Source organism: Schistocerca piceifrons, chromosome 6, assembly GCF_021461385.2.
Source record: "Schistocerca piceifrons isolate TAMUIC-IGC-003096 chromosome 6, iqSchPice1.1, whole genome shotgun sequence".
Taxonomy (NCBI): Eukaryota; Metazoa; Arthropoda; class Insecta; order Orthoptera; family Acrididae; genus Schistocerca; species Schistocerca piceifrons.
In genome coordinates, this window is record NC_060143.1 from 137,200,652 (window position 1) to 137,272,740 (window position 72,089).

The window sequence follows — 72,089 nt, forward strand, 5'->3', positions numbered from 1 at the left end:
AAGTTGGAACATGTAGTTGATGGGTGGTGTAATAGTTGCACCTTCACACAAACAGTTCTGCACGGACTGAGCGATTTTCCCACCAATTTTTTTCTGGGATGGGGAGCGGGGAAATAGGGAAGGGGAAGGGAGGGCTGAGGGATTATTCAGGAATGGAAGCGGTTAATTGATTTATCAGTTTCGTTAATTACTCATTTAATTTGATATCAAGAGTGTGCTTGTATTAGCAGTGGGAGGGGGAAAGAATTGCGGATTTCCAAGAGCAAGGGAGAAGGAGGAGGAGGGGGTTGAGCGTTTCTCGGGAGGACTGATTATCCCCAGGGGGTCATAGATAAACATTCAAATGGTCATGAATCAATCAGTTTTTTCGTGAATGTATTCAACCCACACGAATAAAGTGGCATAGAACTGGCTGTGCCCTACTACTGACTTTACTGTCGTGGTTCCTATTGTTGAGTAGCATAGCGGACTAATTTCTAGTATGATTGTCTGCAACGTGAGATCTCGACTTATATACACTCCTGGAAATGGAAAAAAGAACACATTGACACAGGTGTGTCAGACCCACCATACTTGCTCCGGACACTGAGAGAGGGCTGTACAAGCAATGATCACACGCACGGCACAGCGGACACACCAGGAACCGCGGTGTTGGCCGTCGAATGGCGCTAGCTGCGCAGCATTTGTGCACCGCCGCCGTCAGTGTCAGCCAGTTTGCCGTGGCATACGGAGTTCCATCGCAGTCTTTAACACTGGTAGCATGCCGCGACAGCGTGGACGTGAACCGTATGTGCAGTTGACGGACTTTGAGCGAGGGCGTATAGTGGGCATGCGGGAGGCCGGGTGGACGTACCGCCGAATTGCTCAACACGTGGGGCGTGAGGTCTCCACAGTACATCGATGTTGTCGTCAGTGGTCGGCGGAAGGTGCACGTGCCCGTCGACCTGGGACCGGACCGCAGCGACGCACGGATGCACGCCAAGACCGTAGGATCCTACGCAGTGCCGTAGGGGACCGCACCGCCACTTCCCAGCAAATTAGGGACACTGTTGCTCCTGGGGTATCGGCGAGGACCATTCGCAACAGTCTCCATGAAGCTGGGCTACGGTCCCGCACACCGTTAGGCCGTCTTCCGCTCACGCCCCAACACCGTGCAGCCCGCCTCCAGTGGTGTCGCGACAGGCGTGAATGGAGGGACGAATGGAGACGTGTCGTCTTCAGCGATGAGAGTCGCTTCTCCTTGGTGCCAATGATGGTCGTATGCGTGTTTGGCGCCGTGCAGGTGAGCGCCACAATCAGGACTGCATACGACCGAGGCACACAGGGCCAACACCCGGCATCATGGTGTGGGGAGCGATCTCCTACACTGGCCGTACACCACTGGTGATCGTCGAGGGGACACTGAATAGTGCACGGTACATCCAAACCGTCATCGAACCCATTGTTCTACCATTCCTAGACCGGCAAGGGAACTTGCTGTTCCAACAGGACAATGCACGTCCGCATGTATCCCGTGCTACCCAACGTGCTCTAGAAGGTGTAAGTCAACTTCCCTGGCCAGCAAGATCTCCGGATCTGTCCCCCATTGAGCATGTTTGGGACTGGATGAAGCGTCGTCTCACGCGGTCTGCACGTCCAGCACGAACGCTGGTCCAACTGAGGCGCCAGGTGGAAATGCCATGGCAAGCCGTTCCACAGGACTACATCCAGCATCTCTACGATCGTCTCCATGGGAGAATAGCAGCCTGCATTGCTGCGAAAGGTGGATATACACTGTACTAGTGCCGACATTGTGCATGCTCTGTTGCCTGTGTCTATGTGCCTGTGGTTCTGTCAGTGTGATCATGTGATGTATCTGACCCCAGGAATGTGTCAATAAAGTTTCCCCTTCCTGGGACAATGAATTCACGGTGTTCTTATTTCAATTTCCAGGAGTGTATATTAAGTGAGATCTGACACACAACCTCTACATCAAGAGAGTTTGTAGGGTGTAAGTCTCCTACTTCGGGCGCTTCAGCATGCAGTATTTCAGCAATTCACTGCCGACATGTTTGGGTTCTCAAAAGAACGTGTTACCTGTCATGCATATTCGCCTGACAGTCACCCACTGAAAGAGCGTAGGACGCTTTTGGCCGCAAACCTGTTTGTCATGGTACTACAGCAACCAATGTTAATTTTTTGTGCACTTCCATAATACCACGTGTGGGAAGATTTCCTGGCGATATATCCAGAACGTCTTTGATTCCATGCTACGATATTGGTTCTGATTGCAGCACGTAGGAACTTCATAGACACTGAATTTACAAAATAAGTGTGTCTGCGGCTCTGTAGGCCTACTTGTTTGTGTTTTGTGGTGTATGTAATCTGTGGCATGAAGTACATGTCAGAACATGAATACTTCTTGGTGCTGTGATTTTCACAAGCATTAGTATATGATCAGCAAACTAGTATGATGTACGACTGCTTTTGTCTCTAGGACCAGCCTGAATCATTTTTGTGAATGGATGAATGTAAGTGTTAAATGTTCAGTGAGATGTAGGGGCATTCCTCGAGAAGGAACTGTCAAATGGTTCAAATGGCTCTGAGCACTATGGGACTTAACATCTGTGGTCAACTGTCCCCTAGAACTTAGAACTACTTAAACCTAACTAACCTAAGGACATCACACATAGCGGTCACGCGGTTCCAGACTGAAAAGGAACTGTCCGTCATTGTTTTTCCAACGTAATCTAATAAGGCGGATAATATTCAAATTCAGCGATTGTGGATGATGGAGTACACGTTTTGCACATTAGAAATGAATCCTTTCATGTAGCTTCCTGACAGACTGAAACTGTGCTGGGACTCGAACTGCGACGCTTACTTTTTACGGAAATCTTCGTGCCGACTGAGTCATCTAAGATAGGGATATACGGTAGTCATTGATAACGAAAAATTTTTAATGCTGAGAGTTTTAACCTCATTGATGCAATAAAGGTAGTGAATTATGACGTCTTTAAAATACCTCAATGTCCATATTAAAAGCAAAAGATCCACCTTATATGTCAGGATTTTTTTTTTTTTTTACTTAAACGATCCTCTTTCTCGATATGTGTCATACACGTAATACACGTAATCTCACTAACTCAAAAGTTCAGTACAGAAATGTCTTTTAACAAATCCATAATGGTGTCAGGTGGCACGTGGAGGTAGTTCGCTGGAGGTCCATGCTGAAGTTCCTCTTAAGAATTTTGGTTTTCATTCTACAAATATATCAGTAACAAACAGATGTGTGAAAACACTGGTAATAAACATGCTTCCTGACCAAAATGTTATGACCGTCTCCGTAACAGCCGTTTGGACCATCTTTGGAATGCAAAACTACGGTTATTCTGCATGGTACAGAACGACGAAGTTTCCGCAATTCCCGTATATTACGTGCCGGTAGTTTGTGGGCGCAGAGTGGCGCCTGACAGCGTCCTGGATGTTTTCCATCGGGTTCAGATCAGGCAAATCTGGAGGCCAAGACATCGACGTGAGTTCACTATCATGCTCGTCAAACTAGTGTAATACGATTCTGACCTTGGGACACGACCGGTTTCCTGTTGGAAGATGCCAGGAGGGGAAGACACCAAGCATGAAGAGATGCAGGTGGGCCGCAATGGTGATCACGTAGTCTACAACTGCCATGGTGCCTCCGAGCACTACCACAGGGTCCGTGGAAGTCCACATGAATTTCACTCATAGAATTCATCCGTCCGGGCGACACGTTTCCATTAATGCATAGTCCAATCTTGATGATCCCATGTGCACTGCAGTCGTAATTGACGATGTGTTAGATGTTCAGGGGACCCGAACAGCGTCGCGGCTTTCAAGATGTTGGTTCCCAGCCGCCGTGTCATAAGAATCTGATTTTGCCAAAGTCGCTTATGTCAATTGATTTCCCGATTTACAGACCTTATCGTCTCTGAAATGATTCCCCGCTTGTATGCGGCGTGGTTATAATTAAACTTTCGTTACGCGAGAGAGCATAGATGATAGTGATCGAAGGACAATGAAACTTCATGGAAGTATTTGTAGGCACATCCGGAAGAGAAATAATGAATAAACCATTGAACAAAACACGTTTCAATCGCCACATGAGAGAGTTACATTTGTTAATTGCGTACCGTGTTTAAGTTCCAGGCTACAAACGTTGCTGAGTGTGACTGTCATCTGGATCCACGACAGCCTGAAACTGTATTAGAGATTGCTCTGATGCTGCCCGAAATATCTCAGTTGGGATGTTGGACAGTGAAATGTTCGGCTATCGTGACACAGGTCATGCACTACTTGAATATCGCACACTGCGTCCATCGTTCTCACCCATGGCAAGAGCAACTTCTTCAACAATTTGTGACACAATTGGCTGTCGGCCTCTCCCAGGAGCAATTCCCAAAACGCCAGTTAATTCGAACTTCTGAACCACGTTCTTCTACCTATTCCTGTAATGCATCGATACTCATGAAGAGCAGCAGAACCTACTGCTGTTAGTTTGATAGAACAGCTTTACGAGTAAAGCTCTGCTCATCTACCCATACTGACTGTCTATAACTGTAGTGTACACTTACGTGTGTTTCAACCCATAACGCCATACCAGTACTGGCGCCTAACGGTAAGTCTTGACACTAACACTACTAACAACGCAGATTCTGCAGCGCACTGTCTGCACATCAGTCCTGCAAAGTTGTGTACCCGTATTGTAAATGGTTTACCGTCTGCAGTGGCTCAAGTAACTATAGTTCAATTATAAAGACACTGTATTTTCTTTACTGCGTCAAGTTTCCACTCCGCCATGAACCAGAATTTAATCTCTCGCTGGACAGTGGTCATAAGCTTTTGGGGCGTCAGCGTATAATACACTCCTGGAAATGGAAAAAAGAACACATTGACACCGGTGTGTCAGACCCACCATACTTGCTCCGGACACTGCGAGAGGGCTGTACAAGCAATGATCACACGCACGGCACAGCGGACACACCAGGAACCGAGGTGTTGGCCGTCGAATGGCGCTAGCTGCGCAGCATTTGTGCACCGCCGCCGTCAGTGTCAGCCAGTTTGCCGTGGCATACGGAGCTCCATCGCAGTCTTTAACACTGGTAGCATGCCGCGACAGCGTGGACGTGAACCGTATGTGCAGTTGACGGACTTTGAGCGAGGGCGTATAGTGGGCATGCGGGAGGCCGGGTGGACGTACCGCCGAATTGCTCAACACGTGGGGCGTGAGGTCTCCACAGTACATCGATGTTGTCGTCAGTGGTCGGCGGAAGGTGCACGTGCCCGTCGACCTGGGACCGGACCGCAGCGACGCACGGATGCACGCCAAGACCGTAGGATCCTACGCAGTGCCGTAGGGGACCGCACCGCCACTTCCCAGCAAATTAGGGACACTGTTGCTCCTGGGGTATCGGCGAGGACCATTCGCAACCGTCTGCATGAAGCTGGGCTACGGTCCCGCACACCGTTAGGCCGTCTTCCGCTCACGCCCCAACATCGTGCAGCCCGCCTCCAGTGGTGTCGCGACAGGCGTGAATGGAGGGACGAATGGAGACGTGTCATCTTCAGCGATGAGAGTCGCTTCTGCCTTGGTGCCAATGATGGTCGTATGCGTGTTTGGCGCCGTGCAGGTGAGCGCCACAATCAGGACTGCATACGACCGAGGCACACAGGGCCAACACCCGGCATCATGGTGTGGGGAGCGATCTCCTACACTGGCCGTACACCACTGGTGATCGTCGAGGGGACACTGAATAGTGCACGGTACATCCAAACCGTCATCGAACCCATCGTTCTACCATTCCTAGACCGGCAAGGGAACTTGCTGTTCCAACAGGACAATGCACGTCCGCATGTATCCCGTGCCACCCAACGTGCTCTAGAAGGTGTAAGTCAACTACCCTGGCCAGCAAGATCTCCGGATCTGTCCCCCATTGAGCATGTTTGGGACTGGATGAAGCGTCGTCTCACGCGGTCTGCACGTCCAGCACGAACGCTGGTCCAACTGAGGCGCCAGGTGGAAATGGCATGGCAAGCCGTTCCACAGGACTACATCCAGCATCTCTACGATCGTCTCCATGGGAGAACAGCAGCCTGCATTGCTGCGAAAGGTGGATATACACTGTACTAGTGCCGACATTGTGCATGCTCTGTTGCCTGCGTCTATGTGCCTGTGGTTCTGTCAGTGTGATCATGTGATGTATCTGACCCCAGGAACGTGTCAATAAAGTTTCCCCTTCCTGGGACAATGAATTCACGGTGTTCTTATTTCAATTTCCAGGAGTGTATTTGAATACGCGTGGCTATACCAGTTTCTTTGGTGCTTCAGTATATAAAGGACCACGTACTGTACATAGCGCATGCGTTTAGCACTTAGGAAGCCTGGTATGTATTAAATTCCTTGTCATTGTGGGAAAGCTTATATCGGCCGTTCGAGTCACACAATCCAGAACGAGTGTGTGGAACATCGCCGTCACACGAAACTCCAACAGCCTGCAAAATCGGCAGTAGGAGAGCATGGTTTAAACGGGGAACACGGAATGAAATCTGACAATACCCTGACAGTTGTTGGTATGTCCGATTTTTGGAACAGTGTTCATAAGATGTCACATCGCGCGGCTCGCGAACAATTCAACCAAACATCATCGATATGGGCTTTCGGAGCCGAAGGCCCACTCGTGTACACTTGATGACTGCGCGACACAAAGCTTTACGCCTGGGATGGGCCCGTCAGCATCGACATTGGACTGTTGATGACTGGAAACCTGTTGCCTATTCGGACGAATCTCGTTTCAAATTGTATCGAGCGGATGGACGTGTACCGGTATGGAGACAACCTCATGAATCCATTGACCCTGCATGTCAGCAGGGGACTGTTCAAGATGGTGGACGTTCTGTAATGGTGTGGGGCGTGTGCAGTTGGAGTGATGTGGGACCCCTAACACGTCTAGATACGACTCTGACAGATGACACGTACGTAACCATCCTGTCTGATCACCTACATCCATTCATGTCCATTGTGAATTCCGACGGACTTGGGAAATTCCAGCAGGACAATACGACACACGTACAGAATTGCTACAGAGTGGATCCAGGAATATTCCTCTGAGTTTAAACACTTCCGGTAGCCACCAAACTCCCCAGACATGAACGTTATTGAGCATATCTGGAATGCCTTGCAACGTGCTGTTCAGAAGCGATCTCCACACACCCCCTCCCCCTCGTACTTTAAGGGGTTTATGGACAGTCCTGCAGTATTCATGGTGTCAATTCCTTCCAGCACTACTTGTCTCTTCAGTGTAAAACGACGGTTTCCACTCTTGGTATCAGTTTTCAATGGAACTCAGAAGAAGCATCGTCTATCCTGAAGATGGCGGATAGATAGATCGCCGAAATAACGATTGATATAGAATTTATGACCCTGCAGGAGACTTCCGATAATTATTATATCCGGAAAGTGTGCGCAATCACAACGAAAGTCGTTCGTTCGGAAAGCGCTTCCAAGTCAATGTTCCCTTGTTTCTTTCCTTACACTGTAAGTATCACAACCATTCTTTAGAGCAGTGATTCCCAAAGTGGCCTGTATTGACCACCAGGGGTCGACTCCAAGCTGCAAGGAGTCCCTGTCAGCGAAAAACAAATCGGAGTTGCATTAGATATAAATTGTGGTCCTTGAGAATGGGTCCAATTTAGGCAGGTCGAAACAAAGTGTTAAGCAATGACACTATGAAACCATTCAACCTTCAGGATCATCTGAGAAGGTGCCACCCTGAAAACAGCTAAAGAACTGAAATACTAAAGGCAAGTTTCAAAAGAGACACACGGTAAACAGTATGTTTGCTTCGATGTCACAAAGAGATGATGATGATTTGTAGGTGTCTTACAGTATCTCTCTACTTATGGCAAAAACTGGAAAACCGCATGCTATCAGCAAACAGTTAACGCAGCGGTTGAATAGGGTTTAACAACTGATCTACACAAATTTGCTTGTGATATACTCAAAGGAATTCCTTTGAATAACAACTCTGTTCAAAGACGTATTGATGAAATCATGTGTAATTATCTGCAGACGACCCATTTCTCCATACGCCTCGACGAGTCAACATTACCTGGTAATGACGTATTATAATTGACAAATTTTTGTTTTGCTGCGGACCGAGAAATCCATGACGAATTGCTCTTTGCGAGAACTATGACAACAGACACTGAAAGTGGATCAATGCTGCATATGTGGAAAGATTATTTTACTTAAAAAGCGATCCTTGTATCAAAGATATTGTCAGCGGCAGCAGATGAGCACCTGCCATGTCTGGGTGCTATTGTAGAGTTAATGTCATTTAAAACGAAATATACCTCGGGTACTTGCAATACGCTGAGTCATCCACCGACAACATAAGGTGCTGAAAATCTGAATGATAGATTGCATAAATATCTTCAATCTGCCATTAACACAATAAACAAAATTCGAAACAATGCCTTATTTGGGCAGTTATGTGAAGAAAATGACGAAATATTTAATCGGTTACTTCTTCAAAATGAAGTACGATGTCTGTCGAAAAGTTATTGTTTGGCAAGGTGTTTCTCACTTTTTGAAATTGTTTTAGAGTTTGTAAATGCTAAAGATCCAGTTTTAAAAGAATATTTAATCAAGTGGAAATTGACATCGCTTAATTAACAGATTCTTTTACTAGATATGATTAGGTTAACGTGCAGTGACAGTCTAAATTTGAAAAAAAAAACAAAGTCTATCACTTGAGCTTTCCTGGCCAAAATTGGACTAATGAAGTAAAACTTCGGACGGCGTGAATATTACCAGGTTTCCTATTTGTCACAGACAAATTGCCAGGATGATAACGTTTCAGCCTAATTTTAAAATTTAGATGTTCTTCACAAAGACTTTGAAGCTAGGTTTGAGAATGTTTTAACTATGGAAGTACTTAGTGTATTATCAATCCATACTACAATATTGAAGAAACGAATGTCATATTACAAGAAGACTGATCGGAATGAGCCCAAACGAAGAAGTGAAAGTAAAATTTAGAAACGGGTAGAAGCAACTCTGGCTTCATAGAGACATACCTGTTACTTATCCTGTGTTATGGACTATCGCGAGAAACATTTTAATAGTTTTTCCATCTTCGTACTTCGTGGAAAGCGTTTCAGCGCGGTTGTCAATCTGATTACAAAAAAAAGAAGCAACCAATATCATTGTCCAAGTAGATTTATAACATTCATTAAGGTATGTACTCTTGTACGAGAACTGTCGCCATTATTTAAAAAATGTTTTTACCTCCCTCCTCTCCTACCTCCCTCCATGGCCGAAATACCTATTGACTGATACCTCAGAACGTATCCTGTCAATCCATTCCCTTTTTTAGAAAATTAGTGACATATAGCTCTCTTCTCCCCAATTCGATTCAGTATCTCTTCATTAATTACTCGATATACAACCTAATTCTAAGCACCACATTTAAAAAGCATCTGTTCTCTTCTTGTCCATACTGTTTCACTTCATTTTAAGACAACACTCCAAACAGATAGGTTCAGAAAGTACTTCCTCAACATTTAAATTTATGTTCGATGTCAACTTCTTTCTTTTTTTCAGGAAAGCTTTTGTCGCTATTGTCAGCCTAAATTTTATGCCGTCATTGACGAATAAATTTGTTCCCCAGAAGGGAAAACTCATTTACCACATCTAGTGTCTCACTTCAGATTCTACTTTCCTCAACGTTACCTGAAGTGTTTCAATTAACAGATTTACCATTGTTTTACTCTTACTGATTTTCATTTTTTAACCTCTTTTCAACTTACTGTCCATTCCAGTCAATTGATTTCCTATAGCTATTGGCGTATCTCACAGAGTTTTAATGTCATCGGGAAACTTAAAAGTTTTTATTTATTCTTCATGAACTGTAATTCCGTCATCAAGTTTCTTCTCGGATTCATTTACCGGTTAATCTAGGTTAAAATTGGATAATACCGGGGATAGGCTACAACCCTGTTCTGCCCCCTTCTACTACTTCCTTCTCATTTTCATCGACTCTTATAACTACGGCCTGGATCCTGTTTCAATTGTAGATAACCTTCCGCACCCTATATTTTATCCATGAAACCTTCAGAAGTACAGAGAGAATTGTGTTTGCTCAGCCTGTCTTACAAGATAAGTCGTAAGGTCAGTATTGTTTTACGTGTTCTTGCACTTCTTCGAAACACAAACTCATTGTTCAGGTCAGCTTCTGCCGGTCATTCCACTCTTTTACAGTTAACTTTCTGAGTACCTGACAATGGCCGGATATGTATTTCAGTTCTATTAGCCCACTTCCTCCTTCCCGCTGTCTCTGTCTGTCTCCTCCCTTCCCTATCTGTTCTTCTCCCCACGATTCCGTCCACTTTCTCCACCCACCAATCTCTGTCCATCTCTTCCTGCCCCTCTGTCCGTCTGCTACCCTCCCCCCTTTTCTCTGTGGATCTTCTCCTCCCACTCTCTCTGGCCATCTGCTCCCCCCCTCCCTCTGCCCATTTCCTTGTCCCACCTCAAAGTCCATCTCCTCCTGCCCCCTCCATCTCCTCCATATTACGCCGTTAGGTATAGTCAAAAATATATAAGCAGCAAAGATTCATTGTGAAACATACAAGCGATCGTTATTACTGGTGGCACGTCAGACAGAATTCCGTTTACTGTCTAACGAAAGTCAGGTAATAATCGCCTACGGAAGACTGTAATAGCCTGAAATACGCACCACATTTTAGGGACTATAATACGCGCTTTGTTCTTCGAAAAATTACCTCTAAAATTCAGATGCGTCTTGTACACGAATTTAATATAAAAGTGCCCAGTGTTTAATTTAAAATTCCCGCCAGTCTTAAAAATGACCATATATTGGATGCCAGGAGAAAAGTATACCTATCTAGTAACTGGATAAACTGGCGTAGCAGTGCACCGATGCAACGAACATGAGTTGCGGGGATTCACAAGCTTGCTAACACTGTCTTCCTCCCGCCACACCATCGAAAGCCCAGAACACTGTCTAGCCAATGATGCGTCATTGCAGTGTACGGTGCCAATGAAGTTGAACTGAAAGTGATTTGTCTGATCGGTAACAGTACAATATTTTTGTTAGTAGTTAATTTCGTAATGAAAAACAATAAAAGGTATTCATATTGAAAGTAATAGCGTAGGCAAAAGAACATGGAAACAGAGTAACCGAACGGCATTTCGGCCCTCCACCGACAGAAAACCATTCGCGATTGGCGGGCTAGTAAAGAAAAACTGAAAGGAGGACACCGTCAAAACGGCATTGGAGTTAATACAAAAATGATTCAAATAAACGCTCGTAAGCTAGCGCTATAATGGAACTTTAAAGGTGGAGTTTGTTGGTGCTACAGGTTTATGAAGCGCCATGGACTTAGCGTGCGAATCCAAAACAAAATATCTCAGAAAATGCCACAAGAGTATGAAGAGAGAGTATTGTCTTTCCATCGCTTTATTATTCAACATCGAAAGAAAACCAGTGTGGAACAAAGTCAAATAGCGAGTATGGATGAAACTCCTCTGATATTTGATGTGCCGAGTAACAGAACTGTTGCCATTAAAGGTGCTAGAACTGTAACTATAAAAGCAAATCGACATGAAAAAACTCACTACACTGTTGTCCTTTTATGTTTTGCTGACGGTACTAAACTTAATCCAATGATCATTTTCGAGCGCAAAACAATGCCAAAAACATTTGAAATACCGCCAGATGTTGTTCACATACGTGACAAGGATTGGATGGTCGAGGCTGATATGACATGATGGATTAACAGATTGTGGGAGAGAAGGAAAAGTGCTTTATTGCTGAAGAGTGCTCTTCTTCTCCTAGACCAGTTTAGTTGTCATTTGAAAAATTCTGTGAAAGAGAAATGGAGACAGGGTAATACAGAGCTTGCTGTTATTTCGGGAGGACTTAGTTCAAAATTGTGACCTCTTGATGTCTCGATAAATAGACCATTTAAAGTGTATATGAGAGAGGAATGGATTAAATGGATGATGGATGAAATCTAACACGAATTCACGCCGAAGGGGGCTGTAAAACTACCTACAATCAAATAAGTGTGTCAGTGGTAAAAACAGTCATGGTCTAGAGTGAGAGAAGACATATTGTTAAATCTTTCAAGAAGTGCGGCATACGTAACGCTCTCGATGGCCGTGAAGACCGTCTAATATATGAAGAGGGCAACGATGACGGCGAAGAGGAAAAGGAGAAGAAAAAAATGAAGTTAAGACGAATTTCAAGAATTTTAAAGGTCAGATTTGTTTTATAAACTAATAATTATTTTTAGTTTAGCTTTTTAATGTAATTATAAAAACGGTAAAAATGTTATTTTGAAAAATGCTTAAAATTAAGGTGCGTCTTATAGTCCATAGCGTCTTATTGTGCGTAAAATTCGATGTCGATCAGTACCAACCAACGATACAGATGTCGACCCAAAGATCTTTGAAATTTATGAGTCTTACACCTATGTCACATTGCTTGCCTCTTTTGGAATGTCATAGTAAAACCTAAAAACCTTCTCACACCTGTGTTACACTGTTTGTGTCTTTTGGGGTTGACACAATATTGTAACATTCATTGGTAAATCATACCACCTGCGTAACTGTTGGCAATAATTCGAATTCACATGTTGTTGTTGTTGTTGTGGTCTTCAGTCCTGAGACTGGTTTGATGCAGCTTTCCATGCTAATCTATCCTGTGCAAGCTCCTTCATCTCCCAGTACCTACTGCAACCTACATCCTTCTGAATCTGCTTAGTGTATTCATCTCTTGGTCTCCCTCTACGATTTTTACCCTCCACGCTGCCCTCCAATGCTAAATTTGTGATCACTTCATGCCTCAGGACATGTCCTACCAACCGATCCCTTCTTCTAGTCAAGTTGTGCCACAAACTTCTCTTCCCCCCAATCCTATTCAATACCTCTTCATTAGTTACGTGATCTACCCACCTAATCTTCAACATTCTTCTGTAGCACCACATTTCGAAAGCTTCTATTCACTTCTTGTCCAAACTATTTATTGTTCATGTTTCACCTCCATACATGGCCACACTCCATGCAAATACTTTCAGAAACGACTTCCTGACACTTAAATCTATACTCGATGTTAACAAATTTCTCTTATTCAGAAACGCTTTCCTTGCCATTGCCAGTCTACATTTTATATCCTCTCTACTTCGACCATCATCAGTTATTTTGCTCCCCAAATAGCAAAACTCCTTTACTACTTTAAGTGTCTCATTTCCTAATCTAATTCCCTCAGCATCACCCGACTTAATTCGACTACATTCCATTATCCTTGTTTTGCTTTTGTTGATGTTCATCTTATATCCTCCTTTCAAGACACTGTCCATTCCATTCATCTGCTCTTCCAAGTCCTTTGCTGTCTCTGACAGAATTACAATGTCATCGGCGAACCTCAAAGTTTTTATTTCTACTCCCTGGATTTTAATACCTACTCCAATTTTTTTTGTTTCCTTTACTGCTTGCTCAATATACAGATTGAATAACATCGGGGAGAGGCTACAACCCTGTCTCACTCCCTTCCCAACCACTGCTTCCCTTTCATGCCCCTCGACTCTTATAACTGCCATCTGGTTTCTGTACAAATTGTAAATAGCCTTTCGCTCCCTGTATTTTACCCCTGCCACCTTTAGAATTTGAAAGAGAGTATTCCAGTCAACATTGTCAAAAGCTTTCTCTTAAGTCTACAAATGCTAGAAACGTAGGTTTGCCTTTCTTTAATCTTTCTTCTAAGATAAGTCGTAAGGTCAGTATTGCCTCACGTGTTCCAACATTTCTACGGAATCCAAACTGATCTTCCCCGAGGTCAGCTTCTACCAGTTTTACCATTCGTCTGTAATAATTCGTGTTAGTATTTTGCAGCTGTGACTTATTAAACTGATAGTTCTGTAATTTTCACATCTGTCAACACCTGCTTTCTTTGGGATTGGAATTACTATATTCTTCTTGAAGTCTGAGGGTATTTCGCCTGTCTCATACATCTTGCTCACCAGATGGTAGAGTTTTGTCAGGACTGGCTCTCCCAAGGCTGTCAGTAGTTCTAATGGAATGTTGTCTACTCCCGGGGCCTTGTTTCGACTCAGGTCTTTCAGTGCTCTGTCGAACTCTTCACGCAGTATCGTATCTCCCATTTCATCTTCATCTACATCCTCTTCCATTTCCATAATGTTGTCCTCAGGTACATCGCCCTTGTATAGACCCTCTATATACGCCTCCCACCTTTCTGCTTTCCCCTCTTTGCTTAGAACTGGGTTTCCATCTGAGCTCTTGATATTCATACAAGTGGCTCTCTTTTCTCCAAAGGTGTCTTTAATTTTCCTGTAGGCTGTATCTATCTTACCCCTAGTGAGATAAACCTCCACATCCTTACATTTGTCCTCTAGCCATGCCTGTTTAGCCATTTTGCACTTCGTGTCGATCTCATTTTTGAGACGTTTGTATTCCTTTTTGCCTGCTTCATTTACTGCATTTTTATATTTTCTCCTTTCATCAATTAAATTCAATATTTCTTCTGTTACCCAAGGATTTCTACTAGCCCTCGTCTTTTTACCTACTTGATCTTCTGCTGCCTTCACTACTTCATCCCTCAGAGCTACTCATTCATCTTCTACTGTATTTCTTTCCCCCATTTCTGTCAATTGTTCCCTTATGCTGTCCCTGAAACTCTGTACAACCTTTGGTTTAGTCAGTTTATCCAGGTCCCATCTCCTCAAATTCCCACCTTTTTGCAATTTCTTCAGTTTTAATCTACAGTTCATAACCAATAGATTGTGGTCAGAGTCCACATCTGCCCCTGGAAATGACCTACAATTTAAAACCTGGTTCCTAAATCTCTGTCTTACCATTATATAATCTATCTGATACCTTTTAGTATCTCCAGGATTCTTCCATGTATACAACCTTCTTTCACATGACTAACGCTTAATCCACGTTCCAAATTGTACTCGCTATATGGATTAGTGTTTGTAATTTATAATATATGTAGTGCGCACCATGTGGAAGGTGTATTACGGTTTGTAACGTACAATGATTTCAAAAGTCTTCTCATCCACAAGTGTATCGCTGGTTGGTAGTGCTGGATACGTAACAAGATACTACAGTCTTTGGTAGGTTATTGGCGCCTGACTTCCATTATTCAGTGAACAGAGCTCTGTGAACCTGTTAAACGCCACTAGTAATTCTGATTGCTACATCACGACGTATATAATGGAGAGTCATTAATGTTCAACAACGCATTTTTGCTGCTTACATATTTTTGAATGTGCCCAGTGGCCTAATACGTACAAGGTTCTTAATGTTACGCACATGGACAACATAGATTTGATATATATTACATACACAATAAGGTGACAAAAGTCTTAGGATAGCTCTTAATAATGTCGGACCTCCTTTTGCCCGGCGTAGTGCAGCATCTCGATGTGGCTTGGACTGAATAAATCGTTGGAAGACCCCTGCAAAAATATTGAGTCATAACTGCGAAAGTATTGCCGGTGTAGGATTTTGTGCACGAAGTAACCTCTCGATTATGACCCATAAATGTTCGATGGGATTCACGTCCGACGATCTGGATGGCCAAATCATTCGTTCGAATTGTTCTTAAAACCGATCTCGAACAGTTGCCTCGGTGACATGGCGCATTGTCATTCATAAAAATTCCATCCTTTTTTTGGGAACCTGAAGTCCATGAATGGTAGCAAATGGTGTACTCCAGTCAATGATTCGTCCAGTTGTAGCAGAGGACCCAGGCCATTTCATGTAAATACACCCCACACCATTATGGAGCCAAGCTCGAACTCTTATCGTCGGCTCTTACCACCTGAAATCGGGACACATCTGACGAGGCTGCGGTTTTCCAGTCGTCTAGGGTACAAACTATATGGTTACGAGCCCAGAAAAGGCGCTGCACACGATGGATGTCGTGCTGTTACCAAACGAACTCGCGTCGGTCGTTTGCTGCCATAGTCCATTACCCCCAAATTTAGCCGCACTGTAGTGACGGATACGTTCGTCGTACGTCCCACACTGATCTTTGCGGTCATTTCATGATGGGTTCCTTGTCTGTTAGCACTGACAACTCTATGCAAACGCCGCTGCTTTCGGTCGTTAAGTGAAGGGGCTCGGCCGCTGCGTTGTCCGAAGTGAGAGGTAAGGGCTGAAATTTAATATTCTCGGCACACTCTTGACACTACGGACCTCGGAATATTTAATTCCCTATCGATTTCCGAAATGGAACGTCCAATGCGTCTAGCACCGACTACCTCTACCTTTCCGTGTTCAGAGTCTGTTAATTCCCACCGTGCGGCCATAATCACGTCGGAAACCTCTTCACATGAATCGCCTGAGTTCAAACGACAGCTCTGCCAATGCACTGCCCTTTTATACCTTGTGCACGCTATACTTCCGCCATCTGTAAGTGTGCACATTGCTATCCCTTGACTTTGTCACCTCAGTGTACAGTTGTACTATGGATTCACTACAGGTAAGTGCTATCATAGTTGGTTCTCCCGATTCTGGGGCAATGTCGTCTACTCTAGGTATCCTATTTCGACATAGGCCCTTCATCGCTTTGTGAAATACCTATCGCAGTACCACATAATCCCTCTTATCCTCATCCAATTTGTCTTCTCTTTCCACCTATCAGCCTTCTCTTCTTCAATGAGTGACACAGACCAACAAAATGAAATCAATATAATTAAAACAGTTGCTCATAATAATGGATATAAACCCACAATAATAGAAAAACTCCACAACAAAATGCAGACAAAAACCACAGATCCACTTCACAGCAGTCACTTCAAGCCAAATCAGTGTGCCACTGAAGCCAAACCTAAATAGATAAAAAGAACATATTGATGCTTTAAGACTTGGTAACTTGAACAAATCAGCATTTGCAGCCCATATTGCTGAAGAAAACCATTCAGTGGGATACATTCAGGACTACTTAAAAATTTTGCATCTAGCAGAAAAAGGAGCCACTGTGGATATACGAGGTGCATTCAAGTTCTAAGGCCTCCGATTTTTTTTCGCCGGACTTTAAAGAGATAGAAACATGCGCATTGTTTTAAAATGAGGCCACGTTCATTGTCAATACGTCCCAGAGATGGCAGCACCATACGGCAGATGTAATTTTACCGCCAGCAGCGAGAATGAGAACTGTTTTAAATACTTAAAATGGCGACGTTTTCCTTACTTGAACAGTGTGCAATCATTCGTTTTCTGAATTTGCGTGGTGTGAAACCAATTGAAATTCATCGACAGTTGAAGGAGACATGTGGTGATGGATTTATGGATGTGTCGAAAGTGCGTTCGTGGGTGCGACAGTTTAATGAAGGCAGAACATCGTGTGACAACAAACCGAAACAACCTCGGGCTCGCACAAGCCGGTCTGACGACATGATCGAGAAAGTGGAGAGAATTGTTTTGGGGGATCGCCGCATGACTGTTGAACAGATCGCCTCCAGAGTTGGCATTTCTGTGGGTTCTGTGCACACAATCCTGCATGACGACCTGAAAATGCGAAAAGTGTCATCCAGGTGGGTGCCACGAATGCTGACGGACGACCACATGGCTGCCCGTGTGGCATGTTGCCAAGCAATGTTGACGCGCAACGACAGCATGAATGGGACTTTCTTTTCGTCGGTTGTGACAATGGATGAGACGTGGATGCCATTTTTCAATCCAGAAACAAAGCGCCAGTCAGCTCAATGGAAGCACGCAGATTCACCGCCACCAAAAAAATTTCGGGTAATCGCCAGTGCTGAAAAAATGATGGTGTCCATGTTCTGGGACAGCGGGGGCGTAATCCTTACCCATTGCGTTCCAAAGGGCACTACGGTAACAGGTGCATCCTTCGAAAATATTTTGAAGAACAAATTCCTTCCTGCACTGCAACAAAAACGTCCGGGAAGGGCTGCGCGTGTGCTATTTCACCAAGACAACGCGCCCGCACATCGAGCTAACGTTACGCAACAGTTTCTTCGTGATAACAACTTTGAAGTGATTCCTCATGCTCCCTACTCACCTGACCTGGCTCCTAGTGACTTTTGGCTTTTTCCAACAATGAAAGACACACTCCATGGCCACACATTCACCAGCCGTGCTGCTATTGCCTCAGCGATTTTCCAGTGGTCAAAACACACCCCTAAAGAAGCCTTCGCCGCTGCCATGGAATCATGGCGTCAGCGTTGTGAAAAATGTGTACGTCTGCAGGGCGATTACGTCGAGAGGTAACGCCAGTTTCATCGATTTCGGGTGAGTAGTTAATTAGAAAAAAAATCGGAGGCCTTAGAACTAGAATGCACCTCGTATTAGAAGAATTAGAAATACACACACACACAAGCAGCAGCCCAACTATATCCTTCACGAAGAAACAGAGTTAGCTAACACCCCTTTCCCGAAAAACTTCCAAAAATTACTTTTCAGCCTCCAAAGCAAATAATATTAGTACACCTATCTGCAGATCAAGTAGCAAATTTATATGTTTCTATAATTCTCACGATGCTAAATGTAATTAAATAATATACTATCTTACCTATACAGTTCTCTCTCTCTCTCTCTCTCTCTCTCTCTCTCTCTATATATATATATATATATATATATATATATATATATATATATATATATATATATATATCTCGACTCAAAAATTCAATGTCTCTGTACTAGTGCAAAAGGCATTACAGTTGCGTAGATGAATATATGATCCTTTCCAAACATAGGAAATCATCGTCAAATGTTACGATATATCATAGCATCTGTGATACTCATATGTTTGTAAGCTCTTTGTATGTATCAAAACATGCGGTGCGTGGTAGAAATCTTCTCAGTGACAAATCTAAAGTGTTTAGTCAGAACAATTTACATGTGCAACAATAAGAATGCAGTAGGAATGCATTTACATCTGTTGGGCGAATTTTATGGAAACAAACACTCCAAACCAACAAAATGGCTCTGAGCACTATGGGACTTAACATCTATGGTCATCAGTCCCCTAGAACTTAGAACTACTTAAACCTAACTAACCTAAGGACATCACACAACACCCAATCATCACGTCCAAACCAACGTTTCACGTAAGTCACATGTAACGAAAATCTGTAACGCAACCATCTGTGTTTGGCGTGTTTATAATTATGTATTATTTATATTTTAGGACAATTAATCTGTAAAAAACACACCACATGTCATAAAGAAAGCGTGTAAACCGTCTGAGGATGAATCACAACGATTCGAAACCGGTAACGGTGCCCTTTGAATAAAGGAACTGAAAGCAAATTTGTAGCTGGTTGCTGTCCTAACACCATCAACATTTGTCATCAAACAACAGCCACGGTCTCCATCATGTCATCATATGACAAAATTGCACTTTTCTTCTTTGTCTAGTACTGGATTGACGTTCATATAGCTGCTTCTCTCTTCTTAGAGGTTTCTTTTAATTTTCCTAGGGCCTGATCGCGTAGTTAAGTTTTTTTTATATAAATAAATTTTAAAACTGTCATTGAAGACTCGCCGGGAGACAAACGTCCAAATGAAGGATAGCCGTGAGTTACGCGACCTGCATTGGTGAAATTGACGGTACACGTGACAGGGTACTGGTGGAGCGACGTAGCGCACGCAGTATGCAGGTGTTGGCCAGGTGTCAGTGGAGGTGTAACAGTAGCCGCCAGCGCTGGCTGCTGTCGGCCGCGACGCTAACGACCGTCGGTGCTGGGAGCGCGTGGCGTGGCGTGCCGTGGCGTGGCGGCCGGCCGACGACGGAAGCGGCCCCACGCGGAACGTCGCGGCTCGCCTTACATGCCGCACCGCGTAGCCCGGCCTGGCCTGGCCTGTCCTGCGCCGCTCTAGTTCCTCGTGCCGCACTCGCCCCTCTCGTGACTCGCTAACGTGCATAGCTCCCAGGGTGGTACTAATGCGCAGCCAGTCAAGGTAGCAGGACACAGGTGGGTGCAGTGTAACAAGCTTAGTACACTGGGGTGATAATTCATGAGATAACAATATGAACATATATGGATGGCGGTATCATCGCGACCACAAGGTATAAAAGGAGAGTGCATTGGCGGAGCTCTCATTTGTACTCAATTGATTCATGTGAAAAGGTTTCCAACGTGATTCTGGCCGCACGACGGGAATTATAAAATTTAAACGCGGATATGTAGTTTGGAGCTAGACGCTTGGGGCATTCCTCTTCGGAAATCGTTCGGGAATTGGTTATTCCGAGATCCACAGTGTAAAGAGTGTGCGGAGAATATCAAATTTCAGGCATTACCCCTCACCACAGACAACGAAATGGTCGACGGCCTTTACTTAACGACCGAGAGCAACGCCGTTTGCATAGGGTTGTCAGTGCTAACAGACAAGCAGCACTACTTGAAATAACCGCAGAAATCAATGGTGGACGTACGACCAACGTATCCGCTGGGAAAGGACGGCTAAATTTGGCGTTAATGGGCTTCGGCAGCAGACGACGGACGCGAGTGCCCTTGCTATCAGCACGACAGCTTCTCTTGGGCTCGTGGCCATATCTGTTGGTCCCTAGACGACTGGGAAACCGTGACGTCGTCAGATGAGTCCCTATTTCAGTTGGTAAGAGCCGATGGTAGGGTTAGAGTGTTGTGCAGACCCTATGCACTATGCAAACTGGCGATTGCTTCATGATAGTGTGGATTGTGTTTCCGTGAAAAGGCACTGGGTCGTAGTTATGTTTGACTGCTTGGAGACCACCTTTTGCCAATCATGGACTTATGCTCCCAAACAACGACGGAATTTTTATGTATGACAATGCGCCATGTCACCAGGTCACTGTTATTCGCGACGATTGATTTGAAAACATTCTGGATAGCTCGAGCGAATGTTTTAGCCTCCGAGATTGCCCTACATGAATCCCATCAAACATTCATGAGACATAGTCGATAGATCAGCCCGTGCACAAAATCTTGCACTGGCAACACTATCGCAATTGTGGGCAGCTATAGAGGCAGCATGGCTCAGTATTTCTGCAAGGGACGCCAACGACTTGTTAAGTCCATGCCACATTGAGTTGTTGCACTACACCGGGCAAAAGGGGGGCCGACGCTATTATAGGAGGTATAGCATGACTTGTGTCCTCAGTGTAGTATGCCCACCAGACAAAATATTAATCACCGCCATTTGGTGCGCAGTGGATGGTATACAACTGCAGAAAGCGCTCATGTGACATTGGCGCTGACGTAAGTCATGGCAGTAGTGTCGTGTGTGTGTGTGTGTGTGTGTGAGAGAGAGAGAGAGAGAGAGAGAGAGAGAGAAGTGCGTGTGGGTGTGTGCGCTAGTCAGTTGTATGGAATCAGTGCTGTAAAACTGATGGACTTGAAAGAATGGCAGAGAAGAGCTGAATAGTTTGGACTTCCCTATGACCACACCGCCACTGTGAATTTATAACGACGCAGAGTGCTCGAAGTGTCTACAACGAATAGTGCGCCACTTTCATCTTTGTTTTGGGTTGGTGCATACAGTGATAAGCCAGAACATTATGACCACCTACCTAATAGCCGATTGTCCATCTTTGCTCAGATAATAGCGGTGACGCGTCGTGGTATGGAAGCAATGGGTCCTTGGTAGGTCGCTGGAGGTAGCTGGCAACACATCTGCACACACAAGTCACCCAATCCGTAAATTCCGGGGAGGGGGCGGTGAACTCTGACGCCACGTTCAATCACATCGCAGATGTGTTCGATGGGGTTCAGATCTGGCGAGTTAGGACCAAGAACACTAAAATGGTTCAAATGGCTCTGAGCACTATGGGACTTAACTTCTGAGGTCATCAGTCTCCTAGAACTTAGAACAACTTAAACCTAACTAACCTAAGGACATCGCACACATCCATGCCCGAGGCAGGATTCGAACCTGCGACCGTAGCGGTCGCACGGTTCCAGTCTGTAGCGCCTAGAACCGCTCGGCCACCCCGGCCGGCCCAGAACATCAATTGGAGTTCGTCACTGTGTTCCTCAAACCACTCCATTACACTCCTAGCCTTGTAAAATGGCGCATTACCTTGTTGAAAAATGCCACTGACGTCGGGAAACATGATCATCAAGAGCAGGTGTATGTTCCCCGGAGCGTAATGGGAACGCCACCAGCTTGTCTCCGTCCCGCAGTACAGGTGTCGAGGAGCTGTTCCCCTGATAGACGACTGATTCGCGCCCTCCCACCGGCAAGATGAAGAAGGTATCGGGATTCTTCAGCCGCTCTGCCTCTGCGCCAACGTCAAGTGTCAATGTCACGTGCCCATTTCAGTCGAAGTTGCCGTCGTCATGGTGTTAACATTGGCACAAGCATTTGTTGTCGGCTGCGGAGGGCCATCGTTAGGAGTGTTCGGTGCACTGTGTGTTCGGACTCACTTGTATTCTGTCAGGCATTAAAATCTGATATTAGTTCCGTGACAGTTCGCTGCTTTCCTGTTTTACCAACCTGCCGAGCCTACAACGTCGACATCTCTAACGAGGCTGGCCACCTAACCGCACGACGTCTGTACGTGGACTCACGTTGGTTTCGTCAAGGGCTGAAGACACTCGCCACAGCACTCCTCGAACAACCAACAAGTCGTGCAGTTTCCGAAACACTCGTGCCGAACCCCCGGGCCATCACAATCTGCCCTCGGTCAGAATCAGATAGATCGCGCGCCTTCCCCACTCTACACACGGACAGCCCGCTCACTAATACTATATGCACCGTGCGTGCGTCATTCCTCATCAGGTGACGCTGCTATCGCGTAGACGGGTTTGTGTCGATAGTAGGTCGGTGGTCATGATGTTCTGGCTGATCAGTGTAAGTTCATAGCGTTTTTCTATAAGTTTAATAAACACAACAGGTACACATAACAGACTTTAGTCATCAATAATATGTTGTCCTTCAGTATTTGCAACAATATGGCAACGCTGGCGTAACTATTCCATTCTGCCACTGTAGAAGTCACGTGGATTTGAGGCGAAGAGCTCGTCGAGCCATGTTCGGAGCGCATTTTCATCCGGAAAGGAAGATCGATCTAGGTTGTTCGATAGAGACCGGAAAAGGTGAAAATCTGAGGCGCAAGATCAGGTGAATAAGGTGGGTGCGAAAAGGCTTCCCAGCCCAACTCCTGAATAGCGTTTTCTGTCAGTCTAGCAAACGCAGACGGGCGTTATCGTGGAATAGCATCACTTCACGCAGTCTTCCTGTTCGTTGTTCTTGGACTGCGTCTACAAGACGTCTCAGCTGTTGACAATAAATGTCAGCAGTGTTGATTCCACCTCGGAGAATCAATTCGTAATACACCACACTGTCGCAGTTCCACCAGCTGTGTAACTTTATCTTTTGTGGGTGCGTGCAGATCTTTGTATAGGGAACTGCTGATTTGTTTGGACTCAACCATTCCTTTCTTTTCCAACCTTAACATAAAGACACCATTTCTTATCATCTGTTCCGATACGGGATAGGAATGTTCGATGTAGTTCACGAGCCAATTGATGACGAGCAAGCAGAGGTGCACTTATGGGCAGCTGCTTGTTATTGTGATTTTGGCTTAGCGTATGTGATATCCGTACACCAGATTTTTGAACCTTCCTCATTGCATGCAAATGTCGCACGATGATGGAATGATCACCGTTCATCACATTTGCCAGTTCTCGGTTACAATGACTTGGATCACTGTGAATTACTGCGTTTAAACGATATTCATCAAACTCCAAAGGTGGAGAGTCACTATTGTCAAAACGATTGCCCTTGAAAGGAGAAAACAATTTATTCCCATGCTCTGTCCAATTGCGGTATCCCCATATACGGCGCAAATGTGTCTGGCTGCCTCTGCTGCTGTCATCATCCTCTATTGAACTCAGACAGAAGAATATGTCGGAAATGTTCCGATTTCTCCATTTGGCACTCCAATTTCTAGCATCCACACTTCCACTCACTATGTCCAGATGACAAAATGACAATATGTAAACTCAGGTAACAACAGTGAACTACAAATAAAAAAGACAATAGTAAATAAACCCATAGCAACCGAAATACCAACCTCAAAAGCAAGAACGCTGCGAATTTATGAACCAACCTAATAATACTGTTTAATAACAGCGGTCGCAATACCATCCTGAAAGACAGGTATCGGAGACGAGTATCACGCCTTGTTAATGACAATCGGTTTCACACCCAACACGAATTGCTGCTGTCAGTGAATGCAGGTATTTGTCAACCACTTTCCAAGCGAATATTGCGAAGGGATCTGGATGCTGGTTCGTAGCTCGCAAATTTTTTTTAGGTTTTTTTTTGTAAATAACTCGAAAACCGCAGCTTCAAGTGAAAATGTTCTCTGGTACAAATTTAAGCTAAGTTAAATTTGCTGCAAAAAAAGAAAGTCCTGTTCATTTTTTCTTTACGACTAGCAGTTGCCACATTCCAGGGGAGGGAAAAGTCGCGGATTACTATAAATAATGTCTCAGTGGTAGAAAATTACTGTTTACTGTTAAATTAAGTGGTTAAAAACAAATATTAAATTTGCGAACCACGTCTAAGTGCATTACAGCCGTATTAAGGATAAATTGTGTTCTAGGGATGTAAAGGATGGAGTGGCTGGGTGGATGATAGTGGCCCGAGGGAAGGTAGGTCGACGGATGGTGGTCATGCGCTTATCCTCATCATAGGTCAGCAAACTGAAGAGCGAGCTGGTGATTTCCCTCTCTGTGTACCTGACTACGTCACAAGAGGCAACTACAGTATGTTTCACGAAGTTATACCGACCATCCGTGCGCGCCGTATGAATCACGGGCTACGCAGTTCGCAGACATTACCCGGGGTGTTTATTTTCCACCGGATGCTTTAGCACTACATGGAATACAGATTTGAGTTAGTAATGATACTAAAGCAAGTAATGATACTAAAGCAAGAAACGCTTATGGACAGAATTTCCGTTGATTCTTGCACACTCTTCTACACTGCTAGATGTGAAATTGTTCCTTAGTCATCCTGTCTGTCCGCTGTAGCGTTCTTGTGGTAAAGGCAACATTCCCACACTACAAGCGATGCTCGTTTTTCATTTTACAAACAAACTATACCCTCCCAGGGTTGTCTGTCCACTTCTCTTATGTGAGTAGACAAAATAACTACACAGAACTCGTATTTATTTAGTGATGTTATTTTCAGTTTATTAATGATTATGGGAGACCGGGGCACGTTTACGCACGAGCTACAGTTACGCAGGACACTTTTCTCAGGAACCATTCATGTTTCGGCGCTATCGACAATGGAAGATTAGTTCCACCATCTACTAAGGGCTCCAACAAACTTCGTGGCACCAGCTGATTGAACGTCTTAGCGCGAACAACATATTTGTGTATTTGTGCAGGGTGAGTAAATTTCTTTAGCCAATTGTCGATGGTCCTATGGTGCATACCTTCTAGAATTGAGAATAGATAAATACATGTTCGTTTACAGGAGATTATCTACTTTACAAGGTACATTTGTATAATTTGAAAACCTGAAAGTTACTTCTGTAGTTTCGAAACTAATTTAAAAATGGCTATGCCGCACCTTTAACAGTTCTGTTGCGGCACGTTTACGTACTGTTTGGCGTTGCTACTCTGCACTGCCCAGTCGCATTAATGTGACCACATGTCGGAAGTCTGAGTGTCCATCTTTTGCAGCGCGGAACTGCAGGAAAAAAGTCAATGAGTTTCTGGAAGGCACCTATAGGGATGTGGAGCCATGCCGATTTCAGTGCTGTGTCTAGGTTTCTCGGTTGATGGTCCATGGTGTGAGCAGCCCGATTGAGGTGACCTCGGAGTTTCTCGCTTGGGTTTAAATGTGGGGAAACTGGTGGCCAGGAGAGTACGGTAATTCAATCTTGTGCTCTTCGAACCACACATCTACATTGCGAGCTGTGTGATGCGTTGCATTGTCCTGCTGATAGATGCCATCGTGCCAAGGAAAAACAAACTGCATGTTTGGGTGGAAATGTTCCCCAAGGATATACAGGGTGGTCCATTGATCGTGACCGGGCCAAATATCTAACGAAATAAGCGTCATACGAAAAAACTACATAGAACGAAACTCGTCTAGATTGAAGGGGGAAACCAGATGGCTCTATGGTTGGCCCGCTAGATGGCGATGCCATAGGTCAAACAGATATCAACTGCGTTTTTTAAAATAGGAACCCCCATTTTTTATTACATATTCGTGTAGTACGTAAAGAAATATGAAAGTTTTAGTTGGACCACTATTGCCGGCCGGTGTGGCCGTGCGGTTCTAAGCGCTTCAGTTTGGAACCGCGTGACCGCTACGGTCGCAGGTTCGAATCCTGCCTCGGGCATGGATGTGTGTGATGTCCTTAGGTTAGTTAGGTTTAAGTAGTTCTAAGTTCTAGGGGACTGATGACCTCAGATGTTGAGTCCCATAGTGCTCAGAGCCATTTTTGGACCACTATTTTCGCTTTGTGATACATGGTGCTGTAATAGTCACAAACGTATAAGTACGTGGTATCACGTAACATTCTGCCAGTGTGGACGGTATTTGCTTCGTGATACATTACCCGTGTTAAAATGGACCGTTTACCAATTGCGGAAAAGGTCGATATCGTGTTGATGTATGGCTATTGTGATCAAAATGCCCAACGGGCGTGTGCTATGTATGCTGCTCGGTATCCTGAACGACATCAACCAAGTGTCCGGACCGTTCGCCGGATAGTTACGTTATTTAAGGAAACAGGAAGTGTTCAGCCACATGTGAAACCTCAACCACGACCTGCAACAAATGATGATGCCCAATGAGGTGTTTTAGCTGCTGTCGCGGCTAATACGCACATCAGTAGCATAGCAGACAAATTGCTCGAGAATCGGGAATCTCAAAAACGTCGGTGTTGAGAATGCTACATCAACATCGATTGCACCCGTACCATATTCCTATGCACCAGGAATTGCATGGCGACGACTTTGAACGTTGTGTACAGTTCTGCCACTGGGCACAAGAGAAATTACGGGACGATGATAGATTTTTTGCACGCGTTCTATTTAGCGACGAAGCGTCATTCACCAACAGCGGTAACGTAAACCGACATAATATGCACTATTGGACAACGGAAAATCCACGATGGCTGCGACAAGTGGAACATCAGCGACCTTGGCGGGTTAATGTGTGGTGCGGCTTTATGGGAGGAAGGATAATTGGCCCCCATTTTATCGATGGAAATCTAAATCGTGCAATGTATGCTGATTTCCTACGTAATGTTTTACCGATGTTACTACTAGATGTTTCACTCCATGACAGAATGGCGATGTGCTTCCAACATGATGGATCTCCGGCACATAGCTCGCGTGTGGTTGTAGCGGTATTGAATAGCATATTTCATGACAGGTGGATTGGTCTTCGAAGCACCATACCATGGCTCGCACGTTTACCGGATCTGACGTCCCCGGATTTCTTTCTGTGGGAAAGTTGAAGGATATTTGCCATCGTGATCCACCGACAACGCCTGACAACATGCGTCAGCGCATTGTCAATGCATGTGCGAACATTATGGAAGGCGAACTACTCGCTATTGAGAGGAATGTCGTTACACGTATTGCCAAATTCATTGAGGTTGACGGACATAATTTTGAGCATTTATTGCGTTAATGTGGTATTTAAAGGTAATCAAGCTGTAACAGCATGCGTTCTCAGAAATGATAAGTTCACAAAGGTACATGTATCACATTGGAACAACCGAAATAAAATGTTCAAACCTACCTACGTTCTGTATTTTAATTTAAAAACCCTACGTGTTATCAACTGTTCGTCTAAAATTGTGAGCCATATGTTTGTGACTATTACAGCGCCATCTGTCACAAATCGAAGAAAGTGGTCCAACTAAAACATTCATATTTCTTTACGTACTACACGAATATGTAATAAAAATGGTTCCTATTTTACAAATACGCAGTTGATATCCGTTTGACCTATGGCAGCGCCATCTAGCGGGCCAACTATAGCGCCATCTGGTTTCACCCTTCAATCTAGACGAGTTTCGTTCTTTGTAGTTTTTTCGTTTGACGCTTATTTCGTGAGATATTTCGCCCGGTCACGATGAATGGACCACCCTGCATACTTGTGTTGATACACCATGTCTTCCAGAATGATGAGATGACCAAGGGAATGTCACGAAAACATTCCCCATAGCATAACGCTACCTCCTCCGGCCTGGATCTTTCCGACGATTGTTGCAGGGTGTTTGTCTTCAGACGTTAAACTGCGTACGCGTCAACGGCCATGTGTGCAACGGAGCGTGTTTCAGCTGAAACGGCCACCGCTCGCCACTCAGTCAACGTCCAGTTGTGGTATTGGCGTGCAAATTCCAACCTTCGTCACCGATGAACACCAGTCAGGACGGGTGCATGAAACAGGAGCCTGCTGCGGAGATTCATAAGCAGCAACTTTCGCTGAACGGTCGTTCAGGAGACACTGTTGGTAGCCTCTTGGTTCATTTGGGCTGTCAGTTGCTCAACAATTGCTCGTCTATTCGCCCGTGCAAATCTCCGCAGCCGGCGTTCACCTCTGTCATCTATGGCCCATGGTGCATCATAATTGCCTCAGCGCCGATTCTGATAGCGTCATTTTGCCATGCGCAGTATACGAGGGCTATCCACAAAGTACATTACGTTTTGGAACTAAAAATAAATTAAGTATTGGAAATATTTTTTATTATATGCAGATGAAAGCCACACTTAAATACTACTTTTCTACATAGTTGCCATTTAAATTAAGGCACTTATCGTAGCGATGGACGAGCTTGGAAATTCCTTCGTCGTAAAATTCGGCCGCCTGCGCCTTCAACCACGTGGTTACCTCTTTTGGGACAGAAAAGGTGTGATTTTTGTGGATTTGCTGGAAAGAGGCACTACAATAAACGCTCAAAGATATTGCCAAACTCTGCACGAGCTCAGAAGAGCAATACAAAACAAGCGCAGGGGAAAGTTGGGCTCAAAGATCTTGCTGATTCACGACAACGCCCGGGCCCACACGGCAAATGCCACTCGTGAAGTTCTCGAATCTTTTAAGTGGGAGTTGTTTCCTCATCTGCCATACAGTTCCGACCTTGCACCGAGCGACTTCCACTTATTCCCAGCAATGAAGAAGTGGTTGGCTATGCAGCGTTTTGATGACGACGCACAGCTTCAAGAAGAGGTAACCACGTGGTTGAAGGCGCAGGCGGCCGAATTTTACGACGAAGGAATTTCCAAGCTCGTCCATCGCTACGATAAGTGCCTTAATTTAAATGGCAACTATGTAGAAAAGTAGTATTTAAGTGTGGCTTTCATCTGCATATAATAAAAAAATTTCCAATACTTTGTGTATTTTTAATTCCAAAACGTAATGTACTTTGTGGATAGCCCTCGTACTTCAACTGCGGCAACTGACGAACTTAGTCGCGCCGGAAGTGCCTCCATCCTTGACCCGTAAGCCAATGGTCATGACTCTCTGGATGTCAGATAGACCACTCCGTTTTCGGGTTACGACAAAGACTGCACTGCCACACCCCCGCCACCCAACTCCCCTCCCTGAACCCCACCCCCGCGACACGCTTGATATGCCCTCAATTGCTAGTGCTGCTATCTGCCCTCTGTAAGTGGTTATTACACGCTGACGTCGGACGTAAGCGGGGGTCGCATTAATGTAACTGGGCCATGTAACTTACACCCCTCTTGAGGAAACTTATATCAATAGCAGTTGGAAACACAATCTAAAAAAAACAATGAAGGCAGAGGAGAATGAAAGGCATAAATTGCTGAAACATTTATTTGAACCTAATGAATATCAAACAGAAAAATTAATTCTTTGAGAGCAAGGACTGATAAGGAGAAGAGAGTGCTAAAAGCAAGAATAAGGGAAAAAATTGGATAGGTGTACTTCTGATTGCATCTTAAGCGTTCAGTCCAAAGGTAGATTTCCACATATAAACTCTCCATGCTCTCCTGTCTTCTGCCATACTCTTCAGGTCCGCATAACTTGCCCTTCGCTTTACGTCGTCTGTCATCTTCTATCTCCTCTTGCAACATATCCTGCCACCAGCAGCACTTTCGCAATTGTGGACGGCTATGTAGGCAGCATTGCTCAATAATTCTGCAGGGGACATCCAACGACGTGTTCAATCAATCCCACGTCGAGTTTCTGCACTACGCCGGGCAAAAGGAGGTCCGACACGATATTAGTAGGTACACCATCACTTTTGTCACTTCAGTGTGTAGTTCATGTCTCTTTTGGTCTCCACTTGTGGAGTGTCAATCAATCCGAGTCGATTTAATTTCATTAGTGATATAGTTGTACAAAATTCTCTTGATAACATTTGCATGGTAGACCAATTAATTGTAGCGATGGCAGGTTTTTTTTTCTCTATAATTCTGCCTTTCGTTGTTGATTTAGTGTGATAGTTGAGCAACGCCCTGTAAAAATAGCGTTCACTGAAGGGCGACTTCATACGTCAGGCGCTAGCAAGCTTCATCCCAGAATGTGGACTGGACCGATGAGCTAATTTCACCTGCCGTTGGAGGAAGCGCTCTTGCCAGCCTTTGGACGAGTCGGAACACGTGACGGGCAGAGTCCGGAGCTGGTTTCAGCGTGGGAGGCACCTGCCGGGATGTCGCGGCCGCGTTCCCACGGGCCGTCTGCGGTCGACACCGGCGTGGATTGAGGACAGCAGCTCCAAACGCGACGTGCAGACGCTGCGCCGCGTGGCGCGCGCCTGGCCCCGGAATGCGCTTCCCGTAACGCGACGCGACCGCGCCGCCCTGCGCCCTGTTCGTTATTTATGCCGGCGCGGCGGCGTCAGAAAAGGGGTAGCGGCCTTTCTAATTTGCAGGCGACATCAACGGAGCCGCCAGCGGCAGCTCGTTAGCAGGTGGCGGGCGGCTCGTTACGTCCGTGTCGTGCCTCGCGGGCGGGCGTCGTCACACGGCGCCACTGGTGCGCCGCTCCAGTCGCAAGCGTCTTGTACATCGGCATTAGCGCGCCGCATCTTTGTATTACGCTGATTTATGTAAAAAGCTAAAGAAAAATCACAAATCAAAATGTGGATGCGTTGACACTCACAAGGAAATATTCCCAGGTGTAAATAAATTACCTAAATTAAAATTTTTTGTGGTAAGTTCCTATGGGACCAAACTGCTGAGGTCATCGGTCCCTAGGCTTACGCACTACTTGATCTAACTTAAACTAACTTACGCTAAGGACGACACAAACACCCATGCCCGAGGGAGGACTCGAACCCCCGGCAGGGGGAGCCGTGCGAACCGTGGCAAGGCGCCTATAGACCGAGCGGCTAACCTCGATTAAGCTTGGCAGGTATGTAGAGGGGTCAAAATAAAGCAATACTTACATTTTCGCTTTCGCGTAATTTCACTTTTAAGAGGTAAAACACACCCCAAAAGGTAATTTGACAAATTAGATTTAGAGGGTTCAAATGGTTCTGAGCACTATGGGACTTAACTTCTGAGGTCTTCAGTCCCCTATAACTTAGAACTACTTAAACCTAGCTAACGTAAGAACATCACACATATCCATGCCCGAGGCTGGATTCGAACCTGCGACCGTAGCGGTCGCGCGGTTCCCGACTGTAGCGCCTAGAACCGCTCGGCCACCCCGGCCGAGGGATTTAGAGGGAATATTTTCGAAACATATATATAAGGAAATGTGTATAGAAGTTGAATCGTATTCATGTTCTTGAAAACCATATAATCAACTTTTGTAGTAATTTGAAATTTTGCAACATACCCTGCAATCATTGATTATTTTTGAAAAATAACAGCTTTTGTTAATCATAAACTAAAGAAGCTTTCACGCCACGTCGATCCGTGTGTAATAAAGCGGTTTTCTGAAGTGCCATTTTTGGAAAATAAGCTGTACACAATGTACTGTCGGAGTATTTTCAACATCCCAATTAAAATATCTATCTTGTTCTCCTTCTATAGCCCCCTTTCTCCCGCTTCCCTGTAGGCTGTGTCCTGTCAACATTTCCCTTCTTTTAATCAAGTTATACCATTAATTTCTTTTTTCCAATTCGGTTCGATGCTCCTCGTTAGTTACTCTGTCTACCCACGTAATATTTGGCACAGTTCTCTAGCATCACATTCCATAAGTTTCTGTTCCTTTCTTGTCTGAACTGTGTATCGCCCACGTTTCACTTCAATACAAGGCTGCACTCCAGACTACCTTCATGAAAGGCTTCCTTCGTTGCGGCGAGATCTTTTACAGATTTCAGTCTCCGACTTCGTCTTCAGAATATAGAAATTAGAGATCGCACAGAGATTTAAGTGTTCGTATTTCTCTCGCGATATTCGAGAATGAAACGGTAGAGAAATAATGTGAAAGTGGTTCGATGAACCCTCCGCCGGGCACTTAAGTGTGAGTTGCAGAGTAGTGTAGATGTAGACAGAATTCCAAACATTTAGTTTTATATTCGATGTTAGCAAATTTCTCTTTTTCACGAACACTTTTCTGTTATTGCCTGCCTTCATTTTATAATGCTCTCTGCTTCGATCATCGTCTGTTATGTTGATGCTCAAGTGAGGTGAATCATCGACTACTTTTAGTCTCTCATTTTCTAATCTCATTCTATCGGCATTACCTGATTTAATTCGACCACATTCCAGTACCCTTTTCTTACTTTTGTTGATATTCATCTTATAACCTCCTTTAAAGACGCTAACCTAGGTGCAGGAGCACACCATCTGAGGGCGACAGGCTCGAAATATTGCTGAGGTTCTCGCCCTCGGATGTCGAATACTGGTAGATAGGGCAATGAATGCCCAGGAGCGACAGGCTCAATGACATTCTCAGTTGCTCCCTTCTTTACAAATCTAAACTCTTTCCTATCTTTTATTTTCCTATCTTCTCAATACATAAATTGTTGATTTCAAGAATTTCCGATTCCAAATTAGTTTGAAGTTTGCAGATATTTAAAACTGCAATATTGTTAAATAGCAAGAAATCAAACAACCTTCATTTTTGATACTGTAAAAACACTACCTGTCTTAATTACTAGATCGCAGGTCATTTGTAAATAGCAGCAAATAAAAATAAAACGTAAACCCCTTTATCTACTCTTTCAGTTTCTTTTTCGTCTCTGACAGAATTCTGTAATCAGCAAAAACAAAGCTTTTATTTCTTCTCCCTGAACTCTAATTCCCTTGGCATATACGAAATAGGAAATTTTGAGAATAAAAACGTGATCCACGCAGGCTATAATCTGTTTATTATACGTTCATTTGGCCAAATGGTCATTTCCAGGCACCTGTTTTAAGCCTCATGCTTCGTTTGACATTCTAATACATCGCTAGTACATGTGGACAGGTATGCATCGTATTTCTGTGCGCATGTAGCTCAAAAGTAATACAATGTACATGGTTTCGTCCATTAGCCGATACAAATAGCTGTTTTCAACATATTTTCACGCTGTCGTATATGACAAAATAATCTCGAGATTCAACTTTATTGTACTCCACACAGTAAATCACACACAGTATAAAACAAAATTTTCTGCGGTGATGAAAAATAAATCTTTCCAAATTATAAACAGCTTGGCGGATAAAAGTTTACAGATCGACAGATGGATATTAAACCTCACGGGGGGTCTCATCCGAGATGTGGAGGAGGCCCTGCCGGCGGCGATAGAGAACACTGGGTGCACCCGACTGCAAATTGTTTCTCTTGTCGGCACCAGTGACTCCTGCCGTCTGGGTTCAGAAGTCATCCTCAGTTCATACAGGCGGTTGGTGAAGGCAGAAAGCTCTCTCGCGGGGTGGAATCTTAGCTAACTATTTGTAGTGTCGTTCCCAGAACAGATCGCGGTCCTCTGGTTTGGAGCCGAATGGAAGGCTTAAACCAGAGGCTCAGACGATTCTGCGGTGATCTGGGGTGCAAATTTCTCGGCCTCCGCTATCGGGTGGAGAAATGTAGGGTCCCCTGAATAGGTCAGGCGTGCACTGCACGCAGGAAGCGGCTACAAGGGCAGCGATGTACGTGTGGAGTGCACATGTGGGTTTTTTAGGTTAGAGAATTCCCTCCCTAGGCCCGACAAGACGCCTCCTGAGACGCGACAAGGTAGCAGTAGGTAAACCGCAACAGGGAATGACAATATTAATGTGGTAATAGTAAACTGCAGGAGCGTCTATAGAAAGGTCCCAGAACAGCTCTCATTAATAAACGGTCACAATGCCCACATAGTACTGGAGACAGAAAGTTGGCTGAAACCAGATGTAAACAGTGGCTGGCTCTGAGCACTATGGGACTCAGGTCCCCTAGAACTTAGAACTACTTAAACCTAACTGACCTTAGGACACAACCATGCCCGAGGCAGAATTCGAACCTGCGACCCTAGCGGTCGCGCGGTTCCTGACTGTAAACAGTAATGAAATTCTAAACTCAGATTGAAATGTATACCGCAGAGACAAGCTGGACTGTGAAGGGGGAGCCGTGTTTATAGCGATAAAAAGTGCAATAGTATCGAAGGAAATCGACGGAGATCCGAAATGTGAAATAATTTGGGTGGAGGTCACGGTTAAAGCAGGCTCAAACATGGTAATTAGATGTATCTATAGGCCACCTGGCTCAGCAGCTGTTGTGGCAGAACACCTGACGGAAAATTTGGAAAATATTTCGAGTAGATATCCCGACCATGTTATAGTTTTGGGTGGAGATTTTAATTTACCAGATATATACTGGGAGACTCAAATGTTTATAACGGGTGGCAGGGACAAAGAATCCAGTGAAATTTTTTTAAGTGCATTATCTGAAAACTACCTTAAGCAGTTAACCAAAGAACCGACTCGTGGCGATAACATATTAGACCTTCTGGTGACAAACAGATCCGAACTATTTGAAACAGTTAACACAGAACAGGGAATCAGCGATCATAAAGCGGTTACTGCATCGATGATTTCAGCCGTAAATAGAAATATTAAAAAAGGTAGGAAGATTTTTCTGTTTAGCAAAAGTGACAATACCTGACGGCTCAACACAAAAGTTTTGTCTCAAGTACAGATAGTGTTGAGGATCAGTGGACGAAGTTCAAAACCATCGTACAATATGCGTTAGATGAGTATGTGCCAAGCAAGATCGTAAAAGATGGAAAAGATCCACCGTGGTACAACAACCGAGTTAGGAAACTGCTGCGGAAGCAAAGGGAACTTCACAGCAAACATAAACATAGCCAAAGCCTTGCAGACAAACAAAAATTACGAGAAGCGAAATGTAGTGTGAGGAGGGCTATGCGAGAGGCGTTCAACGAATCCGGAAGTAAAGTTCTTTGTACTGACTTGGCAGAAAATCCTAAGAAATTCTGGTCTTATGTCAAAGCGGTAGGTGGATCAAAACAAAATGTCCAGACACTCTTTGACCAAAATGGTACTGAAACAGAGTATGACAAACTAAAGGCCGAAATACTAAATGTCTTTTTCCAAAGCTGTTTCACAAAGGGAGACTGCACTGTAGTTCCTTCTCTAGATTGTCGCACATATGACAAAATGGTAGATCGAAATACGTGACGGAGGGATGGAAAAACAATTAAAATCGCTCGAAAGAGGAAAGGCCGCTGGACCTAATGAGATACCAGTTCGATTTTACAGAGTACGCGAAGGAACTTGCCCCCTTCTTGCAGCGGTGTACCGTAGGTCTATAGAAGAGCGTAGCGTTCCAAAAGATTGCAAAAGGGCACAGGTCATCCCCGTTTTCAAGAAGGGACGTCGAACAGATGTGCAGAACTATAGACCTACATCTCTAACTTCGATAAGTTGTAAAATTTTGGAACACGTATTATGTTCGAGTATAACGACTTTTCTGGAGACTAGAAATCTACTCTGTAGGAATCAGCATGGGTTTCAATAAAGACGATCGTGTGAAACCCAGCTCGCGCTATTCGTCCACGAGACTCAGAGGGCCATAGACACGGGTTCCCAGGTAGATGCCGTGGTTCTTGACTTCCGCAAGGCGTTTGATACAGTTCCCCACAGTCATTTAATGAACAAAATAAGAGCACATGGACTATCAGACCAATTGTGTGATTGTATTGAAGAGTTCCTAGATAACAGAACGCAGCATGTCATTCTTAATGGGGAGAAGCCTTCCGAAGTAAGAGTGATTTCAGGTGTGCCGCAGGGGAGTGTCGTAGGACCGTTGCTATTCACAGTATACATAAATGACCTTGTGGATAACAGCGAAGTTCACTGAGGCTTTTTGCGGATGATGCTGTAGTATATCGAGAGGTTGTAACAATGGGATATTGTACTGAAATGCAGGAGGATCTGCAACGAATTGACGCATGGTGCAGGGAATGGCAATTGAATCTCAATGTAGACAAGTGTAATGTGCTGCGAATACAAAGAAAGAAAGATCCTTTATCATTTAGCTAGAATATAGCAGGTCAGCAACTGGAAGCCGTTAATACCATAAATTATATGGTAGTAGGAATTAGGAGCGATTTTAAATGGAATGACCATATAAAATTAATCGTCGGTAAAGCAGATGCCAGACTGAGATTCATTGGAAGAATCCTAAGGAAAGGCAGTCCGAAAACAAAGGAAGTAAGTTACATACACATGTTCGCCCACTTCTTGAATACTGCTTACCGGTGTGGGATCCGTACCAGATAGGGTTGATAGAAGAGAAGATCCAACGGAGAGCAGCGCACTTCGTTACACGATCATTTAGTAATCGCGAAAGCGTTACTGAGATGATAGATAAACTCCAGTGGAAGACTCCGCAAGAGAGGCATCAGTAGCTCGGTACGGGCTTTAGTTGAAGTTTCGAGAACATATCTTCACTGGGGAGCCAATCAGTATAATACTCCCTCGTACGTATATCTCGCGAAGAGACCATGAGGATAAAATCAGAGAGATTAGAGGCCACACAGAGACATACCGACAATCTTTCTTTCCACGAATAATACGAGACTGGAATAGAAGGGAGAACCGATAGAGGTACTCAAGGTACCCTCCGCCACACACCGTCAGGTCGCTTGCGGAGTATGGATGTAGATGTGGATGTAGACATGCGATGCAGTTAAAATAAATCATTTATTTATTATTTAACAGTGCATGAGAATTAAATATTACCGATGCAATTGAATCTAGCGGCATCTTCTTGTGTAGGCTGGCCGTGGGTTGATAGGTTTCCCACGACAGGCGCTGTCACACTTGTTACAAAGGAAGTAGGCGATGCTACTCTTCTCTGCTCTCGCTTAGTGACATGAAACAGAAGACACAAAAACAATTATGTAATTCAGTTACTACTTTGAGGCTAGTACATTAAAAACATAACTTAAAATAACCCATAGTCACGTAACGTCATTCCGGTTTTCAGGAACGTAGTACGCCAGAAAGTTTTGGTACATAATACGTCATTTGTCGTTCTCGGCACATAGTCTTTGGATAATCCACCAATAAAGGCGACTCGGACAACATAAAGAACTGTGACTGTGGGAAGTTGGAAGCGAACGCTTAGCAATAGAGGTAGGGTCAAGCAGTGCAAGTCTGTGACTGCATCCGCCGTGGCAAGCGTGGCCTGGGTAGGCGCGACGAGGCTATGTTTTCTGCAGACAGTCAGTAGGAGCCCATTACGGGTGCTGATGGATGGGGCGCGGCACATGTGTTCCTTCTGCCGGCAGGTGATGCCCTTATTAATGCGCCGCATAGCCTACATCCTCCACCTCCTCTTCCTCTTCTTTGCCAGCGTCTCTCGCCGCACGTCTTTCCTCGCACATGTGTTGCTGCTTCTATACGTGCGACTGCCAGCTTGCGCGTATCTGTCGCGAGAGAGAGAGAGAAAGAGAGAGAGAGAGAACTTGAGAATATTCAAGGGCTTTTAGATTACGAAAGAACCCAAGTCGGCGTGCATACTCAGCAAGCTACCATTTAATGCGCAGAGCATGAAAGATGGTACTTCCTATATTTATTTATTGTTCTTTTCTCTTTTCCACTCACAAATGTAAAGCGAGAAAAGCTGATGTTTCTGTACCTCCATATGTGTCCAAATCAACTTGACTTGTCCTACGACTTTTTCACTACTACGTTCCGTCCACATCGCAATGATTTGATTTTATTGCCCTTACACTAAAAACGCAGTCTAGGCAAAAGGCTAAAGTCACTGTCTTGGTGCAACGAAGACCTTTCCTGGGGGCAGACAAGACTGCAATGCAGGAATGTACTGTGTTCTGTGTATATCGAGCGAGATGGTGCATTGGTTAGCAAACTGGACTCGCATTCGACGATTCAAATCCACGTCCGGTCATCCAGGTGTAGGTGTCTGATATCTCTAAATCCTTTGAAAATGGCACGGCCGATTTTCATTCGCATCCTTTCGTACTGCGAATTTCAGCTATTCTCCTACGTCTTCCTACGTATGTGACCTACTCGTGTATAGTAACGTACAGGACTTGAAGGTGACCCCGACCTAAGTCGCATCAGCGTGGCGGATTAACGACCGTCTCTGGCGCAGCGGCTGATAGTGGTTTTTAAGCGGTTTCCCATGTTCTTTTAGGCAAATTCTGGACTGGTCCCCACTTTCCGCCTCAGAAGATACGATACACAAACAGTTAAAATACGTTCACACGCAGAACAACGTTAACGCAGTTCACAGACAGCTGGCACATACGACTTCTCTCCATTAGGTAGCTGACGAGTGCTGCGACAGGAAGCGCATCCGGCCGCAATGTTGTTGTTGTTGTTGTTGTTGTTGTTGTGGTCTTCAGTCCAGAGACTGGTTTGATGCAGCTCTCCTAGCTACCCTATCCTGGCAAGCTTTTTCATCTCCGAGTAACTACTGCAACCTAGATCCTTCTGAATGTGTTTAGTGCATTCATGCCTTGGTCTCCCTTTACGAGTTTTACCCTCCACGGTTCCCTCCAGTACTAAATTGACGATCCCTTGATGCCTCACAACGTGTCCTTCCAACCGATCCCTTCTTCTACTGAAGTTGTGCCACAAATTCCTCTTCTCCCCAATTCTATTCAGTACCTGCTCATTAGTTAGGTGATCCACCCATTTGATCTTCAGCATTCTTCTGTAACAACACATTTCGAAAGCTTCTATTCTCTTCTTGTCCAAACTATTTATCATCCATGTTTCACTTCCGTACATGGCTACACTCCATACAAATATTTTCACAAAAGACTTCCTGACACTTAAATCTGTACTTGATGTTAACAAATTTCTCTTCTTCAGAAACGCTTTCCTTGCCACTGCCAGTCTACATTTTATATCCTCTCTACTTCGCCCATCATCAGTTAGTTTGCTCCCCAAATAGCAAAACTCATCTACTACTTTAAGTGTCTCATCTCTAATCTAATTCCCTCAGCATCACCCGACTTAATTCGACTACATTCCATTATCCTCGTTTTGCTTTTGTTGATGTTCATCTTATATCCTCCTTTCAAGACACTATCCATTCCGTTCAGCTGCTCTTCCAAGTCCTTTGCTGTCTCTGACAGAATTACAATGTTGTCGGCAAACCTCAAAGTTTTTATTTCTTCTCCATGCATTTTAATTCCTACTCAAAATTTTTCTTTTGTTTCGTTTACTGCTTGCTCAGCATACAGATTGAATAGCATCGGAGATAGGCTACAACCTTGTCGCTTTCCCTTCTCAACCACTGCTTCCCTTTCGTGCCCCTCGAGTCTTATAACTGCCATCTGGTTTCTGTACAAGTTGTAAATAGCCCTTCACTCCCTGTATTCGACGCCTGATACCTTCAGAATTTGAAAGAGAGTAGTGTTAAATAAAATCAATTGGCCGAAACTCGGGTATAGCGGAGCTTGTAACTAGACGAGGTAAGCGGCAGATAAAATAAGAACAAGATGTGATTTAATGTGAGGCAGAGGCTGCATTGTTGAGTCCTTTGCCAGGCTGAGGCTGTAATTGAAGAAATTTAATTTGTTGTCAGTTATAACGCTGAGGAACTTAGATGCCTCTACTTGCTGTGTTTGTTAATCCCTGCATTTTAATATCCTTCCAAGGCCCTTAGAGTTGTATGACATTAGTTTTTCTAATTGTAAGCTCATGTTCATTATAACTAAAGTAGTCTGAGAGGCCCATAAATACTATATCTGCATATGTTATCAGGAAGATGGTGCTAGCTTTTCTTTCTTGCTTTCTTTCTAGTAAAAATAAAACTACCCTATTCACAGACAATAGGGGATCTGGCATAGATCATTGTGTCCCTCTAGTACTTAATGTGCTCCGCTGATATGAAACTGGTGTCCCATATGTATCATTATATGATACTATCTGGCTTCTTTCACATACTTATGAAGCACTGTTGAAGTATCACGTGTGCAAGTCTCTCATCTGAGGACTAATTTCAGTTTTCAGTATGTCATTTGTCAGTACTTATTCCCCTCGCATATTGTGAACCATGGTGTTCTTTCATTTGATCACCACGTGAAATAACAGTGTTCAGTAGGTTATTTTAAACTATCCTGTTAGTAGATGGAAACAGGAAAAAGTGATGTTACGTTTTCCTTTGCTTTGATACTCTCGACGGTTCGATGCCAATAAATGTGCGTTACATCCTGATAACTGTTTGCTCGTATTATTCCTTTGCTTTTCGCGTTGTCTCTTCAGGATTTTAATTTGGAGATGAATTTTAGACACTGATGCATCTTATGGGCACTATAGATCTTCGCAATCAAGTGGTTGGTGCGGCGCCTGGCTATTGTTATCAATCGAAGATTACCGTTTCGGCTGCGTCAAGGGTAAGCACCTCCCTTACGCCGAAGATTTTTAAGACTTCCAGTGCTCGCAGAACGCTCTGTCTTCACAGAAAACTTCTCATCACAAGCAGAAACAATGGTAGCGAAAGATACAGCCAAGAGGCAGCATAAAACAAAGTAAAAATGCCTGTCACTCCCTGAAGTCTGTACTAATTGGCTGAAAGCATGAACGCAGTTGCTCAGGAGCTGAGAAATCCATGAGGCTGGTATCAATTCTCGACTACGTCAAATGGACAGAAGTGACATTTTTGGGGGCAAGGAAAGAATATAACGCCATTTGTAGAGTTTTGATTTTGATGGATGAGTGTGATTCTTAGAGACTTACGGGGCTGCAGTTTGAGTGCAGAATATAAGCAGGACAGCGAATATATGAGGGGATTTTAAAAAGTTGGTTACACAAGCCGTCCCACGCTCGGGCCGTTGCCCAACAGGAATGGTGAACTGTCGGAAAGGAGCACATGTTTTGGGTTTCATGCAGACAGTTATGCTGCAATACGGAGAACAGGTGCTTCACAGCGTGGGAGTGAAACGGCGCGGTAACTGCAAACATAATCTAAAGTTGGAATACACGTGGCAGTACGATTCTTGTGAGCAAAACGTCTATATTACACAGAGACTTGCCGTGAATTTCTGGTGATACGTGGACCAAAACCGATGTCTCGTCCAGCCGTAGTGAAATGGTGCTAACGATTTGACTAGGGCCGCGCAGACATGAGTGATGCTGATCGGAAAGGTAGGCCTGTGACATTGAATACAGGTGACAACTTCCAGGCAATCGAGGAACTGGATCGCAGCAATCGCAGATTTTCCGATAGTGAGAACGTTCACGCAGCGGTCCCCGAATGTCTCCGTGACCAAGTAGCGTATTTCTGTCCCCGAGGACTTGAACGACTGGCACAACGTTCCCACCGTTGTTTACAGAGACTTGCTGACTATGTTTAAAAATAATATTATGTATCTTTGTCACTTTGAAGTGTAGTGCAGCATTCAGTTAAAGCTATTTATAAAAGTAATTTTTCTGGTGCGCTCGCCGTAATCTACGAATTTTTTTATTTCATTTTTAATAATGATGCTTTCTTGTGGTGTTCTATCAGTAACTAACTGATTATATTGTAGCTAGTGTTGCTCTATGGGACAAGAAAACCCGCTGTCGCTGATACGAAGAAACAGTTATATATATAAACATCATTTCGTGAATGTAGTTAATTTAGTTAATGCATCAGTCACCCACTATGAAAATTATGGAAGTTTATAGATTTCTGTTGCTGTAGGGTATGTGCAGTTGTTAAACTTCGTATTAAAAAATTAATGATAAGTTAATTTCTTCTAGGACGAAGTTGCGTTCTGTTTTGTTTATTTTTCTGTATCACGTAACTGACAAGCACTTTCCTCATGACCTCTCTTTAGCGCAACACGTGATACACTCGGTGGAGGACTCAGTGATAATAATCCGGAACCAATGCCCAACGTCCGGAGAAATTATATGATCGCGATATCGCGAAAGCACGTCCTTGCACTGGCCCATGCACTCCATATCTTGGAACACATACCATCCTACTACATGAGCTAATTATGACATTGTCAGAGAATGAACTGTTAATCATCGGTCCACAGCTACATTAGCGAAGCAGCTTTTTGATAAGGGGAAACGGCCTAAAAAACACGAATCTGATACAACTGATCACTGTTCCGTTCCAATAGGTAAATTCCATGATTTTCTCACTGAACCGGAAAGACAGAGTACTGCCAGTGTCCTTTTAAACTCTAGCTGGCTCTCTGTAATAGTCTGGCGATTTCAGCAAAGAAAAAATCTCGGAATAACAACAGGGGGTGCTAACTCATTATCTAAAGCAAGCAGAAGGGAAGATTGAAGATGTAACTGAGGCACGCCCGCATTAATGTTATCTCGAAGTCATGTGAAATTGTGTGGTGTGTGTGTTTTGCGTGCGCGATGATAAGTAGTGAGAGACTAAAAGAACACTGTATAATAATTTTTGTTATCAAACTAAATTGTCCCAAGTATGTGCAAACGCAAGAGGTATAAACCGAATGAGATAAGACACAGGTCTCAGTTTCGGGAGGATGAATGCTCATCCACTGTCCGACCACACAGACTTTTTTTTGTTTTGTATTTTCCGAAATCACTTCAGTCAAATGCTAGTATGATTCCTTCAGCAAGGCCATGGCCGACGGTATGTGTATCCAGGATGGTTCAAGTAAGCTTTCCACCGGAAATATTTTCGGAACCGTTCTTCTTAACGCGAAAATTCTTTATTTCATATCCACATAATGAAATACGTCACGTCGGATAAGTAGCAAACTGTGTTGTGCGGCAGCGATACTGGTATAAATGTGGGCAAGGAAAATGTAGCTTTCATTCTGTCTGTGTCTTTCACCTATGTCGAATGCTTGTTAGTTTTAAGAAAATAAGTTGTCTGGCTAACCATGGGAAACAGGATACGCTGCTTCTTTATGGAAAATTCAGGTGGAATGCAAAAAGAACAGCTGAGTTGTATACACAAAGGACGATTTCCAACAAGAATGACATTTCAGCGAATGAACCAAAAAACTATTATTGATGGGGTGCAGAATTACTTCGCAGAAGATACGGAGAATGCCTGCAACAAGCGGAGCGAAAGAAATAATTGTTCTGACAGTTGTTGCTCAAAATCCACGTGTTATCTCCACAGAAACTGCCAGTGCCTCTAATGTTTGCAAAGATGGCTTGGTATGATCAGAACACCTTTCAGCACACAAACACACTCCTGCTGTAACAGTTTGGCGAAAACCGCCATAAACAAAAACCGTATCAACTTTTTCGACTGCCATATAGCTTCCGAAAGTCTGAATAGTTTCACGAGCAAATTGCCTGCTCGCTACAACAGAGCACAGGTAGATGGTCTTCAAGCGCACAGAGAAACTCACAATCTATACCTGAGATGCGTTTTGCTTGCATTTAGTACAGTAGGACAAACGTTTGTAGGACCACTTGTCTCGATGGCACTACTTTCCTTTTATTATTTAATAAAGTTCCACACATGTTATGTCATTTGAGTATGTGAGAAAATTCTTCACACTGTCCGCTATAACTTAGCGAAAACCGCACATCGATATATTTGCTCACTGTGGATACACATTGACAGAAAAAAGAAATAGCAACACCAAGAAGGAATTGTGCGACATAAACGAAAGTTTGTAGGTGGGTTTCTACATCTGAAAGGTGATATCTACCCAATTTCGCGCTGGTCGCATAGGAGTGCGGGTAGTAGCGTCACTATGAGGATGCAAAGCAGGTTTGCTTTAAATATAGGCTGTAACGGTCGTGACCGCTAGTTACGTTTGAAATTGGTCGTGGTGAGCAGATGATAGTCAAGAATGCCTTTCAGGCGACAAAGATGCCGTTATTGACACGTCAGTGATTTTGAACGAAATCGTGTAATATGGCTGCGAGAAGCTGGACTTCCCTTTTGCAATATTGCAGATAGACTTGGCAGAAATGTAGCCACTGTACATGATTGCTGACAACGATGGTCACTAGAATGTACGGTTGCAAGAAGACCAGGCTTCGGACACTGCCGAGAGGGAAGACCATCGTGTTCGGCGTATAGCTCCTGCACATCGTACTGCATATGCAGCAGCAATTTGAGCAGCAGTTAGCACCATACCGACACAACGAACCTGTTACCAATGGGTTACTCCAGGGACAGCCCCGAGCCAGACGCCCTGTAGCGTGCATTACATTGACCCCAAACCACCGTCATCTGTGACTTCAGTGGTGTGGGGCGAGAGCTCTTTGGAGGGCAGGATGGAAGTCACGTGTGTCTTCTGATGAAAGATGGTTCTGCCTCGGTGCCATTTCGTATTTTGACAGCAGGATCACTCTGGTACTTATCCCACGCACCCTGACTGTAAATTTGTACATCAGTCTTGTGATTCGACTTGTTGTGTTGACATTCATGAACAGCATCCCAGAGGTGTTTTCCAACAGGTTAACGCCCACCCACATACTGCTGTTGTAACCCGACATGTTCTACCAAGAGTCGACATGTTGCCTTGGCATGTTGAATCACCAGATCTGTCTCCAATCGACCATATATGGGACATCGTGGGACAATAACTCCAGCGTTATCCACGAACAGCATTAACCGTCCCTATATTGGCCGACCAAGTGCAACAGGCACGGAACTCCATCCCACAAACTGACATACGGCACCTGTACAGCACTGTGCATGCACGCTTGTGTGCTTGCATTCAACATTCTGGCGGTTACATCGTTTATTACTGTATCAGCATTTCACATTTACTATGGCACTTACATTAACCTGTGATCTTGCCGTGTTAAATACTTTAATATGTTATCTAGACTAATGCATTCCCTAAGTTCCGTTACTCTACATTAATTATTTTTTGGTGCTTCGATTTTTTTCCACTAGTGTTGTTTGGGTAGCCTTCCATAGCCGACTTACCTAGTTAATGGCTCAGAACATTGGACAGCACAACAAAACATGAACACTGTGCGTGGTATGGAGATGATAATGTTACGTTAGTCCATTGAAAACACAAGGATGCAGCGTATGAAAAATGTAAATGTATGCCAACAGGTGGAATATCCGTCATCAACAAATTGAGAGAAACATGATATAGGTGGTACGGACAACAACTAAATGACAGAAACCAAGCTCTATTATGACATAGATGGTAGTCGGTTCAGTTGTCGTCCCATGAAACGATGGTTAGACAAGGTCAAGGAGTACATGAAAATGAGAACCCGCAGTACCTGAGGATGTGCTCGACAGAGCCAAGCAAGCGGATCTTGCATCAGTGTGGGACACACACTAGCAAATAAGAATTTGTCCAGGACGCAACTGGAAGTTCTACAACAAGTCGACTCATTGCGGAGGGAAGATTTTGATCAAATTTTTCCTTCTCATGTCCAAAAACGTCTACTTGGTCGTTAAAATTGTTACATCCATGTCTAACATTTATTTTTTTTTTAGTTTACTATTTATTTTTATTCTTTTTATAAATTAGTCCCATTTTTCATTCAATTAGTAACCGAGTAACGACTATTAGATTAAGATTTGAATAAACTTTTTACGTTTCTTATAAAAGTGGCAACTACAGCATTCATAGAATTGGGGCCTCGTATAAAATCTTCAATAATTACATAAGAAAAGAAATTTTTCAACTTCTCTATTTGGGAGGTATGTTCGCTGTTGGTCTTAATGGTGATATTCCTGTGTCTTATTTTTCTTCTTAGCGTCCTAAAGTTCGTCTTCGTGAGTATCCAGCCCCTAATTTATCATTCTGTAGTTGACGGGTTTCGATTAATGTCTCTGCAATAAAAGTGTCAAACAGCACTTTTCGGTCTTGTCTTTATTATCAGCCATTAGCGTCGTCTTGTACGAATCAGTTTCCCTACTTTAATTTCAACAGCGTATGTTATTTCTGTTCGTTTTTCTGTTTTGCATAACAACGACAGTAGAAACTTTTTACATTGTATCAAAAATTAATTTAATTGTCACAAAAAGTTGAATACAATAGAAATCTGGCTTTTGATCTGTCAGCTCACACTATTTTCCTGTGTTTATTTTCTTTAACAGCCTTTTCCTTTTGCCGTTGGAGGATTTTGTATTGAGTTTTATGAATTATACGAGGGTGTACCCAAAAAAACTGAAATTATTTTTTATAAGCTATATATTTTCAAATTGCTTTCGAAACATCCTTACCCCTTCAAAATACTCTGCATTACAACTAATACATTTGTCCCACCGACGCATCCACTGTTCGAAACACATTTTTGCAGTCGTCTTTAGAAACGGGAAACAGCTCCTCCCTCTTTTTCTTGACTTCTTCAGTGTTATCAGATCAGTGTCCTTTCATGCCCCTTTTCATGCGTGGAAATAGGAAAAGTTGCACAGAGCCAGGTCAGGCGAGTAAGGTGCCTGGAACAGCGGAACCATGCCATTTGTTGCAAAAAAACTATCTAACAGAGATGGCTGTGTGTATGGTGGAGGAAACAGTCTCCTGCCCGCCACAAATCTGGTCTTTTTTGACGAATGCTGTTGTGCAATCTTCTTAAACTTCCAAATAAAATGTTTGATTCCAGGTCTGTCCTGGGGAAACAAATTCTGAATAAATTATGCACTTGGCATCAAAAAGCAAATGAACATTGTTTTGATGATTGATCTGACTTGACGACATTTTTTCGGTCGGTGTGACGATGATATCTTCCATTGACTTGACTGTTGCTTTGTTTCTGGGTCGTAACCATAGCTCCATGCGTCATCACCTTTGACAGAAAATCTGGATCAATTTCAAGCTGTTGTTTCAAAGCACAACATGTTTCAACTTGACGTTCCATTTGATTGTCAGTTAGAACCCGAGGAACAAACTTGGCAGCAATCCTTTTCACTCCCAAATCTTTCGTTAAAATACGTTGAACCGAGCTCCAAGATAACCCACTAATCTCTAACAGTTGATCAGTTGTCTGTCGACGGCCTGTGAGCACAAGCTCTCGGATTTTTTCAATATTTTTGTCGATTCGGGCAGCTGATGAACTTCCAGAACGAGGTTTGTCAGTAATCGACATGTCACCGTTTTGAAATCGAGCAAACAACTCGTACACGTGAGTTTTTTTCCCATAGTGTCGTCTTGGTAAGCTGTTTTCAATATTATTTTAACAGTTTTAGCATCATTTTGACCGAGTAAAAAACAAAATTTCACAGCTGCACGTTGTTCACTTAAACTTGCCATCATAAAATACGAAACAAGATCAAAACAGCGTTAGCAAAAAGTCACTGCAGATGAACAGACTAAGACACGTCGACAACACAAACACAGGTTGCACTGAATAGGCAATAAGTTGCGCTATATATGCCTAGCGGCAGAAATGCGTATTACACAATTTCCTCCCACAGCAATCTTATTCTATTTTTTTTTCTACCCCTCGTATATCCTAATTTAGTTGTCTGTTTCTGCTTGTAGGTACGTTTTGTAGTCTTAGAGAAATTTGTATCTTTCTTTTAGTGCATCCCATCAATCCAAAAAGTTTCCAAGCTGGATTAATAAAAAAAAATGTAGAAAGTTAAGATGGTGATTTTAGTGCTTCAGGTGTTCTGCATAGTCTCCCATTCACTGAGTACAGCACACAGAACATTCATACAACTATGTGAAACAGTAAGATAAGTTCTTCTCCGGAAAGCTGTTCAACTCGAACGGCATTTTCACACCTTCTTCCGTCTTGGTGAACAATCAGAGATCCATTCTGCACGTTGTTGTATTGTGGCAGATTCGCAATGATACACCAATTCTCGTCACCTGTGATGATTTTTCCCAGAAAAACAAATTGTTCGCGTATTTCACTGCGCGTCGTTGTTTTTGTTCGGAAGTCAAAGTGTGCGGGACTGGTTTTGCACACATGTTTCTCGTCTGCAAAACATTCTGGGGAATGAAAATGCTTGGCACATTAAATCTGTGTCGGATCGAGATGCGAACCTGCAACCCTTGCCTCTCGCGGGCAAGTAATTTACCGACTGAGCTATCCAAGCACGACTAACAGCCAGTCTTCACAGCTTTACTTTGCCAATTTCTAATCTCCAACCTTCCAAACTTCTCAGATGTTCTCCTGCACACATTGTGGGACTAGCACTCATGGAACAAAGGATACTGTAGGGGCATGATTTAGCCACACTCTGGAGACTTTTTGCAGAATTAATTTTCATTTTGAGGCGGAGTGAAAATTCACTCTGGAGTCTGGAGAATTTCTTGATTTAAAAATGTTCAGTTCGTTGCTCCATTGTGAATTTTTCCACAGTAACAATGACACATTACTGCTATACGTTCAGTATATAACACTGCCTACTCAAAACTGACTGTTGTTTACTGTTCAAGCTGCCATCATAGTTACTGCGCCGACGTCGCTATACTCCACGAATAAAATCAGTCTCGGACCTTCTTGAGCGAATTGGGCGTACTGTACTCTACTGTGCAAAAGGACATAAGAGCTTGTTTGTACGTAATCTTTTAGCTCCAGGATACGCCACATATTTGGTGAAGTGAGCAATCCCATTGTTGTGTCTTAAGGGGCTCCGGAACGCCCTATACTTGCAATGTTAAAATAACGCTTATAAATTACATCTTTCCTCACAAAGTATTTGAGGTAGGAAGTTGAACTTTTTACAGATTATTTATTGGAATATGGGCTACAACTTAACACAGGGATTTTACAAAATTTTAGTTCAGTTATTAAAGATGATTTTTTTCAATTGTAATGAAAATTCACAACATTTTTTTGCAATTTTTTATTTATATATTCAAAAATATACAGTTTTTTGGAAAAAAGCTGTGTTAAATTATGCAGAAGGTACTGTGTAAAATTTACTGAAAGTTTGAAACAAATATGTGTGGAAGATCCTTAGAATACATGTAATTAGTATGAGAAAATAAAAGTTTTGGGAATCGAGCGACAAAGATTGGATTAACTTTTTAGTGCATTCCAGGTCCATTGGATGGATTATCTTCATCCTCTGCAAACTCCTCCTCCAGCTTCCTCTTGTTCCTCCTCCTGTTTACTCTTGCTTGTATTTCTAGACTCTTTACAGCCCTGTCTGCAGCCCGAAGGCGTTCCTTGTCTAAAGCAAGCATCGCTCGTTGTTGTGTTCGTAGATTTTGCTACCATTTTCTTCAGTTGCAGTTACTGCAACACTGTTCCAAAAGGTGGTCATGTATGAACACTTATCACATTTCAGTTGTATTTCACTAGCAAGTGCTACGTGCTTTATTATGGAGAGTTCCAGACCAACTTCACTACAATGAATATATCTTACACAGTTTGAAAAAATTCCTTTGAGAACCGACATATCAAATATTTCATTCACATCCGATTCGCCCATAAAACATTCATAGTTTTCACTCATTGAACCAAGCTTCTTCTGTGAAGTATTTTCTTTCCCACTTTGACTGCTATGGGCAGGTGTACTTGAGAGGTTAGGTTCACTCACTTGGTTATCGTCTTTATTGTTTACAGTAATTACACATACCTTTGGCTTTCCAACATTTCTCTTTTTCTTAAAAGCCTTCAGAGGATTTCTAATAACTTTACTTTTACTCATTATTATACTTCAACAAAACAGAGACTCAAGAAACAGAATTAATTACGAATATTTTCGAGATAACGACAGAGTAAATAAACATGAAACAATCGACAATCACACCAGCGATATATATTGCACCATCACAGGTTAGCTACAACATATACTTTATCTCACATCACAAAAATGTACCTGATGAACACGGACGTTAATAATAACACCATTTGACAGCAGTTTAACAGCGCCACAGTGGGTCACGCCCATGTAGAACACATTTCAAAAAAAAATTAAAAATAGTTGTAGTCTTCGGAATTGAATAAATTATATATCTATTAAAAGGTAATAGTCTGCAGTTTCAGAAAACGCAAAAAAGTAAAAATTGAACTTTTCATGATTTTGAGCCTTTCCGGAGCCCCTTAAGCACCAGTACGGTTACTTACTGCATTTCTACCGTTAGTCCACTTTAATATTTCTGTCGATGCACGGCACGTGAATTTATGTTCTATCGTGTACTGATTTTGTCGGTCTAACCATTTCTCGGAGTTACATAGCTTCATAGTTCTCAGTTTTGAATTAGTTAGCATCACATTATTGCCTTATACCATGTGCTTCTGACAGAGCCTTGTAGTACACGCGGGAGAATATTCAAACTCTCTCGCATCCAACTTTTGATTCTTTAGTCTCCATCTTGTGCGTTGCTGATCTGCCAATGCCTCGAGGCGTAGATCGGTTCGCCATAGATTTTCCTGCACAGCAAAGCTCCGCCGAGAGTAATATAAGCGAGAGTTGGAATGAAAGACTGTCGTAATGTCTGACGTGCTGGGCCGCGTATTTCGAGCTGGCGACAAAGGCGAGCCCGCCAAAACTTTCAGCCACTCGCTCGACTCTTGCTTTCTTCCTCTTCATCAGGAAGTGAAGCTTGTGAACTTTGTTGTTGTGCGACGTTCCATTCCGTCTTTTGGGTTTCTGTCCCGATATGCTACTGTTTTGAGTATTTCTTCTCGTCTTAGAAGGGCGTATTATTTTTTTCTAATACTCCAGGAGTAGCGATTTTGGCTTTTGTACCGATCATTATCTTGATGGTAATACTCTAGTCTGATCATCAGTTCCTTCCGTGATGCCCTCATATTGGTGTGAAAATTCTGTCAGCGAGCGGCACAACATCCGATGTGTTTCGATATTTGCAGGAAGATGAAGGTCTGCTGTGTGAGAAACCATGAGGACGTGCAAAGATCATCTTGTTGCTATATTCTGGTCTTTATGTGGGCATTCTATCGTTGATATGCATGCGTAGCCCCATACAGGACACGTATCTTTCGGCATTGAGAACAGGGTACTAGAGTTTCAGCCTGCTGTATGCATTTTTGCGAAGTCTCTCGATATGGAATTTCGACCTCAAACGCCTGCCGAGTGTGGCGCCGAGGTACTCCTTGGCGTATCTCCACGCGCGCTCGACTTTGCAGTATTGCTGTTGAACTAGTCTCCTCAGTGGTCGTTTAGCGAGCATGGTTGCTTACGTTTTCTCTCTACTAACAGGAATGTGCGATTTCTTTGCTCAATTTTCCCTCTTGTTAAGGGCATTTTACAGACGCCTCGTAACCAGATTCCTGTTTGTCGAACAGGAGAGAAATGCTGAGTCGTCGTCGTCGTCGTCATCATCATCACGCGCTGTCTGTACATGCAGTGCAGTAGGGATATTAAAAGCATACAGGTTGTTAGAAAATCGGTTCTATGACTCATTCTTATGGTATTCGACAAAGATGACTCTACTTTCACTGGTTTTACTGTTCTTACGAGGAAAACCTCAGAGTACATTTTGCCACAGTTGAGTACGGTCAGATTTCGATGAACGGTCTTGTCTACTACTGCTACAATTTGTCGACGTTGTTTGCGTTTAATGGCCGTCGCCGCCGGCCGCCGTGGCCGAGCGGTTCTAGGCGCTTCAGTCTGGAACCGCGTGACCGCTACGGTCGCAGGTTCGAATCCTGCCTCGGGCATGGATGTGTGTGATGTCCTTAGGTTAGTTAGGTTTAAGTAGTTCTAAGTTCTAGGGGACTGATGACCTCAGTGCTCAGAGCCATTTGAACCATTTGGTCGTCGCCAATGCACTGTTTTACGGAAAATTGTGTCAGCGATGATAGCGATTTCATACTTGGCCACTGTTCCTTGTTCTGCAGACCTTTTCGTGCACTGGGTTTACTAAATTAATGGACAGGAGCTCCAACTCTCCAGAAATGTTCCATTTTGTAAGCGCTGTCTAAGGGAAAACGCTCTCATCCTTGTAACTTCGACGATGTGCAACACTTACATGTGCGTTACGCTGCGATCCCTCAAAAATTAGGAAAAAGTAAGAGAAAGGAGCGTTTTATTGACGGAAACTCATACGCAGCCCATGAGCCACACTCTGCGCGCCACACAAGTTTAATCAGTATAAATTAGTATTCAATTGTTTTGAGCCCCGTTGCTGCCTAATTATACGAGATCGTAAGCTTTATGGCGTTTTCCATCTTCACTTGTCCGCCTACCGGTTCCCATCGAAAGTTATTGAATCTCTGGAGCATTCAATCTCAAGATAACAGCCAAACCTTGAGAGAGTACAGTCATTCAAATGTGTAAGAATTACTTTCCACGGGAACAGTTCGCTTTATTCGTTTCAGTCACCTCTAACCAAGTCATCAACTTCTCAAGAACTTCGAAATTCAAACAGCAGAATTTCGTAAGCTTACATGATGGCTGTCCCCGAAGTCGTCACAAAACCACCTCGCACCGTATGAAGATTCCTCCAGAATCTGTATGCTGGTGCGAGGAAGCTGCTGATACTACGAAAAGGCCAGTGAGCGCCTCGCGCAGAATGGGCCCAATTTTTGCGACCTGGGCGCACTTGGAGCTGGTCGCTGCAGTTTCTCTGGCCCTCCTCCCCAACGCAGTGAGAGGCGCCCGGCATGAATCACGGCCGCTCCCCGACGGCAGCTGTTTTTGTCGGCCCTAAAACAAACGCGTCGCGGTATGCGGGCCGCGCGGGAGTAAATCAAATGTTTGGCTTGGCGCTTCCTGGCTGCAGATCGGGTGGCGTCCCGCCAGCCTCCGCCTCCACAGCGCCCGGACATTAACGATCTGCAGCAGTAATTATTTCCTTCCTTCCGGGCGCGGGCCGCTCCGCGACAAATAGCCGTCTCCCACAGGGCCGCAGCAGTTGTCGCCGCTCGTTTGTTTCGGACGGGAAGGTCCCACCCCTCCCCACAACCCCTCGTCATAGAAAGCCTTCCACGTAGCCTGAGTGCTCACAATAAGAACGTATCTCTGCATCTACGAGTGCTGCTCAGCGAACTCAGAAAGAGTGAGAGTGATCGGCGGCTAGAAGCAATGATTGGTGGGAAAACATTATCCCTTTACATATGCAGAGTAAGATTTACAGTTCCTCAGTGCGCAAACCGTCCAGTTTTCTCAAACTATCTTTGCTTTCTCTGTTTGTGACAGCGAAATGATTTACCTGAGAAAACTATCACTAAATTACTGCTTAATATGAATGGCGCTACAGAATACGATTTTCCCGTGCAAATTGGGCTAATATAGCTTAAATTTCCTTTGAGTTGTATCATAGCAGCATTCATCAGTTGGTAAAGGAAACGTATGGATGTAGTATGCATTTAGGGAAGGCCCTACGATTATGCCCAATGAGGAGAAGTATAAAAAGCTACCGTTCAAACGGCTCCTTTTTGAGCGCGGAGGAATGAGTTTGTGTTGTATTGTTATTACCGTATCTGGACTCGGGGAGTTCTTGACAAACATTAGGTGTGACGCACGAGACTGTTGCACCGGTGACGTTGTTTCTAGCCATTGGGACCATGGTTTGCTGTAATCGCGATCTTGGGTCATGGTCGCTCGCCAGCTAGATGTAACATATCATTCTCCAGACAGCAGGGACGAAAATACTGAGGAATTATTGTCTCAGTAGGATTTTAGTGAGGCAGGAATTTTACCTTTCTTTTGAATCTGGCCTAATAGAGGCCGCCCCTCGAGGATATTGTAAAGGCTGTCAGTGACACAAGAACCAGAGTGCGGCAGATATCAACGAGCCCCATCAGTTAGAAGAACACGCTTTGCTGCCAGTTATTTGGGTACCCCTAACTCTCGCATAGTCTACTGTAGGGAGAGGGGATTCATAATATGTGCTGAAGTTGTGGTCGGAGTCTTCTAAACTCATTTATTGGTTCTAGAATTTCCCGTGCCTTTCCGTTGTCTTCATGTGTTCTTCTGCGCCGTTAACGGTATTGCGAGAAGTCCTGGCAAGATGGAACACTTTACAGAGAAGTGCTGTTGGGGAGGGGGAGGATGAACAACAAGAATGCCCGCATTCTACTTCTGAAGGCCTAATTGAATGATTCATAAATTTTCTGGAATAATTTAAAAACCTCAGATAGTATCACGAGGCTTAGTGCACCCTTCCAGACCTCCCACCAACGAAAAACACCTGACAATACCGTCAATCCAAGCCAGGTCCTGCGCACTGCAGTCAGATATGCTGACCATTTAGCTACGGAGTCGGACTCTGAAGTAGTTTGGGACTTGTTAAATTGAGGTCGTCCAGCAGACGTTTCTGAATTAATCAGTAATGCAATATGTTTGCAGAATTTGTCACGCTCGCCACACATCTAAGAGTGGGTGGTTTCCAGCCGCGACTGCGAGAGAAAGATTTGCGCGTCTCTGCATCATCTCTGAGGACGAAGTAATCGACTGTCTCATAGAGGCATCTCCTCTGTCGAAAAACCACCGCTGAAGTTTTGAACTTCACGAAGCTGAGTGTAGATTGTCTCCCAGTAAGTACTCCCAGAATTATTTTGTGCGAGTTTTTAGGCCAATCTATGACGAATAGAAACTTTTTCAAGCAGCGTGATGTGAATAATAGTGACGAGGGGACAGCGCTGGTTAGGAAATTCAGTTGTCAGACTGGAGGACTGCACTAATATGAACGTGAGTTTCGGAGGTGGAGACCAATCAATCTTTTAAAGCTGCCTTGACTGGTTGGTAGGCTAAATGCTGAATAAGTTGGTAGGCTAAATGCTGAATAAGTTGGTAGGCTAAATACTGAATAAGTTGGTAGGCTAAATGCTGAATAATCTTCGGCAACTGGGAGTATTTTTAACGAGTTTGACGTTCAGCCAGGTGCTACGCATTGATTATAGTTTTGTTGGCAGCTTTAAATTTGCTAAGGTAAGCTAAGGAACCAGTGGAATTGGGATTCTGGTGCGTCGAGTATACGGGAAGTAAGTGTTAAGATTAATTTCGCAGGCGGCTAGTTGTCAAGGACCTCCGCAGAGACTTTAGTCTAACGGCGCGAGGTGGTTTGGCAGCAGCTCGGTTCTGCTGTTTGAAACTCACGGGACTTAAAAGTTGGAGACTTGATTTGGCACATCATCTAACATTTAAAAGTAAAGCTATGGTGAACCTACATGTTGGTTTGAACACCATAATAGTTGACTATGCCTGGTCCAATTTTTAGGTGGTGAGCTCTTGCTTCCTCTAACCTTCAAACTGACTTACCCAGCCAGTTATAGACGAACATGATTTTAACATGGACTCCGAACCACGGCGCGACTTGGCATTTGTCACAGTGACAAACACAGCCAAAAGTGCAAGAAATCACAAAAGACAAATAAAAATCCTAGGTTGGACTGGGGATCGAATACCGGATATTTGACTTGTTGTCTGTCAGCACACCACATTATTATTATTGGTTGAGTCTGATAAAGACAAAATTTTATACTCAAAACAACTGAGAAGACTTCCATAAAATTTCGGGCGTGCCGCCGCATAAATTCAGTTTCTTCTTCTAATATTTCGGCTGAATACCGTCCAGCCATCTTCAGAGTGAGCTGAGGTGAATAACTCTCCAGCACTTGCTCCGTCCTTTTAAACTCGAGGACGAACCACTGCGTATGCGGCCAAAGGTATACAAGGCGCCAGAGACGTTGATAGGCGGCAAAGAGTTGCAACATACGCATGGAAATTAAATCTATAGCTGCGCAGTCGATCCACAGGGTGATATCGATGTGTCACGCAGAGCTGTACCGTCGCGACGTCTTCGTGATCTAATTACACAAATTGGCGTATTCCATTATTTTTCCAAGTTGAAGCCGCTATCTCAATTAATTAAATTCGTCGTCAACCGAATTTCAATTGCTTCTTTCACTACTGAGTCCCAGAAAGATAAAGTCGAGGATAAAATTTCGACATTATCGTACACCATAGAGTGCTCAGTGTCAATACAGTGCTCTGGGACTCAGTAGTGAAAGAAGCAATTGAAATTCGGTTGGCGACGAATTTATTTATTATTTACTATTTACTATTTAACTGTCTCGTTTCCTAATCTGATTTCCTTAGGATCACCTCATTTAGTTCGACTACATTCCACTAGCCCTCTTTTGCTTTTGTTGATGTTCATCATATATCGTCCTTTCAAGACACTGTCCATTCCGTTCAGCGGCTCTTCCAAGTCCTTTGCTATCTCTGACGGAATTACAATTTCATTGGCAAACTTTAATTCCTACTCCTAATTTTTCTTTGGTTTCCTTTCTGCTTGTTCAATGTACAGATTGAATAACATCGAGGATAGGCTACAATTCTGTCTCATTCCCTTCTCAATTACTGCTTTTCTTTCATGGCCCCCACTCTTATAACTGCCCTCTGGTTTCTGCGAGTGTTGTAAATAGCCTTTCGTTCCCAGCATTTTACCCCTACTACCTTCAGAATTTCAGAGAGAGTATTCCAGTCGACATTGTCAAACGCTTTCTCTAAGTCTACAAATGCTGTAAATGTAGGTTTACCTTTCCTAAACCTATCTTCTAAGATAAGGGTTAGTGTTGCCTCGCGCGTTCCTACATTTCTCCAGAATCTAAATTGATCTTCCCCGAAGTCTGCTTCTACTAGTTTTTTCTATTCTTCTGTAAGTAATTCGTGTTAATATTTTGCCACCATGACTTAGTACGGAAATTTTCACACCTGTCAGCAACTGCTTTCTTTGGTATTGGAATTATAACATTCGTCTTGAAGTCTGAGGGTATTTCGCCTGTCTCATATATCTTGCACCCCAGGTGAAAGATTTTTGTCACGGCTGGCTCTCCTAAAGCTGTCAGTAGTTCTGACAGAATGTCGTCTACTCCCGGGACCTTGTTTCAGAGCTTTGTCAAATTCTTCTTGCAGTATCACATCTCCCATCTCCTCTTCATCTATGTTCACTTCCTTTTCTATCATATTGCTTTCAAGTTCATCTCCCTTGTATAGACTCTCTACGGATAACACCTGCGAAAAGTGTCGTCACAACTCATTCCAAAGTCTGTGATGTACGTACATCTTGTAATGTCCACGCACCTGGTAGATTTAATAGCGGCTCACCATTCTGTTGACGGAAAAATCCGGAAAAAGCAGACAAGTGTGGTATCGAGCCACACTATTATGATTATCTACTAGAATACAGTTAATCATTGTTTGAAACAGATGAAGTATGTAAATATGCTAGGCGTTTTACATGTCTCCACGCGTATCTCAAGTTTTTTTTTTTTTTTTTTCCTTCAGTGCTTTTCAACACCTGCTGGAAGATGCGTGGCGGATGGTTCATATGCATCTGTTCTATGCATCTAACAACACCTAAATGTCAACCGAGGTACATTATTTTAATGAATCATCCTATCCTTCGGAGGGAAGACTGTCCTCGATTACCATAGGTTCCGAGGATGGATTCATCAAATAGATCAAGAGTGCCTGCGATACGGATTAGGAGTCCCTGAGAATATCACAAGAGCATTGCACAAGTTAATAACACCGACTTCAACTAATTTTCACGAAATGTTTGGTGTTAGTTCGATGCCGCGCACTTTGGTGTCTAACAGTTCTATGATGCAATAAAAACGATCAAATCAACAGCGGTTCAGTTGCAATAGTGTCTATAAAATGTATTTCCGTCGCTGGACCATTACTAGGAAGAATCCACTGAACTGCTGTGGAGGACACTAGTGTTGTTACCACTGGTTAATTCGGACGGTGCATTCTTCCATTGTAGCGCGTCCAGTGGTGTTCAGATACTGCCACGTGTTGCTGTGCAATATTCAGGAGTTGTAATTGTGCCATTGAGCCGCTAAAGATGCTCTTTCAGCACAGAGGCATGCGAACATTTAACTTTGTCGTTTCATTATATAGGCAGAATACGGCCCAGCGGTCGGCAATGCCTATATAAGACAAGTGTCTGTCGCAGTTGTTGGATCGGTTACTGCAGCTACAATGGGAGGTCGTCAAGATTTAAGTGAGCTTGATTGTGGTTTTATAGTCGGGCACGAGCGATAGGACTCAGCATCTCTGATGTAGCGATGAAGTGGGGATTTTCCCGTACGATCATTTCACGAGTGTACCGTGAATATCAGGAATCCGGTAAAACAACACATCTCCGATATCGCTGCGGCCGGAAAAAAATCATGCAAGAATGGGACCAATGACGACTGAAGAGAATCGCTCAATGTGACAGAAGTGCTACTCTTTCACAAATTGCTCTAGATTTCAGCGCTGGGCCATCAGCAAGTGTTAGGGTGCGAACCATTCAACGAAACATCATCGATATGGGCTTTCGGAGCCGAAGGCCCGCTCGCGTACCTTTGATGACTGCACGACACAAAGCTTTACGCCTCGCCTGGTCCCATCAACACCGAAATTGGACTGTTGATGGCTGGAAACATGTTGCCTGGTCGGACGAGTCTTATTTCAAATTGTATCGAACGGATGGACGTGTACGGGTACGGAGACAACCTCAAGAATCCATGGACCCTGCTTGTCGGCTGGGGACTGTCCAAGATGGTGGAGGCTCTGTAATGATGTGGGGTTCTTAGCTGGAGTGATATGGGATCCCAGATACGTCTAGATACGACTGCGACAGGTGACACGTATATAAGCATCCTGTCTGTTCACCTGCATCCATTCATGTCCATTGTGAATACCGACCGACCTGAGATATTCCAGCAGAACACTGCGACACCTCACACGTCTAGAATTGCTACAGAGTGGCTCCAGGAACACTCTTCTGAGTGTAAACATTTCCGCTCGCCACCAAACTCCCCAGACGTGAACATTTTTGAGCATATGTGCGATGCATTGCAACGTGCTGTTCAGAAGGGATCTCCATCCCCCCTGTCCTTATGGACATCCCTGCAGGATTCATGATGTCAGTACCCTCCAGCACTACTTCAGACATTAGTCGAGTCCTTGCCACGTCGTGTTGCAGCACTTCTACATGCACGCGGTGAGGCACTTCAGCATGCTTGCGGGGGCCCTACACGATATTAGGCAGGTGCAACACTTTCTTTGGCTCTTCATTGTATATATAAGTAGAGAAGCACACGAACGTTTAACTTCGCCGTTATATATCAACGCCGAAATCTCATGCACAACTAATTATTGAACCGGACAGAGCACCCGAGAAGAATTTAAAAGTCTTCTTATGTACAATTTTGGAATATTAGATTTTTAACTAGCCACAGAAGCCAGCGAAATACGTGCGTGTAGCTTGTATACGTACATCACGAGTGTGGCGTACGAGTTGCACACTGGAGGTATCACAGTAATGTAACTCAGCAGAGAAACTGAACATTGAAATACCTGCGTATCATCTACGTAATTTTTTCTCGAGACCATTTACAGCTGCACTACGAGATTCTACATAAATGTCTATGAATGTAATTACATCAGAAACTGTGGGTCACAGCTGACTGAAAGTTCTGAGACAAGTTTACCGGTCTAGATGTTCGCTGATGGGACTCACATTCGGAAGGACGAGTGCTCATTTCCCCGTCCAGTCTTCAAAATTTAGGTTTTCTTGGTTTCTCCAAATCAGTTAAGGTTAATTCCGCGAAATTTGTTTCAAAAGGACACGGCTAACTGTCTTCTCCTTCCTTGCCAAATCCAACTTGAGCTCCGTCTATAACGACCTCGCGTTCAATGGACTGATAAACTCTAATCTTTCTTCGTTCTTCTTCCTGTATGTTTCTTCACCCGATACCAAATGTTACCATTACAACCTGGACGGTATTCCCGTACATAATTATTCACCCATGGGAAAACTTGTCCAGTGTTTTTAAATTTTTCCTTTGCGTAACGAAACAATAAAGGTGTTTTTCGAGTAGTGATTGTAATGCATTGTTTGCTCTTGCTTATCGTCTTTGCAGTTTGTCTTCCAATAAGATGTTCTTGCTGTTTCCCGAATTAGTGATAACTGCTACGCGTAATGTCTAAAATGAGAGCCAAGAGCCTCTACGTCTTCTGTCGAAAACGAGGTGCAGAATCCTTTAATTTGTGTGTGTTACACAACGAACGAAACATGTGGTGCACAATTTGGCATCGTTTATAATGACATTGCTGTTCTGTCTACAGTTGTGTTCACTTCTGTCATCTCCTAATTCCGTTGTAGTGCGTCCTCTGAGAAGTCATAGCAGGGAACGAAGGTGTCATCTTTATCGCCCTGTTTTTACTCCTTATAGTATGTTCCTCTTGGGTGGTTGGATTGTTACCTTGACTGGTAGTGTAAGTTAACTGTTGTTGGGGTCGTCTGAGGTGCCGACGTCCGAATCTGCTCGCAGTTTGTGCATCCTTCTGTTATCAGTATGTGTCTGCATCAGCTCAAACGGATTTTCATCATTCTTTGAAGGCGACATTCGATATCGCTGCGACATTCTTCGTTGATGACTACCAACGAGCAGTTGTGTACTTGCAGGTATTCAAAATATGTCCCTCATCCGTTTCTGTCACACAGAGAGCAACAAGGTAAACCACAGTATGATATACGTTTCTTTATTTCGGCTTCCATGTGACTTCTTTCCATGCCGAATGTTACACGCATCGTCTTTCCATGCAGAATGGACAACTCTTCCGGCGGCATCGGAATATATACCCAAAGCTGTGATCTTCTGATACTGGGTTTTCCCCATTAGTTCTCGAGAACTAGAAGGCTGTAACAGGGGATTCCGTGTTGACATCCTGTTTTATTGATTTCAGAGTAGCTTTCTTTGCAATGTTCGTCTTTGTAGCTCAGAGGTCAGCATGTTTTGCTGCTATGCGGAGGATCCGGGTTCGATTCCCGTTACTGCCAGGGATTTTTCCATGGTGGAAGGACTGTAAAGGGGTGTACTCAGCCTCTTGATGACAACTGAGGAGCTACTTGAGAAGCAGCAGTCCAAGGTCAAGAAAGCCGACAATGGGTGGGTCTGCCGTGTGCTGACCTCATTCCTCTCCCTACCGCATCCAGTGACGCCATTGGCAGTATATGAGAAGACGCCAGAACGCGGTCCTTTGCTTTTTTTCCCTACAGTCCAGATTTATCACTCAGCAACTAAAGATTTTGTTTGAGGAATATCTGGCAAATACAATTTAATAGAATCTAACACGCATAAGTCAATATGTGATTGTGAAGAGGGGATATTCTCAGAAACGAATTTGGATCCTGACATACATCAGACTTTGTGGAAATACATCCTCTCTTTGGACGAGATATGAATCACTGCCTTGTCAAAATTTTAGAAAAAGTGGTAACTGGCATGAAAACTGTGATACACCAAGTCATCAGATGTACCGTATTTTTTTATTGGCGGGGTAAATGTATTTCTAGTCTTTCCGCTTAAAAACCTGATTTGAGAAACACTTTAAAATGCAGTGGAGGAAGGATGCTTTACAAATATTAGTCAGAGCAGAGTCGTGTTTAGACTCAAATTTATTATGGTTTTAGATGTTCTAATAATAGTGCAAATAGTGCACAAATCATCACACATAAACATAAGAACAATTCGGGAGACATTACCCGCATAATAAAATAATATAAATTCACTGGTTTCAAGGAAGGTAAGATATTAAGGTGTGCGTGTGCGTGTGTGTGGGAGAGAGAGAGAGAGAGAGAGAGAGAGAGAGAGAGAGAGAGAGAGAGTGTGTAATCGACGTGACATCATTCGGCTGCGGTAGGGCACTTTCTGAAGTTATCTGAGCGGCAGTTTGGTTGATCTCGAGGTTCAGCAACGATCATCCGCTCGTGCTACCATGACTGAATTATCAGTTGTGTTGTCATGACTCGCCAGTAGTAAAATAAACTATACTATTTATCGTCGAATTACCTACTTTCTCTGTTCCCTGAAGCTTCGTCATTCAGTGAATACTTAAGCTAGTATGGCGCCTAAACTCTAGGTCTATGTGGTTTGGATGCAGTTTATAATGATTAACAATATTATTGTACAGTATCAGCGATAAATCATAACTGAGCTCTGTTGGTCTAATGCATAAGGATGATCACACGGAGCGATGTTAAAAGGAACGAACACTTGAATAAAGTAGTGTGAAATGCATATGATACATAATTTTTCGGTGAAAGAATTTCGAGAGTTTGTAACGTGTCGATGGAAAACATTAGCGAACGGCTTTTCCATAGTTGTAACACCGCTCCCCGTCGGATCATTGAAGTTAAGCGATGTCGGGCTTGACTAGCACTTCGATGGGTGGTCATCTGGGTCTGCCGAGCGCTGTTGGGAAGCGGGGTGCACTAAACCCTTGTGAGACCAGTAGAGGAACTACTTGATTGAGAAGTTGCGGCTCCGGTCATGAAAACTGACATCAGCCTGGAGGGTGGTGTGCTGACCACATGGCCCTCCATATCTGGATCCAGTGACGCCTCTCGGCTGAGGATGACACGGCAGTCGGTCGGTACCGTTGAGCCTCCCAAGGCCTGTTCGGACTTAGCTGTAGAAAACGTTAAATATAAAAATATCGTATAACCCACTTACATTGTGTCGCTAGAATTCTTACTGAACCAGATTGACAGACGAAATGGAGGAGTTACCAGTTAACAGACTTCACTGAGATACACTTAAACGTAAGAAGAAACTTCACCAGAGAATTTTCAGAAAATTTCTGTATTAAAATTCTGAGAATCTTCTTCAGTGGTAGGGGGGAGAGGGGCGGAGTCATTCGCTACTGGTTCACACAGAGGACGTTTCTTAATATGTGGGACCCACAAGCGTAAAAATGATGTCAGAGCAAATGTAAAATTCTGCAGGAATGTGGGTTATAATTTGCTTTGTTTCCGTTTTATCTTACTAGCTCTATTGCAGAAACAGGAGGATCGTTTACTGTTAAGAAGATTCTCAAAATGTCCGCCTGCGAAATTCAAGAACATTATTGTCGACCTTTAGAAACACTTACCTTTCAAAATTACGAAATGTTCGCCGCATTCGTCACAGCCATCTTGCACAGGCCACAACGTATTTGAGTGATGAGAATAAATATATGTATGCAAGTTTTTTGTGCAGAGTTCGTGAAGGGACTATGAACAGGAGCACATAATATGTTAATACAGGAACCCTCCGTCATGCTGCTGAGTGTGTTGCAGCTAGAGGTATGTGCACATCTAGCCACAACGAGTGTCTCTTATAGAGGGACAAATACAGATGTAGCACTGCGAGGGAACCTAGCTGCCTGGCATAAAAAGAGGGTGGCAGGGGAAAGCCGTGGGGAGTGCCGACTGATTTGTACCCGTCACGCCGTGTGGCCGACACGTCACCGGAGAGGCGACGAGAGGAGAGTCCTGTATTTATAATACGCGGTCGGCCATTCAGCAGCTGTAGCGCAGCGCTTAAAAATAACGCCGTCTGGGGAATTGGGAGCCAGAGTGGTAGGCGCGCTAACGTGCTTTGCGGCTGTTTCTTCCGTCTGATAGCGTCCGTGGTGCCGGTTGAAGTTACGCGATGTATCATGTTACCCTTGGTGTTATTTTGTCTGCCGCTGCTCAGGAGTAACGAGGGAGGTTGTTAACAGCTTTACCAAAACTGGATCATGGGTAAAAAATTAACCTCAAAATGTTCGGCCTCTTTAAAACTAATTAGCCAGAAACGAACGAATTCGGCAACGGCCCGCATTAATTGTAATGCCTAATGTAGAAAGTGAGCGTGGTGGTGAAGTGGCTTAAGATACTGGACCACTTTCGGAAGGCCTGCGGGTCGGATCACTTTTCAGCTACCCAGATTCAGGTTTTCTGTATTTTCCTTGCCTCGGTTTAGGTAAATGCTGGGACTGCACATTGGATAAAGGCGCTGCTGATTTCATACCCTATCTTACCCAACTTCGAGCGTGTTCTGTGTCTTAAATAATTTTGTCGTAGACAGGAAGTTACATCATGATATTCCTTTTTCAAGAGGAGAAGTACGACGATCAAATTCGGTATTGCGATCCAAATTCATTCATTGCTTTGATCACAATAATTATTTTTATAACCAGCTTCGGCTGATGATTAGCCATATTTAGATAGATTTTCATATTAGTTGCGGTTGTAACATGTCGAACCGAACGTGATAACTTGTGTCATCCCCCCTGATACAGCAGTTCTGCGTTTATTGCAGCTTGGATTGATGATAGACATGATTTCAGATTAATCTGTCAATCACGAAACAATTTTCGCAGTAGAATGTTACCTGGCGCATGTAGGAATAGTATCTATTAATATCAGACTTTACATGGCTATAGCGCTTCAGTACCAGTCAGGCAGTAGTTCAGTCCTGTTTTTTTTTATCTGTGTCAGTTTTACTTATAATTGGATCACTTTACAAGGGTATTACACTGTCCAGTCACGTTAATGTGATCCCCCTTTCAAAATCAGAAACAACCATCAAAATCCGAAACAACCATCTTTTGTGACGCAAGACGTGCAGGAAGAGAGTGAAGTTCTGGAAGGTACCGACAAGGATGTGGAGCCATGCCGAGTCCATTACTGTGGCGAGCTGCGTGTAGGGGTGGACATTGTCCCTAGGGATGGTTGCGCACGTACTCTTATGTTGATCCATTATGCCTTCCAGAATGAAATCACCCAGGGAATGACATGAAAACATTCCCCAGACCGTTACGCTCCCTCCGGATTGCACTTTGTTTGCTTTCAGACATTCACGCCATCAGCCCAATGGAGCTATTTCGGAAATGCTTCCACCTTTGGCTCGAAAGCCTTTTTGACATGAAATAAATCGCTCCCTTTTCGGATTGACACTATGACTACATTGTTCCTCCACCCCCCACTACCCCCCAACCCCCCAGCCACCCCCACCCCCAGCCCCGGCCCCCGTCCACCGTCCCCGACATGCTTTATGTAGCCTACACTGCCAGTGTTGCCCCTTGCCGTCTGTGAGTAGGTACTGCACGTTGACATCGGACATAGCCGGTGGCTATATTAATGTGACTGGACAGTGTGGGTATGTTATGGTATTACAGGTTAGTAACAAAAACATAATTCGTATAATCAGTTGTGTAGTGCGGATGAATTTTTGATGAGGAATCCATGTCCCAAATGAACCGTTTGGATATAAAATAAGTTAGGAAAAAACATCAGTTTCAAATCTCCCGGTTCATGACACCCACATAACCTGAGAAGACGGCGCCATCGTCAGTCCCCTATGTAGAATCACTGCTTTTGAATTCTGCTCACTTGTTAGTCCGCCATTAAGCCGATAGGACGACCGAGACAGTGTAAGATGGTGGAATAAACTTTTGAAGAGTACACAGAGACGTTGGTAATTTATGGTAAAGCTGGATGTAATGGTAGAACTGTAGAACGCATGTATCGAGGCCCTCAGACCATCACATGCTACTTTCGTCAGACTACACAACGGCTGCGAGGTACGTTTGCAACTAGGAGGGTTGACTGTGGTGGTCCATAGACGCTCTGCGCTCTCGGCTTTGCTCATTCGTCGGACGTGCTCTATGCGAGCGTCTGGCGTGTTCTGCATGAACAGCAACTCCACCCTTACCACCGACAGAACATGCATGCATTGACTCGGGCATGTTTTCCTCTACGTGCTAATTTCTGTTACTGGTTTCTTCAGCATTGTTCCGACATGCTATCATTTCCACGCCACGTTCTCTTTACGGATGAAGCTCACTTCACCAGGTAGTGGTGTCGAAACAGCCAACGTCAGATGTATTTCCTTTCGACTTTGTCTTGCGGGGTTGTATGAAGAGGCTTGTGTATGAGACTCCTGTATAGTCGGAAGCAAATCTCCTTGTACGAGCTCTAGCGGCAGCAGAAATTAATCAGCACACGCCAGGATTTGTGAATCGTGTGTGTGAAAGTATGCGTCGCAGATACATTTTGTGCAACGAACAACAGGGTTGCCACATGGAGCAGCTTCTGTAGAGCACGAAGGTTAGAGCTCGTAGCCTCCGCTTCTGCGTCCATGAAGCGGGAGGTCGGGAAGTGAACCGATCTTCAAGCTTATTTTACATACAAATGACACATTTCCAGATATGGATTCCTTACCAAAATCTTATCTACTAAGTCCTCTCTATAGCCCCTACAGCCTGTAGTAAGAATAGTGAAACGCAATGTATACAAGTATATACATACTTATAGGCCTAGTTTGACAAAAAAAAAAAAAAAAGGTTCAAATGGCTCTGAGCACTATGGGACTCGACATCTAAGGTCATCAGCCCCCTAGAACTTAGAACTACTTAAACCTAACTAACCTAAGGGCATCACATACATCCATGCCCGAGGCAGGATTCGAACCTGCGACCGTAGTGGTCGCACGGTTCCCGACTGAAGCGCGTAGAACCGCTCGGCCACGCCGGCCGGCCTAGTTTGACAAGCCCTTAAACTATGAGCCATCCAGGAAATGGCTTGCAGTAATTTAGGGAAACCACGGAAATAAATCAGGATGACTTATGTTTAGAGCTTTTATCCTCCCAAATACAAGAGTAGCCGGTTAATAACAGCGGAATCCCTTTTAGTTTATTCCTGGTGTAGAATGCTGTTTCGTTTATACCCTACATTCTAGCAAAGAAAGTATATCATAATGGAATGATTAGTACTACATTTTTCATTCACCTCTCAATATCAGCCAGCGCACATAGTACACACAGTATTAGTTGGTATCAGAACAACGTCAGAATATGTCTTGTTTCCGTTTAATGAATCACAAATTTGATTTCTCTCGCCTCAAAAACTGAGTCGCATCCCTCCATAATGAACGAGATACTGAGCTTAGAAAATATGTGAGATATTAGTGTTATCTATTTCATAGCTTCCAGAAAAAAATGTTATGTTGCGAAAGTGTAGTGTAGACCAGATGCGCCCAACTAAATTTCGAAGTGACTGGCATTATTGAATTTATCACTGTGGCGGGCCAGGTCAGTGAAGATTTTGTAAAGGAACTAACCAAATGGAAATAAAACATAATTTTTTTTGATGGGAACTCCATCAGGAGTTGCATGCACCACGACCATCACATCAGTATTAATAACAAAAGGAGTATCAGCATTGGCTGTCGAAGTAGAAGTCTTTATTTATATTACAAATAGATTTCAATCTCTACGCGACCATCATCAGTACTGCAGATAAAATAAGAATAAAATACTGTATCTGCCCAACTATACAAGTAAGAACATACAGAAGAGATCGTTTGCATCAACATATCTAGTATTAAAGCCCTGTGGTCTCACAAATACAAGCAGTAAAACTGCAATACCTGCACACATCAATGAAGAGTACTTCTCAGAGCGAAGGTACAAATGCAACTGGGCTCGCTGTTTACAGGGACCTACGCAGCTATGCTCATTGCCAAAACTGGACGCAACAGTGCCCGTTTTAATGCTCATCACTACAAAAAATTTTATTAATGAAAACAGAAGACATAAGGAAATATAGTATTTAATCCACGCACACATCAAGAACCTTACGTAAAAATCTGTAGGATTAATAGTAAAATCATAAATCTGTCAGTGCTCACGCCTTCAGGCGAGTCCCAACGTACGTGGTGTAGCTCTAACCATACTAAAACATAGTACTGCTACCATTATATTAACACAATACTGAAATACAGCGTAACCAAACGAATTGGGTTACACCGTTATGCCTACCTAAACGTAAAAGGTATAATAACATTCACAAATATGAGCAGATGCAGGAATCTGGAGTATACCGACTGACATGTTCTGCATATGATGTCATTTATGTTGGGCGACCTAGAAGAATTTTTACACTTACAATTCCAACACCGTGTAAAAACTTTAAAAAAACCAGATTACAAATTCGTCAGTATTCATATTTGGGTAGAGTGACTATACTCACACCCTATGACATTAATTTTAACATTCACATATTTTTGAATGACGTATAAAAACGATGTAGGTGTGAACCATCTAAAATCTTTTAAAACCAGCATAGAAAATTCCCTTAATCTTTTTGTAAAGTGACATTAACATCGTGTATTGCCGTAACACACTTTTGGCGTTTGAATCTGAAGAACTATTACTCCCTTTTACTGCAGTTGAGACTTAGTCTACAATACCACATTACAGTTTGCTGTTATGATACGTTTCTTAGCTAAATACAGGGTGTACATAAAGTCCCGTAACACTTTTAATTACTTATTCCACAAGAACCAAACATTGACAGATATCATACTTGTTTCATTTTGAAGAGAAACCCTGGAAGTTTAGTTAGGTATACCGTCACAGCGTATTTTGGTAACTTGCCGATAGTCAGCGCTAGTGGCAAACATGGCGAGTCGCTTAGTGTTCTGTTCCAGTGGCATAATATAACGGAACTACGTATAGTCTGTGGCACGTCTGCTCGTCTGATGGGCCCCATCCTCCGTTTAATGCCAGCTTGTTAAGTAGTGTACATTTGTCCGACTCTTTGCAACAAAATGTTCGTATCTCCTCAAGGAGAATGTGGTAGCCTCCCTTTGTACCTCATTGCAACAAATTTAATTTGACGTCGTATCAAGTGGGCGTGGTTAGTAGCAGTCAAATGTGTCACAAAACTAGATTTGTCTGTTATATCCCTCCTGTCATATGCCACATGCTCACGGAACGTCACTTCAAGCCTCCTTCCAGTTTGCCCAACATAAATGACATCACGTGTAGAACATGTCAGTCGGTATACTTCTGATTCCTGCATCTGCTCATATTTATGAATGTTATTATTCCTTTTATGTTTATATAGGAAACATTTCAAAACTGCAGGCTGTTATGTTATTGTAGGCTAAATCTCAGTAACGGGAGTAATCGTTCGTCATATTCAAACGCCAAGAGCTCTGTATGGCAGTACATGACGTCACTGTCACTTTACCTGAATATGATTATGAGAAATTTCTGTGCTGGTTTTAAAAGGTTTTAGATTATTTTGTATGTATGCTTATATCTACATGGTTTATATTCATCATTCAAAAATGTATGAGTGTTAAAATTAAAGCTAGAGAGTGTGAGGACCGTCATTCTACCCCAATATGAATAATGACGAATTAGTAATGTGCTTGTTTAAATTTTTTAAACGGGTTTGTATACTTTTTATACGTACATTGTACTCGAGCATTGTCTGTCATACAGGCACTTGCAATTGTGTAAGTATAAAAGTTAATGTCAAAGGGCATAACAGTGTAACCCAATTCTTTCGGTTTCGCTGGAATTATTTCAACATGATGTTAACATAATGACTGCAATACTGTGTTTTAATATGGTTAATGCTATACCACGTAAGTTGCGACATGGTTCCTGAAACACACGCCAGAAGGCGTGAGCACTTACAGTTTTATGGTTTTATTGTTAATCCTACAGATTTTTGGGTGTAAGGTTCTTGATGTGTGCGTCGATTATATTTCGTTGTGTCTTATATTTTCATTAATAAAAGATTTTGTAGTAATGAACAGTAAAGAGAGCGCTGTTGCGTCCAGTGTTGGCAATGAGCGTAGCTGCGTAGATCCCTGCACACAGCTAGCCAGTTTGTATTTGTATCTTTGGTGTGTAAAGTACTCTTCATCGATACGTGCAATATTGCAGTTTTACTGCTTGTATTTGTGAATTCACGGGGCTTTAATACTAGATATGTTGATTCAAACGATCTCTTCTGTATGTTCTTACTTGTATAGTTGATCTTATGTAGTATGTTACAGTGCAGTCTGATTATTTTTTTATTTTTTTATCTATAGCACTGATGATGGTCACGCAGTACCAGAAATAAAGATTTCTGCTTTAACGACAAGTGATGATCCTGCTTTCGTTGTTAAACACAAGTTTTCTAGATAGGCAGAAAATGAAATGAATGAAACGAAAACTTAATGAAACAAGTAACTTTTTTTTGCTTGCACAGTTCCTCGAAATTTGGAGGTATATTCGATGTAGAAATTGTGTGAATTCCGCTCAGATGGCCTTCTGTTAGCGAAGATGTCGTTTTAGACTTTACATTTTTCATTCGTAAAAAACAAACTGCTCGCAGTCGTATGTGCTTCCAAAGCGCATGGCAGGTAGCAGGTATGGAGGAGGACAGCTAGTAGGTTAGCAGATAGGCAACCATTCCCTTGCCTCACATGCGTGTTCGTTTGTGCCCGCGCGCAATCGACAAAGCAGGCTGATTTTAAACCATTGTCCTCACTTATTACTGTGTCTGAGAAAACTACTACTTCGTTGGGCTATAGCGGGTCGGATTCTTTGTGACCGCTGGCCACATTATGGCTCGCGCGCGTGCTATATGTTGAACAGCCATGATTGAGACAAAAGTTGTAACCAGTGTTTTCCAAGAAATCCTTCATTGTATTGGCGTGCTTTTAAATAACTTTTATTAATCTCTTTAATCTCCTTGGACTACTTATTGCACAATATTCTTCCTTGTTAGGAAACGTTGTTTTGAGTTTTTTTACTTTCTTCCTTAACAAATATGATTTCAGTGTGGATCTTGTTCCACTTTAAAGGATATAGCTGTTTGTGGAGTAATTATCAAGATTTTTGTACGAGCATATCTTATTCGTATATTTACTTACGTGGTGTGGTTGAAACTTCCAGTGTTTTGCAATGGTCCCCATCAGTATTTTCTTTTATTATTGGTATTATGGCCCTTTTCTGTAATTTAAAAACTGTGTTCGTATTTTGTGAATTTACTCCCCAGAAAGGAATTCTGAAATCAAAAAATGGGTATTTGTACAAATAGTTTGTGACCAAAAGGCACTGCTTGTTACACATCGGTGACAGAAACCGAAGGGAAACTTTTTGAAATTTGTGGTAAGGACTATGAGACCAAACTGCTGAGGTCATCGGTCCCTAGGCTTATTCACTAATTAATCTAACTTAACCTAACGTACGCTAAGGACAACACACACACACACACACACACACACACACACACACACACACACATGCCTGAGGGAAGACTCGAACCTCCGACGGGGGGAGCCGCGCGAACCGCGACAAGACGCCTCGGACTACGCGGCAAATCTAAGGGCGTAACATGCTGATGGCATTCTGTTTACTAGTTTCTTAGCGTGTTAACTCCAAGTCAACTGATAATCAATATTAAATAACAGAACTTTTAACTTTTACACCGCCTCCGCAGCCGAGGTTGCTAACGCACACCTTTGCAGTGGTGCTCAACCCACAGGCAGTCGGTTATAATGCTAATGGAAATATTTTCACCACCAGTGTTGACCGGCAAAGTGGAAGAGGTGGTGGCATCAAGCTCCAGATCGCCAGACTTTGAGAAAATGTCCTATATTAATTCCAAATGTGTTGAATTTGAGATCCAGTAGGCTATGCGTTGTCGTGATGCTTTACACCCTCCCATCTTTCATGGTCATGCAGCACGAACATGACGCCACACCGTACACACACCCATACAGTCACCTGCACTCAACAGATGCGCTCAAAGAGCAACTCTTACACACTGCGAAAATTATGATTATGTATAGAGGAAGAAACCCCTTCTCTGTTAGATAGCTGAAAGTGCCTGTGCACGTTCCGAAACCAACAATAACATCCCCCTCGTTTTCTTTTCTTTTCTTTGTGTTTGTTATGTAATATATAGAATTACCATGTACATTTAACGTAACAGTGTGATTTTCGCTCTTCAAACTGAATTTTTAAGCATTTGTTTTCTTCTTGGCCAATTGTAAACTTCCTTGTCGGTCGAGGTTGGTATCGTCGTTTTCGGCGGCAGGTTAATGTTAAAAAATAACTTTTATTTTCTTCACAGGTTGCTCAGTGTGCAAATTTAATAAGACTGGGGATTGACTACAACATTATCTCACTCTCTTTTGAACTACTGCTTACCTTTATATCCATCAAGTCCGACTTTTCACTACCTACATTTTATTCCTGCTGCCTTCAGAATTTCAAAGTGTGTACTCCAGTCAATATTGTCAAAAGCTTT